Genomic DNA, 72,089 nt, shown 5'->3' with positions numbered 1-72,089 from the left:
CCTGTTTGTTTCCTAGCTGCTGCTGTTGCAGCTGCTCTGCATTTTCAGTGATTAGAACTTCTGTGAAGCTCCCTGAGTTCAGCACCAGTCACATGGTCCCAGGTAACTCAAGGCATAATTCCTGGTTCTGTCTGCTGCTGCAAGCTGCAGACAATCAAGCAATCACCTGGAGGAATATAAGCCAGCTTCCCAGAGTCCTCCTTGCCTTGAACAAATGTTCTTTCTGCTTCCTGTGTGGTTACCCCAGAGACAGAGAATTCCAAGGCTCCTGGCTATCCAGTCTCCAGCGATACCTTCTCCTAGTGTCCTGCTGCTACTTACCTGGTTCCGTTCATCTCCAGAGACTCCTGCTAATTCCATCACTGCTGTTGAGTGAGCAAGTTATCCCCTGCAGAGGATACCGCTGGCACTGGCTAGCAAATCCCCACTAGCTCCTAGGCTAGACCCCTTGGCTCCCAGGCCAAACTACCTTCAAACCCATCAGTGACTTTTTACCATCACAGTCCTGATCTGTCGACAGGCACTGTCTACCTCACAGTTGACACTCAGCTTCTGCCGTCTATCCCTGACTAACAACATCTGTGTCATCCCTGACGTCCATCAGTTGCTGCATCCCAGTATTGTCACATTATCGTCTGTTGTTGACATCCTGTGTCAACTGTTTTCCAAAGTGCCTCCAGAGACTCCGACATTCTCTCCTGGTTATCGACATCATAGACCAACGACTCCCAGGTCGTCATCTCCGGCTTCCAGGCCATCCTGCAGCTCCCAGGCTGCCAACTGTCATCACCGGCTCCCAGGCCATCCCGCAGCTCCCAGGCTGCCAACTACAACCCCGGCTCCCAGGCCGCCTCGCAGCTCCCAGGCCGCCTCGCAGCTCCCAGGCTGCCAACTACAACCTCGGCTCCCAGGCCGCCCCAGTGATCCCCAGTGTCGGCTTCCAGGCCGCTCCAGCGATCTCCAGTGATCCTCAAGTATTCCCCAGCGATCTCCAGTACTCCCTGTGTTCACCCTCGTGTCTTCTCCGGCTCCCAGGCCGCATCCCGTGGTACTCAGTCCCCTATACTGTGAACTGTCTGTTATATGCATCCCTCCGTACCCTCCGTGTTGCTGTCAAGCATTCAGTGCCATCGATCACCATCGATGGTTTAAGTAACCCTCAACATCATTGCTCTAGAGACCCCAGAGTATCTAACCCTGCAAAAGCCACAGAGGAACCTGGGCAGAGGGCCGCGACCTGGTCGGCAGTTGCAGCTAAGTCCATATCCCCTTGCGGGGGTCCCTGGTGAATACCATTGTCGGCTTAGACCCCGCGCCTCTGCTTTAGGTCTCAGCCAATCCTCTGTGTCCCCAGCAGGTCATCTTCCTTGATCCTCCGTGCATGAGTTCCGACTACCTCAAACCTCCTTCGTCCTGCTACCCAGCGCCCTCCACTGGTCCACCACGGTCACAGCCGGGAACACAAGAAACCCCGGTGCTGACAGTTTGTTCAAGGCAGATGGACTCGGCTCACGACCCAAGTGTGGGACCAGCGGCTCTTCCAGATGTCTCCGCCCATATGAAGATCCAAGAAGCCACTCAGCAGTGGATAACGAAGAGTCTCCAGGGAGTATCCACTCGATTGGACACTATACAGCAGTCGTTGACACCTCCTGCGTCGACTGTCCAAAAATTTTTTGCATCACCTGCTGTCACTTCCTGTTTGGACGATCTCCAGCAATTCCTGGGTACTTCTAGTCCATGTTCCAAGTCAACTCCGGTTGTTCCAGTTTCCTGTCCCCGGTCACCCATGAATTGTCCGCAGATTTCCCAGTTCCCTTGTCAAAGGGATTCTGAGCCTCTGAGTGTTCTTCATAGATTGTTGGAACAGCTGCAAAGTCTTCTGTCCACTATTATTCTGCTAATACCAGAGATTCTTCAGAGTACACAAGTTACCGCAAGAAGTTCTGCGCGACCCACTGCAATTAAACAATCTCCTTTTATAAACTCCCTGAGAAATAATCCATTCTCTTCCATGCAGTGTGAAGACAAAGTCAGGAGATTCTCGCATCCCAAATGCTCGGAAGCTAAACGTCACCGTCGCAGACAGCTCCACCTATGCTTCTATTGTGGTAGTGCTAGTCACCTTATTAGAGACTGTAACCTCTGTACATCCAGGAAGGGTGACAAGCCTCAACGCCGCAGTGCTCTTATGCATAATACTTCTAAAACATCTGTATCTGTTTCTCCAGTTCCAGAAATGGCACCCAAGCCATTTACTCCAGGTCAGCCTTCTTCCTGTGCCATTATGTCTACACCCTATGTAGTCCAGGTCCAAGATGGACCATCTGAATGTCCGGATTCAGTCCGTTCCGGTTCCAGCCCGGACTCTGCCTGTCCCAGTGTATATCAGCGTTCTCAATTTTCTGGAGTATCTAAACTTGAACAAGACCAGGCTCTCCAGGATCCATATATTAAGAGTCATCATATCTCCAGAAATAAAGATATTTCTAAACCCCGGTCCCTTGACTTAAAGGTGGGTGTAATTTCACTCTGTCCTTCTGCAGGTCCTTTAAGAAATTCTAGTCCCATGGATGTACCAGCTTACATCACTTCTGTCCCTAAAGAGAAGTATACTGATCATTCAGAGTCTGCAATCTGTATTGGTTCTTCTGCTTTACATTATTTACAGGACTTTTTAAATGATACTTCCAAGAGAAAGGATCATATACGTCCATTAGAATTGGACTCAGATTCCGATTATGACCCAGTTCATGATGAAACTCCCTTCCCAGGAGGTTCTATCCCTCCCGACCATGTTTTTCTCCAGGAAGGTGTTCCAGTAAAATCAGTTTTTGTCAATGATGGATGGTCCACCTGTTCCGAAGATGAAAACCATGTTTTGCCTCAGGAAAAAATTAAGTTGAATTCTACAAGTTGCTATCCAAAAGCCCCTGGCTATCTTACTAGATGCAACTTAAGCTATAGTGGAGTCCTAGCCTCAAGGGCCCGATCCTCCCGTCCCTGCCAAGTTCATCGGGGTGTTCGGAGTCCACCCCTAAAGGGGGAGGTACTGTCATGAACCTGACTTGGTTCACAGTTATTTCCTGAGGTTTCTATGCCTGTTTGTTTCCTAGCTGCTGCTGTTGCAGCTGTTCTGCAGTCTCAGTGATTAGAACTCCTGTGAAGCTCCCTGAGTTCAGCACCAGTCACATGGTCCCAGGTAACTCAAGGCATAATTCCTGGTTCTGTCTGCTGCTGCAAGCTGCAGACAATCAAGCAATCACCTGGAGGAATATAAGCCAGCTTCCCAGAGTCCTCCTTGCCTTGAACAAATGTTCTTTCTGCTTCCTGTGTGGTTACCCCAGAGACAGAGAATTCCAAGGCTCCTGGCTATCCAGTCTCCAGCGATACCTGCTCCTAGTGTCCTGCTGCTACTTACCTGGTTCCGTTCATCTCCAGAGACTCCTGCTAATTCCATCACTGCTGTTGAGTGAGCAAGTTATCCCCTGCAGAGGATACCGCTGGCACTGGCTAGCAAATCCCCACTAGCTCCTAGGCTAGACCCCCTTGGCTCCCAGGCCAAACTACCTTCAGACCTTTCAGTGACTTTATACCATCACAGTCCTGATCTGTCGACAGGCACTGTCTACCTCACAGTTGACACTCAGCTTCTGCCGTCTATCCCTGACTAACAACATCTGTGTCATCCCTGACGTCCATCAGTTGCTGCATCCCAGTATTGTCACATTATCGTCTGTTGTTGACATCCTGTGTCAACTGTTTTCCAAAGTGCCTCCAGAGACTCCGACATTCTCTCCTGGTTATCGACATCATAGACCAACGACTCCCAGGTCGTCATCTCCGGCTTCCAGGCCATCCTGCAGCTCCCAGGCTGCCAACTGTCATCACCGGCTCCCAGGCCATCCCGCAGCTCCCAGGCTGCCAACTACAACCCCGGCTCCCAGGCCGCCTCGCAGCTCCCAGGCCGCCTCGCAGCTCCCAGGCTGCCAACTACAACCTCGGCTCCCAGGCCGCCCCAGTGATCCCCAGTGTCGGCTTCCAGGCCGCTCCAGCGATCTCCAGTGATCCTCAAGTATTCCCCAGCGATCTCCAGTACTCCCTGTGTTCACCCTCGTGTCTTCTCCGGCTCCCAGGCCGCATCCCGTGGTACTCAGTCCCCTATACTGTGAACTGTCTGTTATATGCATCCCTCCGTACCCTCCGTGTTGCTGTCAAGCATTCAGTGCCATCGATCACCATCGATGGTTTAAGTAACCCTCAACATCATTGCTCTAGAGACCCCAGAGTATCTAACCCTGCAAAAGCCACAGAGGAACCTGGGCAGAGGGCCGCGACCTGGTCGGCAGTTGCAGCTAAGTCCATATCCCCTTGCGGGGGTCCCTGGTGAATACCATTGTCGGCTTAGACCCCGCGCCTCTGCTTTAGGTCTCAGCCAATCCTGTGTCTCCAGCAGGTCATCTTCCTTGATCCTCCGTGCATGAGTTCCGACTACCTCAAACCTCCTTCGTCCTGCTACCCAGCGCCCTCCACTGGTCCACCACGGTCACAGCCGGGAACACAAGAAACCCCGGTGCTGACAGATGTCTTTTTTTTAATCCCACTTCAGCTCGTTATCATGGAATAGAGTGTAACTAGGGTGGCCAATCCAGGGATCGGCGGGATCCTGGGATTTTGCCCCTAAAACTCTGGGATTTCAATCCCGGGATTGGAGTTTCCAATCCTGGGATTCCGGGATTAGACTGTGCATGCACAGTTTAATGTTGGGCAGCGTCTGAGCGGGTGGTCAGACGCTGCCTGGCTTCTCTCGTGCCCAGGCAGTGCGGCTCAGCCACACAGCCCTGTCCTGGGCACACTGCCCTCCTGTCCCTTCCACCCTGACTGCATCACCCGGCTTCACTGCACGACCTCCCACAGGTTTGGTAGGGAAGCCAAATCTGGGATTGAAAAAATTCCCCCTGGGATTGGCATCCCTGAGTGTAACTATGACATGAGATTGATATTAGGGTTGCCTACTTTCTGGCTGCCCTCTCCCAGAGTTCTGTGAGACAGGGGGGCGGGCCCACCGACGGAATGGGAAAGGGGTGGAATGGCTGAGGAGATACAGATAAATGTCCTGTTTGGGGGCATGGGCAGTGCAATCGCGTCATTGTGACCACGCCCTCCGCAATGCAATTCTACTCCCTATTGGTTAGTAGTGGTACCACCTCGATAAACTACATTGATAAGCCTTAGCCTATTTTGCAGGACAGATTCCCTAAGGATACTGTATTTAGCCCATCCTGAACATGGTGACACAATGGTTAGCTTGCTGCCTCACAACGCTGAGGTCTTGTATTTTATCCCCACCAAGGCCCCATCTGTGTGGGGTTTTGTAAGGCCCAATCTGTGTGGGGTTTGTATGTTCTCCGTATGTGTGTGTTTGTTTTTACTACAGGTTCTCAGATTCCTCCCACAATCCAAAAAAACACTGGTAAGTTAGCTGGCTTCTGACAAAATAATAACCATAACATTTGTGTGTTCATGTGATAGGGAACATAGATTGTAAGCTCCAATGTGGAAGGGACTGATGTGAATGACTGATATACTCTATGCTAAGGGATATATTTGCACTATATAAATAACTGGGAAAAAAAATTTAATGATCAAAAAAATTGAGCAGAAGTTCTGAAGAGTTTATTTAGTTCAGAATCTGAATATCTGAATATTCGCTATTTCCCTTTTAAGCATGCATCTATACTTTGTCTTATCCGACCCTTATAGAGCATTAACTCTTTTTCAAAATCTCTCTGGAGGAACTCCAAGTATAATTGCAACTGACACACGGGCTAATAGCTCCTAGCATGTCATGTGAAATGAAGTAGACTTTTACAGTTCATGGGCAGACCGAACTCAGACAAGCATTTCAAAGTCTCTCTACATCACTCGCCATGCGACTGTGGTTGCCATGGTAGTCCATAATACTGTGCGCAATTATAATTCCCTATCAGAAGGCTGGAGAGAAACAAACCAATAAAAATAGTAAATAAATCCTTACTTCTTATAACTTGACAGTGTGATTAGAAAACACACATCATATTTTTGTGTCCAGGAATACAGATTTAATCGGGATTATCATTTCTGAATGAATGCTTAATCTAAGCACATTTTTCATTGGCATATATATTAAATGAAAGGCTTTGTTTAAACAAAAACAACTTCAAACTAAAAACATCACGGCCCTAGTATTCTTTTTCCTTTACAACAAACCTTAGGCTGAAATAATGAACCAATAGTTTTGTGTTCCTGTAAAGATGATTGGCAAAGAAAAATAAGAAGCTTGATAACAAGATTCCGTCTGCCGAGTTTTATTTCTTATGTTTGAAACAACAAAAGACCTAAAATTTAATCCGCCGCTGCCAACAATGAAAGCGGGCGACACCCCCCTACCCACGCATATTACTCTAACGCTTTTCAGTCAACAAGGTCTTATTATTGCTGTGGTGCTCAGTCCTGTCCGGGCAGAAGCCTTCAACTTATAATATGTAATAGAAAGCGATGACTTGCACAGTTCCTATTGTGTCCCACAATAAAGGACTAATAAGCTAAATATTTTCTCTGCCAAAGGCACGCATACTTTTATAATAATTAGGTGCTGTAGGATGGGATTAAATATTCACTTATGATTATTTTGTGCCTAGTACACGGTTGCAAATTAGATATAGCTTGACTCACATCCTGATTTGCAAATACTCGCCGTATTAATATCTAGACGTTTTGGTGGGTATCAAAATTGTTGTGCTTACAGTAGCTTTGTTTACAATAATGGCAGATAAATCGTGTGTGGATAGGAAACAAGATGGCCGACCTTCTAGTGGTGTCATGGATGGTGTGAGAGAGAGAATTATGGGTAATCTCAACTACAGCACAATTCATCATAAATCACAGTGGAAAAAGCTACTGTAGTTTTCACAATTAATTGTGCCCCACAGGCCCAAAAATATTGGTTACTTTTTGCACACATGGCTGAACGCAAGTTGGACACAACTTCTACATCCTCTCTCTCTCCATCACTATTCCCGGGAGCTGGGTCACATGTTTGATATCCAGGATGTAGAGCATCTCTACTCTAACCTTCACTCTAGTACCGTCACCTAACCCTTACCCTAAGCATTATTCCTAATACCCTATCCTCAGTACTGACCCTTACCCAACCCTATCCCCAAACCTCTCAATAACCATAACCCCTGCAACTAATACCTTTACCCAAACCAATAAAACCAACCCTAATATCTTATGCCTAATACCCAATCTCCTAAAGCAACCTTAATTCTCTTTCCTTAATACCCTAACATCTAGTCTAAACCAGTAACCAAATGCTAATGCCCTGTCCCCTATTGCCCCAACCCAATCTCCTCAACAAACATGAATACCCTAAACTAAACTGCTAAACTAACCCTAATACCCTAACTCAATCTCCTAACTAACTCAGAACCTAATGCTCTAACCCCTAACCCTGAACTGGATCATAGAGTTCTTATCTGCTAGCAAATTGTAGGTTCCTACATAACATCTGCACCCAGTATGGAGCCTGTGCAAGTTTTGACTGTGCAACCAACGGTGGGCAACTAAAGATGTACTGCAGCAGCATCCAAGTCCTTGCACAGTCAGATACATGGCCATACACCAGGGGAAGGGCTGATACCAGCATTAGTATAAAGCCGCAGACACGGTATTGGTCTCTACATCCTGCGATTTAGTATCAGAAAGTGAGGGTAACCTTCAGCGCAAAACTATATGGTGCATGGAAAAGACATAAGGCAGCCATATCCAGGACAGAAAATAGATAGTTGGATTCTCTAACTACAGGTATGCAAGTGCACTAACAACACCATTCATAGAGAACCCTGTACATGAACTGTGAGGGGAGCACCAATCGCTCTTGCAGAAAAGAAAAACTCAAAAATTCTACAATATTAATCCCAAAACGATAATAATATTTTCTATTAAAGATAAAGCTTTGCAAGCCATTGCAGCTGTGAAGGTAAAGCCTGAGACTTCTGCCCTTTTCACCTTGCGGTAATTGAACGCGGCTAATTGAATATGGCCCAATAAGAGCTTTTCTCCACTCTCATGCTGGCCATGCATCAGCAAGACCTGCTCATAATCATGATTGTGTGCAGATTTCTCTTCAACTCCCCGGCAGAATTGCTGGTTTTTGGACACACAATTTACTCCAGGTGCTGCATACAACCAAGGGGTCAGTGCTTGTTGCCAAGGGGTTAATGCTCATTGCCAAGGGGTTAATGCTCATTGCCAAGGGGTCAATGCTCTTTGCCAAGGGGTCAATGCTCATTGCCAATGGGTCAATGCTCCTTGCAAAAGGGTTAATGCTCATTGCCAGGGATTATTGCTCATTGCCAAGGGGTCCCGAAGCCTTGGAGGAGACAGACATCAGAGGTCATATTTGACTCCCAATCATGAGCGATCAGACCTGCAGCACATCTGATCAGAGGACCAACCATTCGACCCATGGGGACCACGCATTGCACAATTCTGTGCACACAATCTGCATACAATCCGTTTTACAACCCCTCAAGATTGTACGCTTGGATACAATCTCATTGTGGATGCCTTTAGCTCTGCACCTGGGGCCTCACCTGATTCGGATTAGTTATGCAATAAGTAAGCACATGTCACTGTGCACCTGGATACACCCATGCCAATACAAGGGGACCAAACATATCCTTTTGTTTATTTTCTCAGTTTGGACATACCCCACCAACAGATCCCAAGGGGCCCCACAAATATATCCAAACCGTCAAAAACATTCCTATAGGATCATTGCACAACTTCTGCATGGCGTTATGACATCACAAGGACCCGTCCACACTTCCAAAGTCCCTTTGATGCTCTTTAATAGGATAAAAACAATATTTGGACACACAAAATGGTTTCATCCACTTTATGTTGGCAGTCAGTTTACTGTAAATGTGACACAGGTATTAAGCCGATTTACAAAAGACCTTGTACCTGATTCAGATTCGTAGGCAATGCCGATGTTCACACAGCTGAGCGATTATCGGTAGACTGTGTGCACGCCAAGGTACTCTATCGGTGCCGCCTGCAATCAGCAGCAAAAATGTAGTGCTATGGATGATGATGGGAGTAGGGCCCCGAACCAGTATCTTGCCTAGGGCCAGGGGTTAATTGGCCCAGTGGGATACCGGGCCATTTCCCGGTGGGCTGGCCCGAAAAAGGCATGAAGCGGCCGCTCTCCCCCCTGCTGGGCCGCGGGCCGCCATTTCTGCGGTTAGCCTCCGCGGCCACAGCACTTTGCCCTGAACAAATATGGCCGCGGGAGGGCTGCTGCGCATGTGCGGCCGCACGCAGCTCCTCCTGCAGACTTTGGTTGGTGACAGTGGAGCGGCAGCAGGCAGCGGTACCACTAATCAGCCAAGTAAGTCACTATCACCTTCACCGGCACGTGGGACCCCAGGCAGCAGCCAGAACCTGCACTGCTGGTAGTCAGCCGCCGATCCCCTGGGTAGCAGCCACGTCCCGCACCGCTGACACCCCAGCACTGTTGCAGCGGGAACATCGCGCTCTGCCTACACCGACGGCAGCAGCCACCTCACGCACAACACTGGGAACCCAGCTTGAGGGCTGTTCCAGTGCCACCCCTGCCTGTCAGCACTACGACCTGAGACTACATCTGGATGCAGGTTCAAGAGAAGGTCAGGGTAAGAGAAAGGGAGACTAATGCTGCTTTCAGACCGCAAAACTGGCTTTGACCCTGTATTTGGAAACATTTCCAAAAACGGGTCTGCCAGGTAAAACCCCTTTCACACCGCATCTCTTAAACGGTATATTACCGTTTAAGTGCGTTTTTTTTGACAATGGCAGACCCGTTTTTGGAAACTTTCCAAAAACAGGGTCAAAGCCAGTCTTCAGCGCGCGCCGGCCCCGCCCCCCCCTCCCCCGGGGGTTAACACCCCCATATCCCCCCCCCTGTGCAGCCGGTACCTCTGTTGCGTGATCCGGCTCTGCAGTTGGTCGGGGAAGCACTTATGAAAAAAAGCGTCTTTCAGAAAATGGTTGCCCCATAGGAAAACCAGTTTTAAAAAACTGTCTTTCGTATGGGGGCAGCCATTTTCCGAAAGTCACTTTTCTTATAAGAAAAGTGACTTTCGGAAAATGGCTGCCCCCATACGAAAGACAGTTTTTTAAAACAGGTTTTCCTATGGGGCAACCATTTTCTGAAAGACGCTTTTTTTTCATAAGTGCTTCCCCGACCATACTTCACTGCTGGGATCCACAACGAAGGTACCGGCTGCACGGCGGGTGGCGACACACGCGCCGCGTGGGGGGGTGTTGACACATGCGCGCGGGGGGGGGGGGGGGGGCGCAACACGCGCGGGGGGGCGGCAGGGTGTGGCTCCAGTGCTGCGAATATTTAATGAGTGCTCATTAAATATTCGCTGCTCTGAATTTAGGACCCAGCTCATTGGCTGGGTCCTAAATACCGTTTCAGACGGGTCTGAAACGGGTAGGACCCTCCATTTTAACCGTTTTACAAAATCGGCTTTTGTAAAACGGTTAAGGGGTCCTGCACCTTTCAGACCGCACAGATTACCGTTTTAAAACGGTAAAAAAACGGCAATATACCGTTTACAAAGTGCGGTCTGAAAGGGGCATAATGCTGCTTTCAGACCGCAAAACTGGCTTTGACCAGGTATTTTAAAACATTTCTAAAAACGGGTCTGCCAGCTAAAACCCCTTTCACACCGCATGTCTTTAAACGGTATTTCAATGCAGTTTTTGTTCCTTCACAACACTGAACCCGTTTTTAACCTATAGAAAACAGTGGATGAAAAAACCGTGTCTGAACTTGGTAGGACCCTGCTTTATTACCATTTAGAAATATCAGTTCAATAGAACCGGTAAATTCACCTTTCAGACTGCACAAATTATCGTTTTAAAACGGTAAAAAAAATGGCAAAATAACGGGTAAAAAGTGCAGTCTGAAAGGGGCATAATAGGTTCAAGGGTAGGAGGCAAAAGGACAGTGGGGGCGATTCTCTAAGCTAAAAATGCGGTAAAAACCCTGTTATCTGGGTTTTTACCGCATTTTGGGATGCTGTAAGCATCCCCCGCCGGGTTACCCGGCGGGGGCATCGCCAGAAAAATCTGGCAATGCCCCATAGAAGCCAATGGGCTTCTACACATCCCACCGCCGCCACGCAACAACCCCCCACGCCCCGCACGGACCCCCGCCGCCCCGCATCGCCCCCTCACCTGTGTCCGGGCAGCACAGAGCTGTGCTGTCCAGACCTGTGACCTCCTCCCTGCACTGATCCTCTTCCGGGTGCAGGGAGGAGGAGAGCCCTGCGCAGCAGCAGCGCCGGGTGTGGGAGGGAGGGGGGAGCCGCCGGGACCTGCTGGGACCCAGCGACTCTCACCGCAAAGGACAGCTCTTAACGCAAGAGCTGTCCTTTGCTATAATTATCGCATATGTTAAAACATATGCGATAATTATAAATGTGATGGGCGGCGAAGGGTGGCGGAGATTCTTAGAGAATCTCCCCCAGTGTGAGAGTAGAAGGAGTGAGAGATGGAATGAGGGAGTTAAAAGTACAGGGTTAGAAGGTATGAGAGGTGCAGGGGGGAAGTAAGAGCAACAGGTGTGGCTAGTGAAACAATAGGGAAAGGGGGAAGTAAAACAGAGAATGGGAAAGTTACATAATGTGATAAAAAGTATCTAAATTGATTTTACATTATCAAAATCAATAAAGTTTCTGGAGTTCTCGGTGTACCGCATACCCCCACTACATATTGCCCAATCTGACCACTGCCCTTGGCAATCAAACACTTCTGCCTCAGCCTTGGTGAAAACTTTGAGGCAGTGTTCACCAGGACTATGGGAAGTGGAAGAGTCAGGATTTAACCGTAAACCAGTAAACACCCCCCCCCCCCCCCCCAATTATTTCCGCCACTGCTTCCATGTAGCACTCAGTGCAGAAGAGGGTCTGGCTGTAAGCTACTGTCACCGTGTGTGCATGTGCAGTATAATGTAGTGTATAGCATATGGCTCAGTGTTATGATTGCAGCATGTGACCAGCGTGCGGGTGCATGGATCTGCAAGCAGGCTGGTATAGCCATGTACAGAATCCATCCTGCCCATACTTGCCTACTTTTGAAAACTAGTTTCAGGGAGATTATAGTTGATAGTAGAATTTTGCACAACGCCCCATTGAGGGGGCGTGTCATGCTACTCCCAAGGGGCGTGTCTAGTTCCATATATGGAGAGATTGTGAAAAGAGATTGTGAATGTGGCCCCTAGAAGTGTGGGTGTGCACTGCTACATCTGAGAGGAATCTTTTATAATGACTTATATCCAAATGTAGATGAGCCCCAGAGCACTTAGTAAGAGCTACTATACTTGGTAAAGTGCTGGGAAATGGGGCTGATGATTCAATGTAAATGTATCTGTCTCTCATTCCTTTTTTTCCCCAAAATGTAACAGTGTAATGTGGGCTAGGTGACATGAGGGAGATTGCTAGACCAATGAGGGAGAGAGGGAGATTGCTGCTATGTCAGGGATTCTCCTGCAGAATGCAGGAGGAGAAGTAACTATGATGTAACAGTGTAATGTGGGCTAGGTGACATGAGGGAGATTGCTAGACTAATGAGGGAGAGAGGGAGATTGCTGCTATTTCAGGGAGTCTCCTGCAGAATGCAGGAGGAGAGGTAACTATGATGTAACAGTGTAATGTGGGCTAGGTGACATGAGGGAGATTGCTAGACTAATGAGGGAGAAAGGGAGATTGCTGCTTTGTCAGGGAGTCTCCTGCAGAATGCAGGAGGGGAGGTAACTATGATGTAACAGTGTAATGTGGGCTAGGTGACATGAGGGAGATTGCTAGACTAATGAGGGAGAAAGGGAGATTGCTGCTTTGTCAGGGAGTCTCCTGCAGAATGCAGGAGGGGAGGTAACTATGATGTAACAGTGTAATGTGGGCTAGGTGACATGAGGGAGATCGCTAGACTAATGAGGGAGAGAGGGAGATTGCTGCTATGTCAGGGAGTCTCCTGCAGAATGCAGGAGGGGAGGTAACTATGATGTAACAGTGTAATGTGGGCTAGGTGACATGAGGGAGATTGCTAGACTAATTAGGGAGAGAGGGAGATTGCTGCTATGTCAGGGATTCTCCTGCAGAATGCAGGAGGAGAAGTAACTATGATGTAACAGTGTAATGTGGGCTAGGTGACATGAGGGAGATTGCTAGACTAATGAGGGAGAGAGGGAGATTGCTGCTATTTCAGGGAGTCTCCTGCAGAATGCAGGAGGAGAGGTAACTATGATGTAACAGTGTAATGTGGGCTAGGTGACATGAGGGAGATTGCTAGACCAATGAGGGAGAGAGGGAGATTGCTGCTATGTCAGGGATTCTCCTGCAGAATGCAGGAGGAGAAGTAACTATGATGTAACAGTGTAATGTGGGCTAGGTGACATAAGGGAGATTGCTAGACTAATGAGGGAGAGTGGGAGATTGCTGCTATGTCTGGGAGTCTCCTGCAGAATGCAGGAGGGGAGGTAACTATGATGTAACAGTGTAATGTGGGCTAGGTGACATGAGGGAGATTGCTAGACTAATGAGGGAGAGAGGGAGATTGCTGCTATGTCAGGGATTCTCCTGCAGAATGCAGGAGGAGAGGTAACTATGATGTAACAGTGTAATGTGGGCTAGGTGACATGAGGGAGATTGCTAGACTAATGAGGGAGAAAGGGAGATTGCTGCTATGTCAGGATGTCTCCTGCAGAATGCAGGAGGGGAGGTAACTATGATGTAACGGTGTAATGTGGGCTAGGTGACATGAGGGAGATTGCTAGACTAATGAGGGAGAGAGGGAGATTGCTGCTATGTCAGGGATTCTCCTGCAGAATGCAGGAAGAGAGGTAACTATGATGTAACAGTGTAATGTGGGCTAGGTGACATGAGAGAGATTGCTAGACTAATGAGGGAGAGAGGGAGATTGCTGCTATGTCAGGGATTCTCCTGCAGAATGCAGGAGGAGAGGTAACTATGATGTAACAGTGTAATGTGGGCTAGGTGACATGAAGGAGATTGCTAGACTAATGAGGGAGAGAGGGAGATTGCTGCTATGTCAGGGAGTCTCCTGCAGAATGCAGGAGGGGAGGTAACTATGATGTAACAGTGTAATGTGGGCTAGGTGACATGAGGGAGATTGCTAGACTAATGAGGGAGAGAGGGAGATTGCTGCTATGTCAGGGAGTCTCCTGCAGAATGCAGGAGGGGAGGTAACTATGATGTAACAGTGTAATGTGAGCTAGGTGACATGAGGGAGATTGCTAGACTAATGAGGGAGAAAGGGAGATTGCTGCTTTGTCAGGGAGTCTCCTGCAGAATGCAGGAGGGGAGGTAACTATGATGTAACAGTGGCCCTTATTCAGATCTGTGCGGCCGGAGCCGCATACGGTGCTCCGGCCGCACAAACCAATCCCCGCCCACCGTACGGATCGCCACGGCCGTCCGTACACGGACGGCTGGCGATCCGCGTGAAAATGGTGGGGCGTACGCCTCCACCATGGTGGGTGCTGCCCCCTGCATTCGATGGTCGGCGACCATCGAAGGCAGGGCCGCACGCCCCACCAGCTCCCGCAAGCTGAGACCACACGGACAATCGTCCGTGTGAAAGCTTGTATGGGGGCGGAGAACTGACATCCGGCGATGTCAGCTTTCCGCCCCCATCACTGGCGTCATAGCCTCATTACCATGCATACGCCCCGCGTTTGCATGGGAACGCCCATGAAACGCGGGGCGTATGCATAGGGAAATGAGGGTATGAAGCCCCTCACGCCCCTATACGCCCCCTTTGCGGCGTAGAAACGTTATGTGCGGCGATTTCGCCTGCACATGCGCAGATTGACCTCTGCGCATGTGCAGACTGAAAACATCGGCGGTACGGCCGCACGCGGCCCGTACCGCTCGATTCAGAATAAGGGCCAGTGTAATGTGGGCTAGGTGACATGAGGGAGATCGCTAGACTAATGAGGGAGAGAGGGAGATTGCTGCTATGTCAGGGAGTCTCCTGCAGAATGCAGGAGGGGAGGTAACTATGATGTAACAGTGTAATGTGGGCTAGGTGACATGAGGGAGATTGCTAGACTAATTAGGGAGAGAGGGAGATTGCTGCTATGTCAGGGATTCTCCTGCAGAATGCAGGAGGGGAGGTAACTATGATGTAACAGTGTAATGTGGGCTAGGTGACATGAGGGAGATTGCTAGACTAATGAGGGAGAGAGGGAGATTGCTGCTATGTCAGGGAGTCTCCTGCAGAATGCAGGAGGGGAGGTTACTATGATGTAACAGTGTAATGTGGGCTAGGTGACATGAGGGAGATTGCTAGACTAATGAGGGAGAGAGTGAGATTGCTGCTATGTCAGGGAGTCTCCTGCAGAATGCAGGAGGGGAGGTAACTATGATGTAACAGTGTAATGTGGGCTAGGTGACATGAGGGAGATTGCTAGACTAATGAGGGAGAGAGGGAGATTGCTGCTATGTCAGGGAGTCTCCTGCAGAATGCAGGAGGGGAGGTAACTATGATGTAACAGTGTAATGTGGGCTAGGTGACATGAGGGAGATTGCTAGACTAATGAGGGAGAGAGGGAGATTGCTGCTATGTCAGGGAGTCTCCTGCAGAATGCAGGAGGGGAGGTAACTATGATGTAACAGTGCAATGTGGGCTAGGTGACATGAGGGAGATTGCTAGACTAATGAGGGAGAGAGGGAGATTGCTGCTTTGTCAGGGAGTCTCCTGCAGAATGCAGGAGGGGAGGTAACTATGATGTAACAGTGTAATGTGGGCTAGGTGACATGAGGGAGATTGCTAGACTAATGAGGGAGAGAGGGAGATTGCTGCTATGTCAGGGAGTCTCCTGCAGAATGCAGGAGGGGAGGTAACTATGATGTAACAGTGTAATGTGGGCTAGGTGACATGAGGGAGATTGCTAGACTAATGAGGGAGAGAGGGAGATTGCTGCTATGTCAGGGATTCTCCTGCAGAATGCAGGAGGAGAGGTAACTATGATGCAACAGTGTAATGTGGGCTAGGTGACATGAGGGAGATTGCTAGACTAATGAGGGATAAAGGGAGATTGCTGCTTTGTCAGGGAGTCTCCTGCAGAATGCAGGAGGGGAGGTAACTATGATGTACCAGTGTAATGTGGGCTAGGTGACATGAGGGAGATTGCTAGACTAATGAGGGAGAGAGGGAGATTGCTGCTATGTCAGGGAGTCTCCTGCAGAATGCAGGAGGGGAGGCAGCTATGATCCTGCCCCCTATCTCAGAGCTGATGTCTGAATGCTGTAGAGCCACCAGGGGAAGTCCCATATATATGGGATTTACACTCAGCACACATCTGGTGCAGATATGAGCAAGTGCAATGATCAGGTCTGGATACATAAATCTCTATGAAAAGTAGTGTTCAGGAACACATAGAGGAAGGAGCAGGAACCAGCCTATCTACCTGTGCACATATAATGTTACTAGTATGTATTACCCGTAAGTACTAACCCAACTCCCTGCACATATTATTATCGCCTATTTACAGTATATGGCGTCACAAGGGTTATGCAGCACCTGACCAGGGCCGTAACTAGGGGGGGGGGGCTGGGGGGTCAGGCGCAATGGGCACTGGGGGGGCTGGGGTCAGGCGCAGGCACTGGGGGGGGGGGGGGGGGGGGGGCGCTTTGAGGTCCGGGCAGCGGGGATCCGGGGAAAGGCAGCGGGGGTCCGGGGAAAGGCAGCGGAGTCCGGGGACTGGTGTAGGCTACACTGTGCACTGCAGCAGCAGCTTTTACTCCGTCTCCTAGCGCTATGTGCCGGGCGGTGGGCGGGAAGCAGATTTTGAAAAGACTTGCCGGACGCTGATTGGCTGAATTCAGCCAATCAGCATCCAGCAAATCTTTTCAAAGTCATCAGCGCTTCCCACCGCCAGGCAAATAGCGCTAGGAGACAGAGTGAAAGCTGCCGCTACACCAGTCCCCGGACCCCCGCTGCCTGTCCCCGGACCCCTGCTGGCTGCACACAGGTATGTTGGCAGTGGGGGGTCGCCCAGCCTCCGGCGCCAGGGGCAAGGCAGTCAGTTGGTGTGTCAACGCCCCCCCCCCCCCCCCCCCCCGACGCCGGGAAGGGGGGGGACAGGGACCAAATGACTGCCTTGCCCTGGATGCCGGAAACCCTAGTTTTGGCCCTGACCTGACAATACATAGATGAGCGAAAACAACAAAAAAAAATAACGAAGTACAGTACAAGGCAAATTAGGATAAGTACATAGAAAATAAAGACACCTGCAGCAGGGGACAGGACACTGACTCATTTATCAGGGTGGCAGAGATATATTCTAAGAAAAGCACATAAGGAGAGAGGGCCCTGCTCGTGAGAGCCGCAACTGCATGCAACTCTGAATCAGATTCTATTAGTAGGGATCCTCCATCCCTTCACAGACTCCACCCCCTCAGAAGACCCCTTCCCCAGGGCTGCTTCTATAAATTTCTGGTGCTGTTTTTACATCCCAATCCGCCCCTGCCTAGGGCCCAATGAGGTCTAAATCCGCCTCTGCACCGCACCCAAATGTAAATCACTCTGCACATCTTACATCTGCCCCTTTCCCACTGCAGGTCTAAAACGGTAAATTGCCGATTTTTCAGCGCAATTTACCGTTTAAGGCTGCAGTGGGAAAGCGCCAGAGTTGAAATACCGGTTAAAGATAACCGGTATTTCAACCCGTTTAGGCAGTGGGAATTCCTTTTAAACGGTATTTAAACTCCAGGCAGTCCCTGTGCCTGATGAGAACTAGTAGTTCCCACTTTGCGCATGTGTCATGAGCGCAGTGCATAATAATAAGCCGCTCATTACATATGCGCATATGTAATGAGCGGCTCATTATTATGCTCTGCGCTCATGACACATGCGCAAAGTGGGAACTACTAGTTCTCATCAGGCACAGGGACTGCCTGGACCCCGTATGGACCCCCGCTGCCTCCCCACTGCCCTGCATCCCCGACCTGGATCCCCATGCAGGTATGTACAAGGGGAGGGGAGATGGGGGCACAGGGGGTTAGGCACTCTTTACACTTGGGGGGGAAGGGGGGGGGGTTAGGCACTCTTTACACTTGGGGGGGGGGGGTAGGCACTCTTTACACTTGGGGGGGGGGGTTAGGCACTCTTTATATTTTAAACGGTTCACTGCAATGGGAATGGTACTTAAACGGTATTTAAAACGGTAATCTGCTGCAGTGGGAATGCTAATACCGTTTTAAATACCGTTTAAAAATACCAGTACTTAAAACGGGTCTGCAGTGGGAAAGCAGCATAAGGTGCACAGTTACCCGCTCTTACTTAATTCATTCCAAAATCAGAGTCAGGCCCTTGGTCCATGTTTTAAATTATATTATGGGGAAATTCAATTGAGAGCTAAAAATTGTGTTACAAAAAAAAAAATCTGCGAGAACTACATCTCCCAGCAGCCCCCTCCACAGTGGAAAGATGATAGGGAGACCACCAGGAGCTGGGGAGACCACCGGAGGGGTAAGTATCTTTTTTCTTGCGCTCACTTGAATCACCCCCCCCCCCCCCCTCCCCCCTATGTATGGGTGGGAGAATTCACCCTGGTGCTATACGTTCTAAAATCACAGTAATTGGGATACCCAACAATGAGCCTGCTACGGTCATGGTCCGGTTTCTCTGCTGAGCAGCACATTAGGCTCTGTGAGAAGATTATACAGAAGCTAATACACTAAATAACCACTTGACTGAATTGCTGGATCAAGTCGTCTTTGTTCCCGCAAAATGGGCTTTAGGGTCTAATTCAGCTTTGTTAGAAAAGAAAAAAAAATGCACCACTGGGCAAAACCATGCTGCACTGCAGATGGGGCAGATGTAACATGTGCAGAGAGAGTTAGATTTGGGTGAGTTGTTTTGTTTCTGTGCAGGGTAAACATTGTCTGCGGATGAAAAGTTACCAAATCACTGTGGTATTACCCTAGTGTATAAGCACATTGATACAGGGTTGCCTACTCTCCCGGGATGGCCGTGAGGCTCCCAAAAATCGCCTCTCCCTCCCAGTCCCGTGGAAAGGTGTGAAAACCTTCCAGGATGCGCCGGACCCCTCCAGATTCCCCTGCATTAGCCCACCTGCGACATTTAATTACTGCTGCTCGCAGATCTTTGGGGGAGGGGCTAATGATGCAAATGTGTCATTTTAGCCCCGCCCCATCTTGAAGACCCGCAAATAGCGGGATTTGAAGTATTGTGGGCGGGGCTTGGTGATGTATAGATCAAGCCCCGCCCCCGAAGTGCTGCTGATAGTCTTCTCTCCGGGCTTCTCTTGCTGAGGAGTCTTTAGTAGTAGGCAACCCTGCCTTAATATGCTTTCCTTGTTAATGGGGTAAATGTACTAAGATGGGAGGTCTATTTCAGATGGTATGTTGCTATAGGCAACCAATGAGATACTATCTATTATCTTCTAGAAGGCGCTATATAAATAATAAGCAGATTCTGATCTCAATGTTAGTGGTTTTAGATATATAATGGGGAAGAAAAAAAGAAAAGACCTTATAATGAAGTGGCCAGTGATTCATATTCACATGTTAGAGTCCACATTAACCCAGTAACAGACTCAATTGAGCATGGTCTCCGATAATTGATACCGCGTGTTATTTCTGGTGCTTAATGTGCACATTGACGTCTGTATTCTTCTTCTGGTGCATTCATAAATACAGTACACAATTAGTCGGCTGAATGGGGAGCAGCAATAATTCTCTCCTGTAAATGATGGGGCCACCCAGGAGCTCATGTACCCATGCCAATCGCAGAGGGAAACGCAGAAAAACCCTTTGAAGCGAAGTCCCTTTATAAAAAGCCATTCAGCTGTTTCATGTAACCCATTATTCTGACACTGAACCCAGAACCTGCCAGCTGCACCTCAGCGATTCTGGGAGAAGCTATTGTGATACCCTGGGGCGTGTATTACGATTTAAAAGACCAGATGTATCAAGTTTCCAAGATGGTTGTGTCTAGATCCACTTCCGTTTTGTGACCAGGATGTGACGTTATCTGAGGGCAGAAGGTCAGATGCCCTCACAGCGTTTTTATTATTGATCTGTAATGGACGTCAATGTAGGTTATTGTCTTTTATTTCAGCTGGATTTCACCCTCACCACAGATTTACGTCACCCCTCCAGGTATACGTGGGACCCAGTGCAGGATGGGAAAAGTAAAAAAACCAGAAGTGGTTCTAGTCGCAACCCTTCAAACAGTGAATAAGTGGAGAGTCATAAGCAACCAGCCAATCAGCTCCACTGAAGGTCGACAGGGCTTAGGTCGAAACCGGTCTACATGGCTAAGGTCGATAGGGTTGGAAGGTCGACACAAGCATTAAGTCGGCAATGGCAAGGTCAACATGAGTTTTTCATTTTTTTTGTCTTGAATGTTGATGGGTATGGATCATTGGACAGAGAGCAACTAGGTCGACAAGCATTAGGTTGACACCACTAGGTCGACATGCATAAAGGTCGACGTGACTGGAGGTCAACAGGTCATTAGGTTGACACAAGCATTAGGTAGACATGGGGAAGGTCGCTAGCCAAAAGGTTGACATTGTGTTTTTTTTTTTTTCACTTTTTGGACTCGAATGTCGACACAGTCAACAAGGACACTAAAAAGTGCACCGTGTCCCCTCGCATGGCTCACACACTATTTTATTCTACCACCACACCCTAGTGGATGGTAGGGCATGAAATACCGCCTGTCGGCACGTGTCGGCTCAAAAAAAAAACCAGTGAAAAACCCCATGTCGACCTTTTGACTGTTCACCTTCCCCATGTCAACCTAATCATTGTGTCGACCTAATGGCCTGTCGTCCTAACCCATGTCGACCTCTATGCATGTCAACCTTCAGTCATGTCGACATAGTAACCGCATCCCATGTCGACATAGTGTACCGCATCCCCTCGCCAAGCTTTGAGCACACTATGTTATTCTCCACGCTGTATCCACCACGCTGTAGTGGATGGTAGGGTATCACGTACCCTCCTCTCTGCAGACCAGCAAATCACAACGTTTGTGTGGCATAGTGTGGCATAAAGGCAGGGCTTGGTGATGTCAGCATGAGCATACTGCAAGTTAAGTAGAGGTGCCAGGGGACAGTGGTGGTGCCCCCCAAGGGCCATAACAGGTATAACTGGACTTGTGATCCTGTATGATGTTTAAACTGGCCATACACTAGGGCGACTTCTCCAAGATCCCCCTTTGAGCAGCCTGGGCCCTTCCTGGGCAGCTGGATCACATGCGGTATATTGCATGTGGTCCTTCTGCATGAGATATATAACGCATACAATCAAAGCCACGCCGGCCTGGTTCGGAAGCAATCCAAGATGTTGCTTCTGCAGCCATTGTGACTCGCATCGTACTTGCTGTCAATCAAATCGCATCGTACTTGCTGTCGAGACAGCACTGACTAAAGTGGTGAATGATCTGGTAACTGCTAAGGCTAAAGGCCATTACTCACTACTTATTCTTCTAGATCTATCTGCTGCATTTGACACTGTGGATCACACTCTTCTTGTGGAAACACTACACTCCCTAGGTCTTAATGATACAGCCCTTTCCTGGTTCACATCTTACCTATCTGATCGCTCTTTCAGCGTTCGCTTCTCTGACTCTACTTCCTCTTCACTACCTCTGTCAGTCGGAGTTCCGCAAGGCTCAGTCTTAGGTCCACTGCTGTTCTCCATCTATACTTCCTCTCTTGGCAAACTAATAAGCTCTTTCGGATTTCAGTATCACTTATATGCGGATGATACTCAAATCTATCTATCAACCCCAGACTTGTCACCAGTGGTTTTGGGCCGAGTTTCAGAATGTCTCTCTGCCATCTCATCTTGGATGTCTTCCCGCCAACTCAAACTCAATATTTCAAAAACAGAATTACTTATATTCTCGCCAACTAAGAACAGTTACCATCCTGATATCTCCATCACTGTTGACAACTCGACCATCTACCCTACCCCACAAGCTCGTTGCTTAGGGGTCATCCTCGACTCTGACCTGTCCTTTCTTCCCCACATTCAATCTGTCTCCAAATCATGTTACATGCATCTAAAGAACATATCCAAAATACGACCGTATCTCACACAAGACACTACTAAATCTCTTATACATGCACTCATTATATCCCGCATTGATTATTGCAATAGTCTCCTGACTGGTCTTCCCAAGAACAGACTCTCACCACTACAATCCATTTTAAATGCTGCTGCTAGGCTGATCTTCCTTGCAAGACGCTCATCATCTGCTGATCCGCTCTGCCAGTCCCTCCATTGGTTACCTGTATCTTACCGTATTCAATACAAAACACTTCTACTAACTTATAAAGCTATTAACCATACTGCACCAGCATATATCTCTCTACTTATCACAAAATATCTCCCATCTCGACCACTCCGCTCTGCACAAGATCTGTGTCTCTCTTCTGCACTGATCACCAGCTCCCATTCACTATTACAGGACTTTCATCGGGCTGCTCCCATCCTATGGAATGCCCTTCCACGCACAATAAGACTCTCCAATAGCCTCCAAACATTCAAGCGTTCCCTGAAAACTCACCTCTTCAGGCAAGCCTATAATGTTTAAGTTCTACATGCATAACCCTCTGAGGCACTTATGTATTATATAGCTACCCTTCTGGACTTGTAACTTGGTGGGACTGCTATGGTATTACTGGTGCCTGTCCTTGTGTTTCCCCCTATATCCCTATAGATTGTAAGCTTGCAGCAGGGCCCTCCTACCTCCAAGTCTGTATGTTGTTACCCAGTTTGTTTTATCACTGTCTACTATTGTAAAGCGCAACGGAATCTGCTGCGCTATATAAGAACCTGTAAATAAATAATAAATAAATAAATTGGATGCTTTTCATGCGATTGATCACCGTAATCGCACATTCACATTATCACATTCACTTTTGGCACACTTTTTAGGTGGGAAGGGGGGCAGCCGTGCCAGCAAGTTCCCAGGGCTCTATGACCTGCCTATCCTGCAGCTCTGGTTCCATCAGTTAGCGGGAGTGGTGCACGTTCCTTGTCCTGTGGTGCGCATGGTGTGCGGTGGGACCGTGCGGCGCGGCTCATTCTCCTGGGTCAGTTTGGCTTCCTGCCTATGTATCCCCACTGAAGCTCCCTCAGGGAGAGCGAAGGTCGCGAGCAAGCCTTCACTCTAAGGGGCAGATACATTAAGCCTGGTGAAGTCATAAAGTGGTTTGTGATAACGCAGCAGCCAATCAGCTCCCAACTGTTGTTACAGACTGGGTTTGAAAAATGGCAATTATGAGCTGATTGGCTGGTACGTTATCCCCTTCCACCTGATCACTTCTCCAGGCTTATTATATCTGCCCCTGAGTGCCGCCTGGGTGATCATCTTCCAGCTAATGGCACAGACAGAGCTGAAGATAGCGCAGCAGCAGGCTTAGCATGGGAATGCACCAGCCCAGACAGACTGGGAGGGGGGGGGGGGCATGAGACCGGCCAGGTGGAACCAATCCTGCTTTCCCGTGGGGGTATTGGTCATAGCATCAATGGGTTAGATTGACACTGATGTAGTTGCATCGCCGGTGTGTACATCAACAGTAACATAAGGGTGACGCGCATTTCATCGACAGTAACATAAGGACGACACGCATTTCATCTACAGTAACATAAGGGTGACGTGCATTTCATCGACAGTAACATAAGGGTGACGCGCATTTCATCAACAGTAACATAAGGATGACGCGCATTTCATCGACAGTAACATAAGGGCGGCGCGCATTTCATCGACAGTAACATAAGGGCGACGCGCATTTCATCGACAGTAACATAAGGGCGACGCGCATTTCATCGACAGTAACATAAGGGTGACGCGCATTTCATCGACAGTAACATAAGGGCGACGCGCATTTCATCGACAGTAACATAAGGGCGACGCGCATTTCATCGACAGTAACATAAGGGGCGACGCGCATTTCATCAACAGTAACATAAGGGCGACGCGCATTTCATCGACAGTAACATAAGGACGACACGCATTTCATCAACAGTAACATAAGGGCGACGCGCATTTCATCAACAGTAACATAAGGGTGACGCGCATTTCATCGACAGTAACATAAGGGTGACACGCATTTCATCGACAGTAACATAAGGGTGACACGCATTTCATCAACAGTAACATAAGGACGACGCGCATTTCATCAACAGTAACATAAGGGGCGACGCGCATTTCATCGACAGTAACATAAGGGTGACACGCATTTCATCGACAGTAACATAAGGGCGACGCGCATTTCATCGACAGTAAAATAAGGGCGACGCGCATTTCATCGACAGTAACATAAGGGTGTCGCGCATTTCATCGACATTAAAATAAGGGCGACGCGCATTTCATCAACAGTAACATAAGGGTGTCGCGCATTTCATCAACAGTAACATAAGGGTGACGTGCATTTCATCGACAGTAACATAAGGGTGTCGCGCATTTCATCGACAGTAACATAAGGACGACACGCATTTCATCGACAGTAACATAAGGGTGACGCGCATTTCATCGACAGTAACATAAGGGTGACGCGCATTTCATCGACAGTAACATAAGGGTGACGTGCATTTCATCGACCGTAACATAAGGGTGACACGCATTTCATCGACAGTAACATAAGGGTGACGCGCATTTCATCGACAGTAACATAAGGGTGACGCGCATTTCATCGACAGTAACATAAGGGTGACGCGCATTTCATCAACAGTAACATAAGGGTGACGTGCATTTCATCGACAGTAACATAAGGGCGACGCGCATTTCATCAACAGTAACATAAGGGTGACACGCATTTCATCGACAGTAACATAAGGACGACGCGCATTTCATCGACAGTAACATAAGGACGACACGCATTTCATCAACAGTAACATAAGGGCGACGCGCATTTCATCGACAGTAACATAAGGGTGACGCGCATTTCATCGACAGTAACATAAGGGTGTCGCGCATTTCATCGACAGTAAAATAAGGGCGACGCGCATTTCATCGACAGTAACATAAGGGTGTCGCGCATTTCATCGACATTAAAATAAGGGTGACACGCATTTCATCGACAGTAACATAAGGGTGTCGCGCATTTCATCGACAGTAACATAAGGACGACGCGCATTTCATCGACAGTAACATAAGGACGACACGCATTTCATCAACAGTAACATAAGGGTGACGTGCATTTCATCGACAGTAACATAAGGGCGACGCGCATTTCATCAACAGTAACATAAGGGTGACGTGCATTTCATCGACAGTAACATAAGGGTGTCGCGCATTTCATCGACAGTAAAATAAGGGCGACGCGCATTTCATCGACAGTAACATAAGGGTGTCGCGCATTTCATCGACATTAAAATAAGGGCGACGCGCATTTCATCAACAGTAACATAAGGGTGTCGCGCATTTCATCAACAGTAACATAAGGGTGACGTGCATTTCATCGACAGTAACATAAGGGTGTCGCGCATTTCATCGACAGTAACATAAGGACGACACGCATTTCATCTACAGTAACATAAGGGTGACGCGCATTTCATCGACAGTAACATAAGGGTGACGCGCATTTCATCGACAGTAACATAAGGGTGACGCGCATTTCATCGATCGTAACATAAGGGTGACACGCATTTCATCGACAGTAACATAAGGGTGACGCGCATTTCATCGACAGTAACATAAGGGCGACGCGCATTTCATCGACAGTAACATAAGGACGACGCGCATTTCATCGACAGTAACATAAGGACGACGCGCATTTCATCAACAGTAACATAAGGGTGTCGCGCATTTCATCGACAGTAACATAAGGGCGACGCGCATTTCATCAACAGTAACATAAGGGTGACGTGCATTTCATCGACAGTAACATAAGGGCGACGCGCATTTCATCGACAGTAACATAAGGGTGTCGCGCATTTCATCAACAGTAACATAAGGGTGACGCGCATTTCATCAACAGTAACATAAGGGCGACGCGCATTTCATCAACAGTAACATAAGGATGACGCGCATTTCATCGACAGTAACATAAGGGTGTCGCGCATTTCATCAACAGTAACATAAGGGTGACACGCATTTCATCGACAGTAACATAAGGACGACGCGCATTTCATCGACAGTAACATAAGGACGACGCGCATTTCATCGACAGTAACATAAGGACGACGCGCATTTCATCAACAGTAACATAAGGGTGTCGCGCATTTCATCGACAGTAACATAAGGGCGACGCGCATTTCATCAACAGTAACATAAGGGTGACGTGCATTTCATCGACAGTAACATAAGGGTGTCGCGCATTTCATCAACAGTAACATAAGGGTGACGCGCATTTCATCGACAGTAACATAAGGGTGACGCGCATTTCATCGACAGTAACATAAGGGTGACGCGCATTTCATCGACAGTAACATAAGGGCGTCGCGCATTTCATCGACAGTAAAATAAGGGCGACGCGCATTTCATCGACAGTAACATAAGGGTGTCGCGCATTTCATCGACATTAAAATAAGGGCGACGCGCATTTCATCGACAGTAACATAAGGGCGACGCGCATTTCATCGACAGTAACATAAGGGCGACGCGCATTTCATAGACAGTAACATAAGGACGACACGCATTTCATCGACAGTAACATAAGGGCGACGCGCATTTCATCGACAGTAACATAAGGGCGACGCGCATTTCATAGACAGTAACATAAGGACGACACGCATTTCATCGACAGTAACATAAGGGCGACGCGCATTTCATCGACAGTAACATAAGGGTGACACGCATTTCATCGACAGTAACATAAGGACGACACGCATTTCATCGACAGTAACATAAGGACGACACGCATTTCATCGACAGTAACATAAGGACGACACGCATTTCATCGACAGTAACATAAGGGCGACGCGCATTTCATCGACAGTAACATAAGGGCGACGCGCATTTCATCGACAGTAACATAAGGGCGATGCGCATTTCATCGACAGTAACATAAGGGCGACGCGCATTTCATAGACAGTAACATAAGGACGACACGCATTTCATCGACAGTAACATAAGGGCGACGCGCATTTCATCGACAGTAACATAAAGGCGACGCGCATTTCATCGACAATAACATAAGGACGACGCGCATTTCATCAACAGTAACATAAGGACGACGCGCATTTCATCGACAGTAACATAAGGGAGACACGCATTTCATCGACAGTAACATAAGGGTGACACGCATTTCATCGACAGTAACATAAGGGTGACACGCATTTCATCGACAGTAACATAAGGGTGACGCGCATTTCATCGACAGTAACATAAGGGTGACGCGCATTTCATCGACCGTAACATAAGGGTGACGCGCATTTCATCGACAGTAACATAAGGGTGACGCGCATTTCATCGACAGTAACATAAGGACGACACGCATTTCATCGACAGTAACATAAGGACGACACGCATTTCATCGACAGTAACATAAGGGTGACGCGCATTTCATCGACAGTAACATAAGGGCGACGCGCATTTCATCGACAGTAACATAAGGGCGGCGCGCATTTCATCGACAGTAACATAAGGGCGACGCGCATTTCATCTACAGTAACATAAGGGTGACGCGCATTTCATCAACAGTAACATAAGGATGACGCGCATTTCATCGACAGTAACATAAGGGTGACGCGCATTTCATCGACAGTAACATAAGGGTGACGCGCATTTCATCGACAGTAACATAAGGGTGACGCGCATTTCATCGACAGTAACATAAGGGTGACGCGCATTTCATCGACAGTAACATAAGGGTGACGCGCATTTCATCAACAGTAACATAAGGGCAACGCGCATTTCATCGACAGTAACATAAGGGTGACGCGCATTTCATCGACAGTAACATAAGGGTGACGCGCATTTCATCGACAGTAACATAAGGGTGACGCGCATTTCATCGACAGTAACATAAGGGTGACACGAATTTCATCGACAGTAACATAAGGGTGACGCGTATTTCATCGACAGTAACATAATAGTAGACAGCATTTACACAGACATTAATAAAGATTGACAATAGCATTAGGTCTATGTCTTTATGATCGACAGCTCATAGGTCGACAGGCAATAGGGTCGACCGCTAATTAATCGACAGCTCATAGGTCGACAGGCAATAGGGTCGTCCGCTAATTGATCGACAGCTCATAGGTCGACGTCTTTAAGGTTGACCATATCATATCATAAATCAACATTTCACTATAATTTCCAGGGACTCTCCTGAGCTGGGTGCGGTACAACTGCTATAAAAACAGGTTTAGAAAACACTGTTTATTTTATTTTATGTTGATACTGTGATATGCAGTTGAATAATTCATACTTATGGGCCTATCGATCATTACATATTTGCAGACTATCAACCCCCCCACAGCGCCCATAACTGATTGCTCAGGAGTGTGAAGCTGGCCTTATTGTATCTGCTGTAGACTACAATAACCCTTCCTAATAACAATGACTCCTCCGGAACCCTCCCCAGCAATGGCTCCTCTGGTACACACCCCAACTACGGCTCCTCCAAAACCATCCCCAACAATGGCTCATCTGGAATTATACCCAGCAATGGCTCCTCCAGAACCAACCCCAACCACGACTCCCCCAGAGCCCTCCCCAACAGCTCTCCCCAACAGTCTGGAACCCCCAACAATGGCTCCTCCAGAATCATTCCCAACAATCACTTCTCCACAATTCTCCCCCCAAAATGACTCCTTCAGAACCCTCCCCAAAAATGGCTCCTCCTCCCTAACAAAAGCTAGTCTGGAACCATCCCCAACAATGGCTCCTCCAGAACCCTCCCCAATAATCACTTCTCCAGAACTCTCCCCAAAATTGACTCCTTCTGAACCCTCCCTAAAAATGGCTCCTCTGGAACCAACCCCAGTATCTTCTCCTCTGGAATGCACCCCAACCGCAGCTCCTCTAGAACCATCCCCCAATGGCTCCACCGGAACCCAGCCCTACCATAGGCGAATCTAGAATTATGGTAATGGGTGGTCCTAGATCCAGATATAATAGAAGGTGGACCTTTGCGCGGCGTAGCCGCGCTGCAAAAAGGGGGGCGTGGCCTCATGGGAAGGAGGCGTGGTATCACAAAAAGGGGGGTGGTATTACACGTTAGACCATACACAGTAATGCCCATTACACATTTTAGCAAACTCCGTAATACCCATTAAACATATGGCCACACACCATAATGCCCATTACACATTGTGCCACACATCATGATGCCCATTACATACTATATAACAAACCGTAATGCCCATTACATATTTGCCACATAAGTGCTGCTTACCTACGTGCTCATTGCTAGGGGGTGCTTGCTTGATGGCACCATAGCACCCATTACACATGATGCCGCACACCATAGTACCCATTACACATAATGCCGCACACCATAGTACCCATTACACATGATGCCGCGCACACCATAGTACCCATTACACATGATGCTGCACACATAATGCCGCTTACACATGATGCTGCACACCGTAATGCCCCTTACACATTAAGCCACACATTATGCGTAATGCCCCCACATACCGCCACTTGTAGCGCCCCTTAAGCAATGCCCCCAAATGTGCCACTTACTGTAAATTTTTATATGAGCCTTCGCTGCTGCTGCAGGGAGAGATGGAGAGCGGTGCAGCTGCTTCTATGGGGAGAGGAGCAGAGTGCAGCGCAGAGCACGCTCCCACTCCCCTCCTGGTGTCCCCTCTATCCGAGTGGACATTTGAAATATTGTGCGTGCTGTTGTTGTGCATGACGTCGGGGGAGCACGCCGGGCGCCGGCACCACATGATTAAGGGGGGGGGCGGGCTGAGGTGAAAGCGGGGAGAAGAATTGGAGCGGAAGCTGCAGGGGTGACAGTCATTGACAGCTGGGCAGAGAGCAGGGGGCTGCCCGGCTGTATTCAGAGCACTGCAGGTCACGGCTGTTTGAAATAATACCCCTTTCACAGAAAATGCAGGGATTTACCCAGGAATATGGTCCCAGGATCATGCAGGGACATTCCCAGGCTGACCCCTTATACACCAGCCTAGTCCCTGCATTTTCTGGTGTGAGGAGGAGAGACAACCACTCCCTCTCCCTACCCTCCTTTAACCAACCAGCTATATCTTCGGAACCAACTGACCCATTTACATGAGACCAGTATCATATTGAAGAACTTTTGAGTTGGCTTCGAATGCTTTTGGTCCCGTGAAACTGGGCTGTTTGGTTCCAGAGAAATCTGCCCTCAAAGAACATAAACAGTCATGAAATTACATTTAAGAAATGAAAAAAACGGTTTAACCTCAATATCCCTGGAACCAATTAACCTATATGGATCCAGCCTGGTATCAGATTGAAGGCCCAGCGATTTGGGTTCGACTGAGATCAACCTCCAGCTTCAGTGATGCCGAAGGGGGAAATGGCAGCCGTTGAACTGGGTGGGGGTCGGAATTAGCGGGTCCCATGTTATCCTATAGGGTCTTTTTAACAACATTTATTTTTGTTAGCCATTAAAAGGTATCATATTTGCTAGATTGCTATTTTGTTTTTCTCACTGAGGAACAATAAAACCTATCCTATAGGGAAAACGTTCCAGCTTTGCCTGGCCGTATCTCCGGTTCCCAGGGGGCTAGAGACATGGGGCTGGGCTCGTTGGAAAGCCCTGGTCCTCAGCTATAATATGGGCTAATGGGTGGTCCTGTGCACCCCTGGACCACCCCCTAGATTCGCCTATGAGCCCTACCACATCTCCTCCAGAGCCATTTACAACAACGGCTCCTCCAGAACCCTACCTAACAATGACTACTCTGGATCCCTCCCCACCAATGGCTCCTCTGGAACCTTCCCCAACCATAGCTCTTCCAGAACTTACCCCAATAATGGTCCCACCAGAAACACTCAGCAAAAAATATCTCCTCTGGAACCCTCCTACAGTACCCTCCCCAACCATGGCTTCCCTGGAACCATCCTCAACAATGGATCCACCAAAATCCTCCCCAGAAATGGCTCCTCTGGAACCCTCCCCAATATAGGACCACTAATGCATTTACTTGTAACTCATTGCATGAATAGGCTCCTTTCCCTGGATATGTTTTTTTGTTTTGAGCTATGATAATAAATCACAATTACTGGGTTAAACACCCTGATATGCCCTTAGGGATATCAAGCGACAGTCAAAACTTGGCAGGTATGCTTAATATAAAACGCTAATACAGACATACACAAGTAAAGGCCTTTATTTACATTATTATCTGCTAGACACTTTTTATCTCTTAAAAGTATACATTTATCCTTTACAAAGCGTAAATTCATCTTCTGTATTTTGAGCTAATGTGTCAGCTCTCACCGTGTTGTTAGGATTAAAGATATTTGAAAAAAAGGTCTAAAAATACCTAAATCCAAAACTATTCTTTTTACGCATGATAATAATTTGGTCCATCGTGTCACTTCAGTACTTGTGCTTATTACAGGTCTATGTTGTCCCGCACACTACACCCCTCTTATCAGAAGAGTTCCGGCATCTCTCCTTGGCAGTCTCTCTGCCTCTCCCCAGGGGGCTGTGATTCACAGACCTGGTTCTGCCACTTAAAGATGTCGTTGGAATAAAGACACATTGCGGAGACATAATAGACCATTATAATCACATTTTGTCATGCTGTAGCTCAAATAACTTATTTTCTTTCAGAAAAACATGTGTTTGCTTTCTCAGCGGTGGGAATTTCTGGAAAATAAAAACTCAATCAGAAGTATGACACCCCCAGAATACCAAATATGTCTGTCAGAAGAGGCCCATTATTCAATGTGGGGAACATCTGAAACTCCTTCATAAACAATAAAATGTTTCACTGATGTCTACCTTTGCGCCATTCAGGTTTGGTGGGGATACGGTCATTTGGTCTACAACAACTAGGTCGGCAAGCATTGGGTCGACACCACTAGGTCGACATGCATAGGTCTAAGTCATCATGGGTCTAGGTCGACATGGGTCTAGGTCGACAGGTCATTAGGTCGACACAAGCATTTGTTGGACATGGGCAAGGTGGACAGTCAAAAGGTCGACATGGGGTTTTTCACTGTTTTTTTTTTAGCCGACATGTGCCGACAGTCGGTATTTCATGCCCTACCATCCACTAGGCTGTGGTGGGAGAATAAAATAGTGTGCCGAGCCCGAAGCATAGCGAGAGAACTTGGTGCACTCTAACCTTTGTCCATGTCGACTGTGTCAACATTCGGTTAAAAAAAAAAGTGAAAAAACCCATGTCGACTTTTTGACTGTCAACCTTGTCCATGTCGACCTAATGCTGGTGTCGACCAGCATGGTTTTGCCCATTTTCAGAACAAATTTGCCCTACTGAATTAGGCCAAGTGCACTAATACAGTGATAGCTTATGCCAGGGGTTTCAAAACTTTTTTTGAATCACGGAGCCCTAGAGTATTAATATTTCGGTCATGGCACCCCCAGACCAAAAGTTTCTAATTGATTTGATTTAAAAAAAAATATTAAATTAAATAAATAGTGTTTATGGCATCTTAGGATCAGTTATAAAACGAAGGTTTCCGGCGCCCGTGGCAAAACCGTACCCCCCCCCCCCCCCCCCCTAAAAAAACGACCACAGGCCAGCCGCAATGAGTAACGTGACATTACTTTTCTCTGCAGCAGAGGCAGCATATTATAGTAAATACTGTGCTGGCACGCACCTTGTCAATGCCACTGTGCGCACAGGCAGCCAGCGTGGGGTCTCTGTCCATTCGGTCCGGGTCTGTGGTGTGACTGTCACTGTCTCCATGCTTTGGTGTTGCTGGCTTACGCTATAAATTTGCTGACGAGTATGGTCCTTACCTACTGCATAGGTGCACACACGTACCAGAGCTGTAACTAGCCCCACAGCACACACGTACCAGAGCTGTAACTAGCACCACAGCACACACGTACCACAGCTGTAACTAGCCCCACAGCACACACGTACCAGAGTTGTAACTAGCCCCACAGCGCAGCAGCTGAACATCCCTCAGCTACCACTGGGGAACACAATTTTGCCCCAGACAGTGCAGGCCGGGCACTAGCAAATCAGGGAAGTGGTTGCTGCAGTGGATCCTGATTGGATGTCAGACTGCCAGCTCCGATTGTCAGACAGCGCTACCTTTGAAATGCTATTGGCACTGCTCTATGTCATATCTCTATGGCTGCTCGCCTAATAGTAACGGGATACGGTCATTGGGTCACCACCAAGTAGACTGACAAGCATTAGGTCGACACCACTAGGCCAACATACAGATAGGTCGATATGAGTTTAGGTAGACAAGACTTTAGGTCGACAGGGTCATTAGCTCGACAGGGTCATTAGGTCGACAGGGTCATTAGGTCAAAATGTGTCATTAGGTCGACATGGGTTTTTTCACTGCTTTTTGAGCCAACATGTGCCGACAGGCGGGATTTCATGCCCTACCATCCACTAGGGTGTGGTGGGAGAATAAAATATTGTGCCCGAAGCATGGCGAGTGCAGCGAGCCATGCGAGTGGACGTGGTGGTAGGTTTCGGTGTCCATGTCGACACGACATGTGCCGACAGGTGGTATTTCATGCCCTACCATCCACTAGGGCAGTGGTAGGCAACAGGCGGCTCATGACTGGCCCGCCGATCAAACCTACAGCGCAATGACAAGCGGGCCGACTGGCTGAGTCACTTGTCATTGCGGTACAGCAGTGCCAACCTGTGCTGCCGCGGCTGACACTGAGGTGGAGAACCAGGGTATTTCCTCTCTCCTCCTATTCTGTGATGTGAGTGACACGCTGGGCCTGGGAGGCGGATGGGGTGGGGCGGAGCCAAAGACCCAATCCAGTGAGACGCTGGGCTGTTTGCAAGGCAGTGCTGTTCTTCCTTGATTGGCGGTCGCGTGTAGGCTCCGCCCCCCCACCGTGCAGCATACAGGGAAGGGGAACCCCCGTGCATCTGCCACTGAGGAAGCCAAGAGCCGGCGGGCAGAGGAGGGAGGTTGAGCTAGGCTGCGGCAGCAGCGCAGGAAAATATGGCAGAGAGGGGGGACCTGGAGCCGTGGCAGTGTGCAGCACGCATGGCCCTGCACTCGGAGGCCGGCAAAACTTCAAAGGCACAGATGCCACACAGGTCATTAATATATTTCTGCTGTTCGCAGCCTGTGGTGTCCTGTTATTCAGTGTGGCATAATGTGAATTTTGGCTCAATCTGTGCTGCATAATATATAAGGGGTAAGTATAAGGGGCCTACTATTGTGTTGCATGATGTGTAAAAGGGGTATATGGTGTGCTACAATACATTCAAAGACACACCTCCTTTTGAGTGACCACACCCCCTATTTCTGGAGTGTGGCTCTTGAATAGTTGCAGCTGGAAGTGTTAAGTGGCCACCCGGCTGAAATAGTTGCCCACCCCTGGTTTGCCGGTGATACTCGGCATACGTGTCTGGACTCCCCTCCCTGTGTCTATGGACAGTGTGGAAGCGGGGACCTGTGTGGGCCTGGTCTGTAAGCTGAGATACAGTATATGAGTTTCCTCAGTGATACGTGGTAAACACGGTCCCTTCCAAGGCTGCAACTAAGAAGTATTTTTTCCCGGCAGCCCCATTGTATAAGGCAGCGACTGAAACATTACTGAGCGTTTGAACTCACAGAGGGCCCTTCAGAGACAAGCCTTGACTTGTGGCTGTTCTGGGGCATTTTGTATTGGATCCTGCCACCGTCCCCCCCTTTAGATACTTAAAGTTGATCAATGTAGCAGTGAATATAGGGCCCCTGGAGGCCTTTGTGAGCACGGGCAGCCTGTCTGTATGTCATTGCAGTCTGCGGCTGTGAAACATGCAGGACGTATTGTTGTAGGCCTGAATTGCTGGCCGATTAATTAGCTCTGAATCACGTTACTAAGTGATTGTTCGGGAGATGGACGGGATGATTAATGAAACCCGGCTATTTAAAACAAGTGGCTTTCCTCTCACATGGGGCCGGCCTATTATCCCGCGCCCTCCCCTGTCTGTTCTCTCAGTGTTCTGACCGCTTTGAGGCTTCTTTGCTTTTGGAGTAGTTTTCGTCAGATGTGACCTTTCGGGAAAAAGGACCAGCTGGAGTTCTGTGGTACTTAGGCCCTTATTCTGATCGGTGCGGATATTCCCGCATTCTTACGGTGCGGTCCGCACGCCACGGTGTTTTGCCGCGTGCGGCCATCGTCCGTAGAAACGCCCACGTGTCCTCCGCATTCGGACGGACTCACTCTTTAAGAACAGGGCGTGTTTACGGACGACATACAAAGCATGCGTGTGCGGGAGAAACACTCCGATTCGGCACGGTATTACAGAGTATTACAGAGTATGCTCGGGAATACCGCATCCGAACGGGAGCCAAGCGGTGCTACCGCACGTAAGCGGAGTATTTACGCCAAACAACCCACTATGAAGTATCTTCTGCTATACATCACATGACCCACTTATTCAATTACCTATCCTCATAAAAAACTTCTTATTTTGAATTGGAATCAATTAGATGCCAATATATCCTTACAAGCATGCCTAACACATGCATTGCACACATTAACCCTTACAGCAATTGAAGTGCAATGGTTTCAATTAAAGCACTGACAAGCGTCCTATTAGTGAGTAATGAGTAAAGGAGTAGATTCTATTGGGTTCAGGTGTTAATGGTTGTAGTCATTAGGCGTACGTTCGCCTAGCGCATGAACGAGTGGTGTCCGCAAAGCAATAGTACACTTGTGGACACCGCACATTTCTGCCCTTTTTGATCGCGTGCATTCGGAGTGGTTTCCGAATGTACGCCCCCCAACATAAGTGTACTCCCCCGTGTCCGCCCATGTTTCCGCCCCGTTTTGCCCACTTTGAAACTACGCCCATGTGTCATTCCGCATGACGCCCATAATACGCCCCTATTTCCCGAATGATAGCGGTGAACAGTTCTGGACGGGATCTGGCCGAACTGGTACCGAGTCAAGGCGTGGCACATGCGCGTTGCGTTCTCCACGCATGCGCAGACGCCGTAAACACGCGATCCGAAAGTATGCGGTAAAGTCCGCGTCAATCAGAATAAGGGCCAAGGTCTCTTGGCTTTTTACTAGTATTGAGAAGGTTGGAAAGTGCGTCAGATGTTTGTGAGGGGCGGCGCTGTTGGGCGCTTCCTTAGGCCCAGTGGATGCAGATGACATCTCATAAGAATTGCGGACTGGAATCTGGCGTGCTTGGTGTTGGTTTGGGGGAGGGGAAAGTAGGTTGAAGCATTGCCCTATGGTGCCAAGAAGCCTTACACCGGCCCTGGATATTATTGGGACAGACAGATCAAATCTTGCAGAAATAAAGGGCCAGATGTGCTAAGCTTGAAAAGTGATAAAATGGAGAGTGATAAACCACCAGCCAATCAGGTCCTAACTTCCATGTCACAGCCTGAGTTTGAAAAATGACAGGTAGGAGCTAATTGGTTGAAGGTTTATCACTCCCATTTTATCACTTTTCAAGGCATCTCGCCCAAAGAGAGATAAAGTAACAACCTCTAACTGTCATTGTTTTCAAACACAACATGGCAGTTGGGAGCTAATTGACTGCTACTTTATCTTTCTCCATTTTCTCTCTGAACCTTTATAAATCTGCCCCAATGTAAGCTATCACAGTACCGTTTACGCTGGGGCAAGGTCTTGTATAGCTGGGTACACACTATACGATTCTATTGAATTATATAATTGTGCATATCGTTCAGTGTGTACCCAGTATATTGTTAACGATGCACGCTCCAGTGGATCATTATCGATATGCCTGATTGCCTGATATCGTTAACAGACCTTTAGGACCCAACAAGAGAATTTTAATAAATGGGCCCCATTGTCTTCAACCCCACTGAAGTGACTGGCACCACGGGGAACTGTCACACACATAGTTTATGTTCTATAAAAATATAATAACTAGAGATTACATTTAATAGGGCGATAAGAGAGATAATTACAATCTATGCGCACAAAATTTAATTATGTATAATTACAACATTCCGTAATTATTATTTTTTTCCTTTTATTAATCTCCCAGTAACATCGCCTCTATTATACTTAATTATATATTTTTGGTTTTAAATAAAAAGGTACCTTAGGAGCCCATATAAACTTGAATAGAGAGTTGGGGTCTCTGCACAGGTGAATGCTCAGTGGAGAGCGAATTACAGCTGGATATCGGATCTTGTTCTGGTCCATTCGCAGCCGGCGGTCGCTCGCATGGGGACTGATGTTTGGAATATGTGCAGCCGCATTTCTGCGCATTTGAATATGTCGGGTGCGGATGCACGTACCCAACATTGCGGGTGGTGGGCCGGGGGGGGGGGGGGGGGGAGGTGTGCCCAGCGTTTCATGGGTGTTCCCATGGAAATCGCCGGGTGACACGTGCACCGGGGGCAGGCAGCTGACATCACCGGATGACAGCTTACGCCCACTTCCTCCCGAATGTGCACGCATATATAACAGGGTTGCCCCGGAGAACCCCGGAGTGGAGACTGTCTACATCACTTCTGGGGGCGGGGCCTGATGGAGACATCATCAGTCCCTGCCCCAGTAATGCAAATACCGCAATACGCGGGTCTCCGATGAGGGGGAGGGGCTAAATATGTGTGATTTGCATATTTAGCCCCACCCCCTTCCGGCGAAATGCCGCGAATCTCGGCAATTTAACTCTACGGCCACGACAAGGTACATGAGGGGGGAAGGGGACAGCCGGAATCCGGGAGGGTTGTCCCCCTTTCCGGGGGACCCGATTTTCGGGATCCTCCCGGCCATTCCGGGAGGGTTGGCAACCCTGATATATAAGTGACCTGAGAGTCACTTTATATACTGTATGCGTGCATGCACATCTTTCGATGGGCGGCGACCATATCAGTGGTGAGAGCAGTGTCATTCCTCCTGATTGATCCCCCTCTACTGAAATAGTAAAATAACCCCTATTTCAATGTGTTCCGCGCTATACCATCCCTGCCAGTCTGCAGTCTCCTCATCTGACTGTTGCTCACAGCTTCCACAGGGGTAGATGTATGAAGCAGTGATAAGGGAGAAGAGAGCCAGAGGAGAAGTGGCCCATAGCAACCAATCAGCTGCTCTGTATAATTTTATATTATTCAAATGATAGATGTTACATCAGTGCTGATTGGTTGCCATGGACCACTTCTCCTCTGGCTCAATTCTCCAGCACTTATTAATACATCTACCCCACAGTCACAGGCTGGCCTTCCTGGGGTTCCTGCAGCCCGTTTCCCCTGTAGTGTAGTGTGACGAGGAGCCACCAGTCAGGAAGGTAAGGGCTGCGCGGCTGCGGCCATACAGGCTGCGCAGAACTTGTGCCCTGGGTCCATCCAAACCTGAAAAGCCTTTTGTTCTCCTGGGTGCTAAGACTGTTCCCAGATCACAATGCAAATCCAATTTATAATAACCTAGTTAAGAGCCTGTCAAAATGACAGATAAACTCCCTATCTGATCATACCTCTCATCTTGGTCTTCACAGCTCCCTCTATATCCATTTGCAGCAAGTTTGAAACATATCATTTTGGTTTCACTTTCTGTTAAGGAGTAATTTGGATCATCCAGTGGCCTCTAGTGGTCACTGGTGGTACTTCACCTCAGAGGTGAGAATTTAGCCTTTATATAGCCTTTATGTTGAACGATGCTACTAGCGCTAGGGCTGTTGAGCCTGACTAGACGTTGGACTTGAAAGGGTTAATATGCGGTCAGTGACATTCACCAGCAATAAGAAGATATTCCATCATTTTAGCACACAGGATTCCCACAGGATTCTTCCCAGCCTACAGCAAAAGCCGGATCTACAGTAACATTTCTGGCTATAACAGCGGTATTGTGTTTGTCTGACAATGGAAATGTCACTATATAAAACAATGTGGCTATATTTGCATTTAACCCATTGGCTGCTGAAGTCAGGCCGTCTCTGCACAGGGCTGCGTCGCGGCAATCTGTCAGACTGGTTCCTTATTTACTTTTCAGCTCTCAGGATGTATAATTACAAACATCCTGTTTTGGCGGAGACAATCCCCGTTCTACGTCACGCCCTGGCAAAGCCTAAATTCTCACCGGATTATTAGATAAAGGTAATGGAATGTCATGGAGAACTGACCCGCAGACAGTGACGTCTGTGGCAGATAAGGACGCAGCTACAACACAGCGAGCTGTATAGAGGAAAACTACTGTATATGTCAGGATAAAGATCCTCCTCAGCCCGTGTCCACCTATGTGATAACGACTTATGGCAAATATACTGTATAACTGATTAGTATCGTCAGTGATCGTAGGGACTGGCTCTCGCTGTCTGTCTGTTTCTCTCTACAGCAGGGATGGGAAACCTTCGACCCGCCAGCTGTTGTTGAACTACACATCCCAGCATGCCCTGCAACTGGTTTAGCATTGCCAAATAGTAAAACTGTTGCAGGGAATGCTGGGATGTGTAGTTCAACAACAGCAGGAGGGCATGGCTAAGGTCGACACAAGCATGAGGTCGACAATGGGAAGCTCAACAGTCAAAATGTTGACATGAGTTTTTCACGTTTTTTGAGCTGACGTGCCGAAAGGCGGTATTTCACACCCTACCATCTACAAGGGTGTGTGGGGAGAATATAATAGTGTGCCTAAAGCATGGGGGGGCGCAGCGACCCATGCGAGGGTACTCGGTACACTGATACAGTGTCCATGTCGACTTTGGAAATTTTGGACAAAAAACGTGAAAAACTCATGTCAACCTTTTGACTGTCGACCTTCCCATTGTCGACCTAATGCTGGTCGACCTTCCGACACTGTTGACCTTCCGACGCTGTTGACCTGTTCAATGTGTCGGCCTTTAGTGGTCGACATAATGTATGTCAACCTTCATAAGTCGATCCTATGACCCATACCCCTCGCTACTGGCTCCCTTGGAAGTGCATTTGATAAAGCTTCTATTAATGAAAATTGATTGATGTTGCCCATAGTAACCAGTCAGATTCAGTCTATCATGTACCTACTGAATCCTAGAAAGTGAAAGACAGAATCTGATTGGTTGCTAGGGGTGGGGGTTATTTACAAAGATAGGAGTTCTCCTGAAGATGGGATGTTTCCCATTGCTATGGGCAACCAATCAGATTCTATCTTTCATCTTCTAGAAGGCGCTAAAGAAGTGGAATCTGATTGGTTGCTCTGGGCAACATCCTATCTTCAATAGATCTCCCCTCTTTTTAAATAAACCCCTTGCAGTCTGTTTTTGCTGCATGTCTTTCTCTCTGCAAGTGCCCCCGCTTGGTGCAAGCGGGCACGGCAAACTGCTTGTTCCCGTTCACACCTAGCAATGTAGGCAAGGGGGCAGTGAAAACGTGTGGGTGTTCCCATGGAGACTTCCAGGGATGCAGGTGCGGTGGCGGGCAGCTGCCCGCCCGCTTCCCGCAATGGGCGCTCATATATGTAAGACACCACGGAGACTCGGCATGCAAAGGGGGGCGACCATTGGCGTGGGCGGCGTTTACACAACGCGCAAAGCTGCAAAATTCACGGCTTTGCGTGTGGACCACAATAAGGCCAAGAGTGTGCGTTTACGAGCAGGGCCCTCCTACCTCTATGGCGGTCTGTAATTACCCTGTTAATAAAAGATACTTTTATTAATAATAATAATAGCAAAGGTCTGGTGAAAGTTAAATGTTGTGGGTGATAGTGGGCGTCACAGTCCTTGCCTATATGGACGCAGGGATATACACCAGGGAGGTGCTTTGAAGCAGCATTACCATAAACTCATCAAAAGTCCCAATGTATCTGCAAGTTCCTCCAAGGAGAGATCCCGCCCCCCTCATCAGACCCCATCCCCTCAACAGATCTCGCCCCCAATAGGGCTGCTTCAATTCATTTCGCAGGATGGTTTTCCATCCCAATCCACCCCTGTTCTTATCCTATGAACCATGGGCCTTATTCAGACTTGATTGCAAAGCACATCTTTTTTTAAAAAAGGGCAAAACCATACTGCACTGCAGGTGGGGCAGATGTAACATGTGCAGAGCATTAGATTTGGGGGAGTTATTTTGTTTCCGTGCAGGGTAAATACTGGCTGCTTTATTTTTATTTCTTACAGTGACCTTCCCTTGTGTATTCTTCATGTTAACGGTTGTAAATCGCTGGCCCCCGATTAAAACACCATCAGTAAGGCAAACACTCCGGACAATGGCGTTCTTGCGACAGGGGCCCCCATACATAGCAGCTCTCCCCGACTACAGAGGACATCATTGTGCAAGAGGATTGTGTAACGCAAGGTAAATATTTAATTATTGGGGAAAAAGAAAAAAAAAAATCACCTCACAATATGAGCAAATAATGACAATTCCTAACGCGTCGGGCTGCATTACATACCACATAGAACGGCCATTAGCCAGGTCCGGTGGGTACAGAGGCTTCAGATTTACTACTACCAATTGGATTAGTTTGATGTTGGCAACCTACCCACCGATCAGAGAGAGAATATCAGCTGCTTTAGCCAAACACTGCAGTACGTCATACAGCCTGAGGCTGCGCTCCCCTTGTTTACACAAGGGGCTGCTGGACTCACACGTACAGGAACAGTGGGCGAGGATATACAGGGTGCTCTGTAACTGTGCCTGGACTGGGAAATGGGGACAGCCTACGTCCTGCAAGCACAGTGGCATCAATTACATATGTACTTGCAGTCAGATATAGAATTCCATAGGAAATATGTTGTGGGATGCAATAGCGTAAGAGTTCCTCGGAGGTGCGGTATTCCAGGCAAACAGACTTTTTTTTTTTTTAAAGCGGTAATTATTTACAAGGCAAACCCAAAGGATTGCCGCTTTAATGAACGCTGCAGTTCGGCCAGCATCTCGCACCTCTGGCGTACTCAGACTATATTCGGAACCATTGGGCGGATTCAGAGGTGGACGCAGCTGCTGTGTGACCACATGGTAATGACGGCTTCTCTGATCCCGCCGCTGCCTCTGAAGACGCAGCATTGGATCCTATGCGAGAACATCAGCCATCAGCATGTCCAGTATAATCATGCAGCAGAGCCCAGGAAATCTGCACCAGGAGGCACAGGCCTTAGCCTCAGCCCTTTGCCCCGTTTTATAAAACACTCACATCACTGCCCCTGTCCCGATCCATCATGGCGGCAACCGGTCAATCATATGCTCAGTCTCTCACATGGGGAGGCCATGCTTGCATGGAGAAACTGGAGCTGCCATTGGACTGTGCAAGATTCACTGGTTCTACCAATGATGCGCCAAAGCTTTATTAGGGAGTACAGGCACTGACGGTCTGTGTCTCTGCCCATGTACACTCAGTAGCGCCATTTGTATACAGTCGCAGATAGGTGAAACTGAAGTTTCAATTACATGTGTGGCTCCAAGTACAGGACAAAAGCACAGAAGCACTGTATATGGGAGGGCCCCCCAACATGTGCCGCAGCTGGGGAGGGGAGGCCTGTGAGCGGAGAGCTATGACGTGGGGGACCTGACAGATCGGGTGGATCATTAGAGCCCAGGTAAGTCATATTCTGATTTCACAGCTTGAGTTAGGGAACTCAACCTATATAATATTTTCCCTCTGGCACAATGTGGGCATTTCTTGGGGCAAAAAAATGTTTTTTCGTAATAGCCCAGAAAAAATCAGGCGTTACACATCAAAGATCTGCTTTATGTTTATAGAGGACATAGATTTACTATTGATGTCATATGTGACCGTGTCCGTGAAGCATAGCTGTCAGGGAACGTCATGATATAAACAATTTGCTTTATAATGGTGCCCATACGTTAGTGCGATTTGGGCCCTTTTTCACCAGATTCTGACACATCGACACGAGAAATCGGGTGAAAGTGTCAAATCGCATGTGATTTACCTCAGATTCTGATACACGGTCCTGCGCGCATCGGATCGGAGCCAGAATCTACCATGGCTGCCATAATGATGTATCGTATCGGGCAGCCATGACTTTAATCGCATACGATACATCATATGAAAAAGAATGCATATGATGTAAACTATGTGATCCTGCCGTCCAGAAAGTTCAAGGGAAATCGCATGCGGCTTAATGTTCTAATAAGTCGCACAAGTATATGTATCATGGAAAGAAATCTTGTGCCCCCTACAGTACAATAAGAAAACTGACCCCAGCCACTATCACAAGTCTTGGCTATCTTATTGTCCCTGAAAACCCGTTATGAGCCCTGGTTTAGCAGGGATTTTGTTTCCCCTGTCTCAGGCAGGCAAGACAATATCTTCAATGACACAAACGTGAGGGCAGAGTCGTCACTGAACTGGTGTGTTTTCTCAAACTTATGGATTTTTTTTTCAGGCTACCTAGTAGGATTCCCCCCCAAAAAAACTTTGTCAAAACATCTGGAAACATAGTGAAAAACCCGTTTTCAGCATAGCCAACATTTATAGACAGCCAGTAGAATATATGACGCATGCGCTGCCACAGAATGACAGGTAGGGGTCAGTAGAGATCAGTTTTACATATAAAGGGACAGTTTCAGACACGTACGTTACGGACAGTGTGTGTGCCCATAAAAACACAGGGTGTTCCCCTGCGAACGCAGACGTGGCAATGCCTGCTCGGGGCGGGCGGTTGGCATCAAATGACATCAGCACCCACCCTGAATGATTTCTCTTCCGCATGCAAGCGGATGTGTATGCCAACACTTGCATGCTAGGGAACGGATGCAATCGGCATGGAGGCGGGCAGCATTTACATGTTCCCTAGGCTGTGAACATAACCAGGTCTGAATCAGGCCCAAAGAACCATACTATGAAATAACCTGAGCACCACTGACAGCAATGATCACCGATCCACCCGACTGGTTGCGGATTATTAAACAGACGGACCTTTTTAGGTCAACATTTTGGGGGTAGACCTAATGACTGTCTATCTAGACCAGGCATGGCCAAACTGCGGCCCTCCAGCTGTTGTAAAACTACACATCCCAGCATGCCTTGCCATAGTTTTACCATTCCCTAATAGCATAACTGTGGCAAGGCATGATGGGACTTGTAGTTTCACAACAGCTGGAGGGCCATAGTTTAGACAACCCTGAACTAGACACTGTAGATCTGTAAACTGGAACCACACGACACTGTAGGCAAAAGATAATTTATTAATATATTATATGGGAAGGAGAAGACAAATGAACAGGTCAATGTATTAGGGGGTCAAACACTTGCAGATGATGAAGCCGGTTCATCTTGGTCCCCATTTTATATCTTTTACACCCTGAAACTGTCTTTTTAAAGAGCTGCTGTCCGCCCAATCTGCGTTCAGGTAGGACGCATCCTCGTCCTCTTCCAGTTTCTGTAACAGTAACAATACGATCGGAGGTTAGAATCTATCCACCATAGGAAGAAGTTATACAGATGGCGCCGGTGTTCCTGCACTGGGTACAGAATCTCAGTGACCAAAGAAGGGATACATTTTTATGACAGTTTTATGTTCCCCGTCCTTCTCATTCGAGGAAAGAAGAAGAGGCGTTTCCTATAACAACCAATCATATCCTAGCTATCATTTATCTAGTACTTTGTATAAAATAGTATCCACAAGCTGATTGGCTGGTGAGGACAACTCCCCTACTTCTGACCTTTAAAAAGACGCATACATCGCCCACTTAAATGGACAGTAACAGCACTGGTTTTCTTATTAATAATAGCGAAGGGTTGTTATTATATGTTGTGTAGATTGCTGGGGGAGGAGCCTCTGGTCAGGCTCCTAGGTGCGGTATATAACATCCGCCTGGCTTATGCCTTTCATGCATAGTGACTGCCTATATAGGACATTCCTCTGCCGGTGCGCATCACAAGGCTTCCATACACTGGGCCGAATTTGGCGAATCGGGTCAGTTTGATGTCCCCTCGGGTCCGATGCGCGGTCCCCAGCCTCGGACCTCCCTCCCGGCAGTGGGTCAGGAGCAAAGTTGCATTCTATCCATCACAACAAATTGTGATGTGTGATGTGTCCCTTTCCGGGCGGCTCGCTGGGTATCGTCTGGCTGAGACATCGCAGCAATGTATGACCACCTTCATAACACGTATGGAAGAGTACGTCTGCAGATGGGAAACTATCGCCATAAATCACCGGCTTCAGGATATAATGACTGTATATGGTCTCAGTGGTTTTTAGTCCTCGTGTTAGTAGCATGCGCGCCTCTCCGTGATGTCAGTCCTCGTGTTAGTAGCATGCGCGCCTCTCTGTGATGTCAGTCCTCGTGTTAGTAGCATGCGCGCCTCTCCGTGATGTCAGTCCTCGTGTTAGTAGCATGCGCGCCTCTCCGTGATACAAGTCCTCGTGTTAGTAGCATGCGTGCCTCTCCGTGATGTCAGTCCTCGTGTTAGTAGCATGCGTGCCTCTCCGTGATGTCAGTCCTCGTGTTAGTAGCATGCGCGCCTCTCCGTGATATGAGTCATCGTGTTAGTAGCATGCGCGCCTCTCCGTGATATGAGTCATCGTGTTAGTAGCATGCGCGTCTCTCCGTGATGTCAGTCCTCGTGTTAGTAGCATGCGCGCCTCTCCGTGATGTCAGTCCTCGTGTTAGTAGCATGCGCGCCTCTCCGTGATGTCAGTCCTCGTGTTAGTAGCATGCGCGCCTCTCCGTGATGTCAGTCCTCTTGTTAGTAGCATGCGCGCCTCTCCGTGATACGAGTCCTCATGTTAGTAGCATGCGTGCCTCTCCGTGATACGAGTCCTCATGTTAGTAGCATGCGCGCCTCTCCGTGATACGAGTCCTCGTGTTAGTAGCATGCGCGCCTCTCCGTGATGTCAGTCCTCGTGTTAGTAGCATGCGCGCCTCTCCGTGATGTCAGTCCTCGTGTTAGTAGCATGCGCGCCTCTCCGTGATGTCAGTCCTCGTGTTAGTAGCATGCGCGCCTCTCCGTGATGTCAGTCCTCGTGTTAGTAGCATGCGCGCCTCTCCGTGATGTCAGTCCTCGTGTTAGTAGCATGCGCGCCTCTCCGTGATACGAGTCCTCGTGTTAGTAGCATGCGTGCCTCTCCGTGATGTCAGTCCTCGTGTTAGTAGCATGCGCGCCTCTCCGTGATGTCAGTCCTCGTGTTAGTAGCATGCACGCCTCTCCGTGATGTCAGTCCTCGTGTTAGTAGCATGCGCGCCTCTCCGTGATGTCAGTCCTCGTGTTAGTAGCATGCGCGCCTCTCCGTGATACGAGTCCTCATGTTAGTAGCATGCGCGCCTCTCCATGATGTGAGTCCTCATGTTAGTAGCATGCGTGCCTCTCCGTGATCCGAGTCCTCATGTTAGTAGCATGCGCGCCTCTCCGTGATACGAGTCCTAGTGTTAGTAGCATGCGCGCCTCTCTGTGATGTCAGTCCTCGTGTTAGTAGCATGCGCGCCTCTCCGTGATGTCAGTCCTCGTGTTAGTAGCATGCGCGCCTCTCCGTGATACGAGTCCTCATGTTAGTAGCATGCGTGCCTCTCTGTGATACGAGTCCTCATGTTAGTAGCATGCATGCCTCTCCGTGATGTCAGTCCTCGTGTTAGTAGCATGCGCGCCTCTCCATGATGTGAGTCCTCATGTTAGTAGCATGCGTGCCTCTCCGTGATACGAGTCCTCATGTTAGTAGCATGCGTGCCTCTCCGTGATACGAGTCCTCATGTTAGTAGCATGCGCGCCTCTCTGTGATGTCAGTCCTCGTGTTAGTAGCATGCGCGCCTCTCTGTGATGTCAGTCCTCGTGTTAGTAGCATGCGCGCCTCTCCGTGATGTCAGTCCTCGTGTTAGTAGCATGCGCGCCTCTCCGTGATGTCAGTCCTCGTGTTAGAAGCATGCTCGCCTCTCCGTGATACAAGTCCTCATGTTAGTAGCATGCGTGCCTCTCTGTGATACGAGTCCTCATGTTAGTAGCATGCGTGCCTCTCTGTGATACGAGTCCTCATGTTAGTAGCATGCATGCCTCTCCGTGATGTCAGTCCTCGTGTTAGTAGCATGCGCGCCTCTCCGTGATGTCAGTCCTCGTGTTAGTAGCATGCGCGCCTCTCCATGATGTGAGTCCTCATGTTAGTAGCATGCGTGCCTCTCCGTGATACGAGTCCTCATGTTAGTAGCATGCGCGCCTCTCCGTGATACGAGTCCTCGTGTTAGTAGCATGCGCGCCTCTCCGTGATGTCAGTCCTCGTGTTAGTAGCATGCGCACCTCTCCGTGATGTCAGTCCTCATGTTAGTAGCATGCTCGCCTCTCCGTGATACAAGTCCTCATGTTAGTAGCATGCGTGCCTCTCCGTGATGTCAGACGTCTTGTTAGTAGCATGCGCGCCTCTCCATGATGTCAGTCCTCTTGTTAGTAGCATGCGCGCCTCTCTGTGATACGAGTCCTCATGTTAGTAGCATGCGTGCCTCTCTGTGATACGAGTCCTCATGTTAGTAGCATGCATGCCTCTCCGTGATGTCAGTCCTCGTGTTAGTAGCATGCGCGCCTCTCCGTGAGGTCAGTCCTCGTGTTAGTAGCATGCGCGCCTCTCTGTGATGTCAGTCCTCGTGTTAGTAGCATGCGCGCCTCTCCGTGAGGTCAGTCCTCGTGTTAGTAGCATGCGCGCCTCTCTGTGATGTCAGTCCTCGTGTTAGTAGCATGCGCGCCTTTCCGTGATGTCAGTCCTCGTGTTAGTAGCATGCGCGCCTCTCCGTGATGTCAGTCCTCGTGTTAGTAGCATGCGCGCCTCTCCGTGATGTCAGTCCTCGTGTTAGTAGCATGCGCGCCTCTCCGTGATGTCAGTCCTCGTGTTAGTAGCATGCGCGCCTCTCCGTGATGTCAGTCCTCGTGTTAGTAGCATGCGCGCCTCTCCGTGATGTCAGTCCTCGTGTTAGTAGCATGCGCGCCTCTCCGTGATGTCAGTCCTCGTGTTAGTAGCATGCGCGCCTCTCCGTGATGCGAGTCCCTGTGTTAGTAGCATGCGCGCCTCTCCGTGATGTCAGTACTCTTGTTAGTAGCATGCGCGCCTCTCTGTGATACGAGTCCTCATGTTAGTAGCATGCATGCCTCTCCGTGATGTCAGTCCTCGTGTTAGTAGTATGCGCGCCTCTCCGTGATGTCAGTCCTCGTGTTAGTAGCATGCGCGCCTCTCTGTGATACGAGTCCTCATGTTAGTAGCATGCATGCCTCTCCGTGATGTCAGTCCTCGTGTTAGTAGTATGCGCGCCTCTCCGTGATGTCAGTCCTCGTGTTAGTAGCATGCGCGCCTCTCCGTGATGTCAGTCCTCGTGTTAGTAGCATGCGCGCCTCTCCGTGATGTCAGTCCTCGTGTTAGTAGCATGCGCGCCTCTCCGTGATGTCAGTCCTTGATTTTCAGGCGAATTATCCTGGTCACTCCCTACAACAAGGGGTGGGGCCCAAGGTTTGAGGGGGGGGGGGGGGGGGTAGTGCAGTTGCAGCGAAAGTAAGGCAAGTGTGCGCTCTGGGTGTGCTGACACACAACGCGGCCAAGATGGCCACTTAAAGATGCGTATGCAGCTGTAAAGATGGACAAGACTGGGAAGTGCTTAAACCTTAGTGCAAGTTGTGAGCGGATGAGAGACCCATTTAGATGCCCCGAACCTATGGGGGAAATTTACTAAGATGTGTATTCTACTTCATATGTGATGTTGCTATGGGCGACCAATCAGATCCTGTCTACCATTTTCTGGAGGGTGCAAAATAAATAAGAAGTAGATTCTGATTGGTTGCCCATAGCAACATCACATGTGAAGTAGAATACACATCTTAGTAAATTTTCCCCAATGTGTCTTCTTCCTGTTAGGACAGTTTTCCTCTCCTGTATGAGTGATTTATTGAGTGCTCCCCACGTATATTACTGCTTCAGCACCGAATGAATGGTTACATGTGCCCCGCGTTACTTTACAGAAATACATAGTAGCCTATGGCAGGGAATAGGTCACCTTAAGTTCTTCCTGCCGCCTGTGGTAATACATCATCATTTTCTTCTGCTCCTCCTCCGATATCACCGGCTCCCGGGCTGGTGCACCTTGTCCCCTCTACATCGGTGAGACACAGAGAGACGTTACAGTCACCCTATAATCTGTGTTCTAGAAGAGAGGCTACGGGCTCTGCTGGAGACCACAGGGTGCCCATCTGGGCATAGTTCATCTAGCTTCCATGTGATACAAGTCGCGTTATACAGAACGTATAAAGCTCCCTGTGATCTGTAACCCCGCCCATCTTTTTGTGACTTTTTCCATTAAACAGCAGCTTATTTCTAAAAGTGGTGATTAGGACACACAAGCACCCTCTGCTGATTAAACTTATATGCAGCATTTTAATCAGCAGAAGTTGCTTGTGCGTCGTATGTGCTTAGTTTTGCTAGATGATATTTAACAGAAAAAGTCTAAAATAAGGAGCCTGGCACGGCTGTACTAGAAGGGCTGTGTAATGGGAAAGTTGGCCACATGTACGTAGAAACATCTGTACATCACCGGCTCCTGTGCTGGGGCTCCATATGCCCTCTGGGTGGGTGCATTGGAATATAAGTTATGGGCTGTGATGGAGACCACAGAATGACCAGCTGGGATAGTAAGGAGCAGACTAGATGGGGAAAAGAAAAGGAGGTTCCCATCTCCTGTCAAATTCTATGTAAATCATAGGACTCGACAGGGCCTGATTAAGGGTTCAAGCCGCCCTAGGCCAATACATAAGTGGCCGTTACCCCCATACATTAATTATATATATTTTTTATCTAAGTGTTTGTTGCCAGTGGTTACATGCGCGTTGCCAGTGGTAACATGCTCGTTGCCAGGGGGATTTACATGCTCAGAGTGCATCAGTGCTCCCGGAATCCGAACTTCCAGGTAGCGGTGGACGGGCTCTTTCCCTGGACAGATGCTAGAGGTCTAGTACGACCTGTACAGTGTGTCTCCAGGCATTTTTGAGAGGCCGTTATTGCAGATTCCATACCGATTTATTGGAATCTGCAGAGACCCGGCTCACCCCTGCCCTCCCCCCCCCCCCCCCTCAGAGGGGGCAGTTGCCAAATTAGACTCTCAGAGCCTTCTCCCTGATACCATAAATGACAATCGGATGCCAGTCCTTGGCCTCTCTGGTAATGTACAGGACAGTGTAGAACAAATACAGTTCTATGCATGGATCTAGATGGTGGATGTATACAGTCAGTGTCACCTTTTGGATCTTCACAATGATTTTCGTTTTCTCGTTTTTGCCGATGTAGTCTCCGAGTTTCTTCTTTCTCAGGAGTTCCTTACCAGCCCACCACAGCTGGGCACTGGGTTCCTCAATGACCATCTGCCCGGCCTAAAATACACAGCGCAGATCAACAACTTCACTATTCAACTTCATGCACCATTCAATCTAAACACAATGGGGCTAATTCAGATCTGATCGCTGAGAATCTTCAGAGCAAAGCAATCAGGCAGTCGCCTCCCCACCCGAGTGAAATTCCACCTCTGTGCATGGCTGCGAATGTGACCCCCCTTCCCCCATGTGCGGTGCCACGTTAGCGGAGACTTATTCGGAGCTGCGATGGCTGTGGTGAGATCAGGGCTGCTGGTGACATCAGCGTCCCTCCATCCCAACGGCCAGGAGCCGCCTGCATTTTTTGGGGCACTCTGTGATGATGCAACAAGTGTCATATAAATGGTATTTGCTTCTTGGTCCTGTTACTGCTCACGGGCCAAACCTCCTGGAACAGAAGAGATCAGGGCACGGACAGATAAGAGCAACCTGGTGAGTGGAGAGTACACAGACCTAGATACACAGCGTGGGACATTATTGCCCATGAGTATGGAGGAAACAAGAAAACTAAATGTAGAGTGTGTTCTGCCCTCTGGTGGAGAAAGCTGCTAATAACACCTAGGTTGAGGGACAGATTAAACCACCCCAGATTCTAATTTACTAGAAGAGATGTTTAAACAGTGTAAACATAGTCCAGACAGGAACGTTTGAACTTCAGAATCGAAGAGAAGTCAGACGAATATCAGAGTCTGGAAACCAATCCAAGTACAACACAGGGAAATACAGTACTGGCCAGATGAGCTGCAAGAGATATTACATCTAATACATCCAGCACAAGCGACAATGTCTGATCAGAATCTGCATAGTTCCCCTCACTGATATCCTGTCTCACTGAGACATCAGCCACACAGGCTGTACCTCCCATACAGGCAGCTTGGGAATCTCGGAATTCCTCTGGCACAAGACACACTCAGCATATTACAGCACTGGGGAGCCGGATCCCAGCCAGCCGGGATGGTACAGAATTAACTGCAATAAGGTATCACTGCTAAGCTATCATGATGAATGGTATTTGTGGATTTGCTGCCATTATTCTGGGTTATATTCAGTGGTGGTTTTTACCTGTGGGTTGCATTACTGCAGCCCCCCAGTAAAATCTGCCACCTTGTTCAGCCTTAGTGAAGCCAGATGTACAGTAGTCCATGAGACTACACTGGCTTTACTGTGACTTCCTATTAGAAGTCCTACCTGCCAGTCACCCGCAGTAAGGCAATCCCATTGGGAGGTGTCACCTCTCTCCAGGACTGCCAGTCTGGATTGTTAGAGGCAAAAACCTGACTTCCTGTAGGAAGCCACTCCCTGCCTCACTGTGCACCCCTATCTGGCTTCTATGGGCTGCAGCTGATGCAGTCAGTGCATTGTACAGGTGCTGGGTCCCTGGACTGTAGCGGGGAGTGGGATCTGGTGGAGGGGAGTGAGGTGCGGCCAGCAGGAGCCCCCCTATCCTACAGAAAGGTGGGAGCCACCACTGGTTACAGTATGACGGTACAGTCCCTCTGATTATTTTTGTAATTATGGGGCAGATGTATTAAGCCTGGTGAAGTGATAAAGCGAAAGCTGATAATGCACTAGCCAATCAGCTCCTAACTTTCATGCTTTAGACTGGATTGGCAAAATTACAGTTAGGAGCTGAGTGGCTGCTGTGTTATCACCTTCCACTTCTCCAGGCCTAATACATTTGCCCCCCAGGTTCCAAGAATGACATCATTTCAAACCAAAATAGTAGAACACAAATATACACACATATATGCAATGGCTGCTGTCCTTTATAGCGCGGCGCGAGGTACAGGACAACAGCTACAAATCAGCGACAGAACTCCCGGATGGGAGCGTCCTGTACACAGGTGCATACCTGAGTTCCAGAGAGGTCTTCATTGTTTTCAAACTCCATCCGGATGGGGTCATGAGGAGGCAGCCCCATGGGGTACACAATCATTACAGCACCTCTCAGCTGGTCCAAGGCGTCTTTCACCATATCCGCCGTTACGCAAACATTGGCCTCAACTTGTTTCTAGACAAAGATCCAGAAGATATTGAGAAACAACTGCTGTTAGGTCACCTGAGTACTACCGACGGTGGATGCTGCAATATGTAGTGCGTCACCACAGCTCAGGCAGGTCTGCTGCGTACAAATCATCATAAGAAATATCCCTGTGTCTGTCATGGCCGGGACACAGTAAGGAGATCGATTGTGCATTGCATACGCACCTTGCCATATCGCACACTGTATCCGGCACAACACATGGCCTGCATTACACAGAACAACAACAAGCAAAGTGAAGTAAAGCGATAATACCTTGGATAACAGAGCTTTTGCTTCTTCCATTGTCTTCTGCAGAACCTTCTTCATATTCTCGTTTGGTGCTGAAAAATAAATATATAAAATATAGATGACTTTGCCAATCACCCTATAGGCAGAAATCTACCCTAATTGACGTGATCCAGAGAGATCATAGAGAGCGCGGGATAACCCAGACAGGAGTGTCAGTCAGCGTTACTAGCAGTACTGTGGGTAACACATCCCCCTGGCTGTCAGGATCTGCACTGCGGCAGACACGGAGCAAGATACCAGTATGTAATACAGTACAGACTTGTGTAACCCCACGAGATTATTACCACGTCCGTTTCGTCTTCCGATCTCATCCTTTTTGAATACACTTCCCCCGCTGGGCTCGCACTTGGTTTCCCACTCATCCTTCAGTTTCAGCTCCTGAATCTGTTCATCCGTCAGGCCCTGCATATTGGGGGGCATCGTGATGCCGTGTTCTGCCAGTTCCTCCATCTCTGCAACAGCAGGTAACAGACAGGTCACTGACACTGAAAGAGTCACAAGTTTCCCCTTGCTGCATCCACAATGTGACAAAGATTCATCTTTATTAGCAAAGCAAAAAAGTGCACAAATAGGCAATGCCATGTTGCGCAGCGGGTGGGGCAGATGTAACATGGGCGGAGAGATGTAGTGGGTTGTGTTTAAACTGTAATCTAAATTGCAACGTTAAAATAAAGCGGTCTGACATCTGCGGGCTGCATGCAAAAGCAGCCAGTATATACGCTGCAGAGGAACAATATAAATGTTCGTAGAAATAAAAATTACGGGTGTGGATCAGTTGGTCACCAGCAAGTTGGTCGACAGTCATTACTTCGACATGGGTTAGGTCGACATGTCGACCTAGCCAATGTCAACCTTTCTGCATGTCGACCTAGACTCATGACGACCTAACTGCATGTCGACAATCATGCTGGTGACCCAATGACCGTATCCCCAAAATGACTAGCATGATAAGGAGGTAAATAATACTACAAGACAGAGATCCCCCCGTGTAAGTAGCCGGTGGGTGGAATGTTTGCAGCCTGATATTTCATTTAATAGGAACAAAGAATACAGCATTTTCCAGTCAGGCACTATCCTGCCGTCCTACTTGCGAGCTGCAGAGGGAAGGCAGGAGGCCCCTCCCACTGCACAGTCACATGACTTCTATTCTGTAGATCAGGAGTTCTCAAACTATTTTGCTCTGTCAGACAATAAATATCATTACAGGACCCCAGTGCGTCACCTCAGAATATCAGCAGACAGCACATACAAAGGCGCAAAACAAGTGAACGTACCGTAAATGCAAGCGCTTAATTTCATACACAATTGCAGAGATAAGCTCCTTTCAGAGTCCCTGCCCTGCAGGTGTTTATTTAATATATTCATGCGAATGTTAAAGTTTATACCTGCTGTGAAGGCAGGGAGGCACAGGATGGCAGGAAGAGGCAGTGAGAGGCTAGGAAGGCAGTGTATGACAGGGAAACACAGTGGGAGAAGTTGAAGCAGTGGCTGGCAGGGGGATGCAGAGGGTAGCAGGGTGAGGCAGATCATGAAACAATTACCAAAGGTACGGGATTCAGGCGCTATAATGTGCAGCTGCTAGGGGAAGGGGATAGTCAAGCCCTTCAAGATATAGGGCCAGATTCTATAAGCTTCAAAAGTGATAAAATGGAGAGTGATAATCAGCCAGCCAATCAGCTCCTACCTCCCATGTCACAGACTGTGTTTGAAAAATGTCAGACGGGAGCTGATTGGCTGGCTGTTTATCACTCTCCATTTTATCACTTTTGAAGCTTAGAGAATCTGGCCCCTAGAGTACAACACAAAAGTGAAAACACAAATAGCAGCACTTTCAAATAATTAGTGGGATTGTCTGAAATACTTTTTAAAACTATATTAAAAACATTTATTAACGTACAAAAATGCAAATGTAATATACATAAAATGTATCAATACTTTAAGCACAAATATTTATATCAGTATGGCTTTAGGAGATGTATCAGGAGTTCATCCATGTAAATGTGGCCGGTCCCTCAATAGACAAATCAGATGATTCCTTTTTTGCACAAAGTTCCACCTGTAGAACAATGGAGTAGATGTAATCTCACCACTGGAGGAATCCTGGGGTTCTTAGAATCCGCTTGTCGTCACAAAAGCACGGTTCCTTGTATGGGCACGAATGGCAGAAGACCACAGGAGGAAGATCTGTGGAGTGGATTTTATGACCCATTTGCCCTCTCTATAATATGGTGAAATGGCAGGTTCTGGAGTCTAATAGGTGGAGTGTGTCATGGACCAAGAACGCGGGCTGGCAGGTTGCTGTCCTAGGCACCGACGCATTCCGCTGTCCTTTTTCACAGCTTTTTCAAGGTGAGAACTGTTGCTGTAGAGCAGTGGTTCCCGAAATGGTGTTCCTAGATATCCTGGGGTGCCGGGATGCTGTTGCAGGGGTGCCTTGGATTAGGGGCCCAGGACCAAATCAGATTATTTATGGTCAAATTGATAGGCAAACCAGTGGCTGGCAATCATAAATCATGTGGACATAAGAAGCAAAAAAAAAAACCTGTACAATGCCACATAAATGAGCCTAAAAATGGCAGTTGGGCACAATTTACTTAATTTAAGATGATCTACATATTTTTTATTTATTTTTTTTATCCTACGGGCACTTGGAAAAAATGCTGATACTCTAGGGCAGTGGTTCCCAACCTGGGTTACGTGTAACCCTGGGGGTACGCTGCAGACCTGTTGGGGGGGGGGGGGGATACTTGAAAAGAATATTGGTCCTGGCACAAGAAGAGGAAGAATTCTCCCGATGGCAGGAGCAGTCTCCCATTGCGATGGAGATGAACATAGTCACGTCACTTCCGCTTCCGTCTGCAGCGTCATCAGTGTCTCCTTGTGCTTTTGCCCAACCAGCAATCCACTGGGAGCTACCCATGGTGCACTCAGACATCAGGGTACAGGAGAGAAAAAAGGTTGGGAACCGCTGTTCTAGGGCACCGTGGTTTGGCAATCACTGCTGTAGAGAGACTGCTGGGATGAGTGGACACACCCCTAATTTAAGGCAGGACCCAGGTGCCTTCTTCTTGATGGCACAATGTTTTGAGGCATGCACTCAAGCATATGGGCTTTTTGTTATCATTTTGGGGCAATTCTCAGCCCCTCTTTTCACTAAGAACAAGTACTGACAAAAACTAGCTGGGATTCAATAGTCTGAGTTCTTATGATGGGTAACTTTATATAAAATATTGAAGTTGATGAATCAATAACACACACATAACGCTCCACACGCCTCCTCCCCAGACGCACACGGAACGCCTCCTCCCCAGACGCACACGGAACGCCTCCTCCCCAGACGCACACGGAACGCCACCTCCCCAGACGCACACGGAATGCCACCTCCCCAGACGCACACGGAACGCCACCTCCCCAGACGCACACGGAACGCCTCCTCCCCAGACGCACACGGAACGCCTCCTCCCCAGACGCACACGGAACGCCTCCTCCCCAGACCCACCTGCACATATACGATTCACTTTAAGCCTCCCATTATAAATGGCTGCCACTTGCTTCACCAGGTCCTCCACAGGAACGCTGACGGTTGTATCATACAGGAACTGGCTCTCATCGCTGTGTTTCACGTGTAAACGCACCATTTCTGTGCTGGGGAAAAAAGCATTTCAGTTTATACAATGTCTGTGTAACAAGGATACAAATTAAAACCAGGGCCCGATTCAGAATTGATCGCTGCTATGCAAATTTGCAGTTTGTTCGAATATCAAATGCTTGCACATGCATGAGCCCAAATAGCATATGGATTGTAGTCGCAATCCCCCACCAGTTTGACTCACAGGAAGCCGGCATTTGGGGTGGTAACCGGATGTTTTCTGGGAGTGTCAGAAAAACGCAGGCGTGGCCAGGCGTAATAAAGGAAGTGAGTGTGATGTCATCGCCGGCATCGATCAGCCGGTCTCTGTCGCAGATAACTGGTAGGGTCAGACTTACTTAGAATTGCACAGAAAATCATTTGATGGTTTGTGAACTGCGTATGGATTTGCCGGTGGATAATGATTACCGATCCAATCACAATTCATATGCAGATTTGTACAGGCCAGGTATTGTCTGGGGGGCAGATATCTACTTGCAGTCAGACCATTAAAATGTGCATCAGCCCTATAACAGGTGCGATATGCGGTCACTGGTTAGATAATGCCCAGGTCGACCACTTATGGTCGGCAGTGACTAGGTCGACACCTTGAAATGGTCAACATGAGTTTTTCATGGTTTTTTTTTTTTTTTTTAAAGTGTGTTTTCATACTATCCAAGTGGGCATAGGGTGGACATATAATAGTGTGCCCAAAGCACATGAGCCATGAAAGGGAATGCGGTACATTTATATGATGACCATGTCGACACAGACACAAACCCCCCCCGAAAAACTCATGTCGACTTTATTCGTGTCGACCATGTATATGTCAATCAAAAACTTGTGTCAAACTTTTGTCAATGTCAACCTTGGGTATGTCGACCATTTCAAGGTGTCGACCTAGTTACTGTTGACCATTAGTCCTAGACATTGTCTACCATTTATACCGTAACCCACAGTTGCAGACTCTGAATCCGAATAAGTCTCCTATGTGGCCAATACTGCGTCTATGTGCTCAACAGCCATCAGTCACATGTCCGCAGCGCAGGAGTCCCATAACCCGCCCATAAGGAGGACTTATGCCACTGACTGGTCATACGTCTACGGTACATCAGCGTGTTAGCCGCTACATAGGGGGGAAGCGGTATCCGAGCATTTAACCACATAACGACAGGCTATATATCTACTCATCTGTGTGCAGGCTATCGGGACACTGATTCTGACCTGTGTACTGATGCACATTCGCATCCAAACCATTATGGCCGAAACCACTCGCATTTCACTCAGCATAGATTTTTTTTAGTCCACGCGGTTTGCAGCCGCTGCATAGCCCAGCAATTACTGGGAGGCTGCACTGAATACAGGCACATCCAGCCTGCTGCCGACGTCATACTCCATCCCCCAAGCAGGCTTAAGCACGCCTGCATTTTGCCTGACACTCCCAGCGTTTTGTACGGCGCACCCACCGTTTTTTTTGTTGCCAATGCCCAGCCAGGATCCGCCCACTCCCTGTCAATCACCATGCGTTCAGCTGGCAAATATAAATATTTGCAGAAGCCGTTCACTGCCAGGCCTCGCGCAAGAGCATTGCGGTCAACGCACATGCACACTTTTTCGATAATTGTCCCGCATGTGAATTTGGACCTGCGCAAACAGGGCTGAATACAAAAAAACAGAAATGCATGCCAGCTCAGAACAAGTAGAAAGCATGGTAATATTTATGCTGATTACATGCACTAGTTTCTAATATTACTGAGAAACAACAAGTAATACATTGTAATAGCAACCAATATAATAATGAAATAAAACAAGATAACTAAATATAGATTTATATTGACATCTACTGTACAGTAAATATGCCATCAGATTGTAGATGCTGCTTAAGAACTAGCTCCGGTAATGCAGTACATGAATGCTGACACACAGTGACTGCCATCCGGTATACAATCCTCATCTCCAGGGCAGAGGGAGGGGAGATGGCTGTGGGTACTAGACAGTTTGTTACCATGGTTACTACAACAGAACACATCCAGAAATGTGGAGTCAGAGGACAAAGTGCCGCAGACATCTGTAAATGGGCAGCGTGTGCTTCACAAGTATATACCGTGTCATCTGGAAGCGTCACTAGCAACAAGCGACTATGGGGCAGATGTACGAAGCAGTGTTAAGTGCTTAAGTAGCACTTAACGCCACTAATTGGACTTTTTAACGTTTTGGGGAAATGTATGAAAGGGGCTTTTAACGTCCCCCTGAGGCAGCCCTGAACTTAACGTTCAGGCGCTGTCCTCCTGCTTAAAGTTATGAGCTTTTACGTCGCAGGCAATGTATTATTGCCTTCCCTGACGTTAAGCCCGCTGTTTCTCTTCGCCAGCCTCAGGCTGGCGTTAGGTGGTTTTTAACCCCCCCTCCTCCTCGCTATAGCTTCCGGAGCTATCCTGCCACCGCCGCATCTCCTCCCATGCCGACACCAGTAGACACCATGTTGCTGCTGCCGGCTTCCCTGCACCTCTCCCCCCATTCCATTTATTTAGTTTTGCCGTTTTTTTTTTTTTTGCTCCTCTCCCCCCCTTCGATCCGCCAGCATGCCGACAATTGAGAGCTAAGAGAGCTCAGCCAATCATCGGCCGGCCGGTATTTTGAATGTGATTTCTCACAGGTGACAGCTCTCCCGCCGCGTCTCCGGCTCTCCGCTACCAAGTAGAGACAGCAGCATCTGCCCGCCCGGTGTTTTAAATATTATTTCTGGCAACCCTCCCGCCGCATCCCCGCTCTCTTGGGGACCCTGCGGCACATATATTAAAACAGCGGGGTCCCTACGTGCGCGATCGGAGAGCTGGGGGGGGGGGGACTGGAGCGGGACAACAGCCGCCGGTGCCAGCATGCTGACAGGAGACAATTGTCGGCATGCTGGCGGATCGAAGGGGGGGAGAGGTGCAGGGAAGCCGGCAGCAGCAACATGCTGTCTACTGGTGTCGGGATGGGAGGAGATGCAGCAGCGGCGGTGGCCGGATAGCTCCGGAAGCTATAGCAGAGAGAGGGGTCCGTGCGGTGATGTAAATTAACTCGGCGGGGTCCCTGCACTGCATTGGAAATAACTAGTGATATCCCCCGGGCGGCGGCGCGGGAAGCGCAGCTGGGTTTGAAACCACTTGCTGCACGATGATTGGCTTGAGATTCAGCCAATCATCTTGCGGCAAGTGGTTTCAAAACCAGCTGCGCTTCCCGCGCCGCCGCCCGGGGGATATCACTAGTTATTTCCAATGCAGTGCAGGGACCCCGCCGAGTTAATTCACATCACCGCACGGACCCCTCTGACCGCGGCTTCCACGTATTGCCGCACGGATTCCCTGCCAGCTACAATAGCTGGTGGGGTGATTTTTAACTTTTATTTATTTATTTTACTGAAAGATTATTATGCAGCCTACCGAGGGGGACGGGGGCAGCTGCTGCGGGCAGGGGGATGGTGGCGGCTGCTGTTGCCAGGGGAAACGGCTATCATGCAGCGGCTGGGGGTCACAAGAAGCAGCAGCCGAGGGGCACGGGAAGCTGCTATTGCAGGCATACAGAAGTGGAGAAGAAGCAAGACGCGGTCAGAGGTATAGGTGTTGCGGGCAGGAAAGCAGCTGCTGTGGTTGGTTGGTAGGACGAGGGAACAGATGCCGCGGGCAAGGATACAGTAAACAACAGAAAAAATAAAGTAAATTACATTTTAGCAACCAATTAAAAACAGAGAAAACTACATGTGAATTAAAGGGCCAAAGGAATCATGGGTTATTTAAAAAAGACATGCGCATTGCAGAAGGAAAGGAACGTAAAAAGAGAAATGCAGAAGAAAGGACAGGTGAGTTAACGATTAGCGTTAATCACTAACTAGCTGTTGATACATAAGGGGGAAAAGGCTGCCCACTTCTCCACGTTATGGCAGGAGAAGTGGGAAACGAAAAATATCAAACGTTAAAGGAATGTTAATACATCTGCCCCTATAAATGCTACAATCTCACCTGAACAATTGCCTCTGATCAGCCGCCACAGTGACCTACCTACCCAAAGCAAGGGTATGCCCCCAGCTTACCCATATATACCTAGCCTTATATCGCCCTGTGTGTGGGTCTATATGCGGTGTGCAGAGGCGTATTACAGAAAGAGCCACCAGGCTGCAACATCACATGCAGCGTCACTGGCAGGAGTCATACAGAACAGGTTAGAGACTCAGGTATTCAACATGTGACTCCCAGCTGCTGTGGAACTACAAATCCCAGCATGACACGCCACAAGGTAAGCAAATCCTTTCAGAGATTGCTGGGTTTTGTAGTTCAACAGCAGGTGAAGTGTTGCATGTTGACAATACCTGGGAGAAACATGAGACCATCCAGATCTTTATGGATCTACAAGGATCTTTATGGATCTACAAGTTCCAGCATGCCCTGCCAGCCACTGTGCTGGAAACACCAGCTATGACTGGCATGGCAGCCTGTGGGCCAGTGTGAGCCCGGAGACAGACACTAGCATGGTTGGATATACTTCCTCTTAGTATAAAAGGAGATGAACATTCATGTGCTGCACTCACCTCTCCCTCTGCTGCTGCTACTTCTGGACGGTTCTGCTGCTGCACACAGCACATCCGTCCGGGTACCAGTCTCCTAGGAGACGGCAACAAACATCCGGTAACAGCAGCACACGCATGATTACGGTGCTCCGTCCAGCCACGCCCACTGCGTCTGATTGGTCAGACATTACTCCTGTTGGTTATAAATGGGGCGCCCTGCCTGTGGTGTGGGTGGGGAATCGGAGGCTGTGCTGTCTAATAATGTATGGAGGGGGGCTCTGTCTGGTAAGCAGCTACTGGAAGAGTAACCATGGTGAGATGAGAGAAGGGTCTGTGTCATGCAGCAACATTTATATTAGGAACAGGGCAATAGAGAGACTGGCCGGAACCATATTATTTAGCTGGGGGCGTGGCCTATAACGGGAAGCATGGCCAATATATATATATATATATATATATATATATATATATATATATATATATATATATATCCAGACAAAGGGCACTCAAGGACTGGTTTATTTCTCAGTCATAAGGTGTGTCAACGTTTCGGGGTCTCCCCCGTCGTCAGGACAGACGACGGGGGAGAGCCCGAAACGTTGACACACCTTATGACTGAGAAATAAACCAGGTCTTTGTTTTCACCTGACTTGAAGTCCCTGAGTGCCCTTTGTCTGGATTTGTATCATTGGAACTGCAAGGTTCCTTATTGCAGGCACCAGGGCAAGCTACCTTGGCTTATAGCCAAGTCCGGGAGTGCCAGTTCATTCGGAATAAATATATATATATATATATATGATATAAAAGTAATAAGTACCCCCCTGGACAGTGTGGACACACTACAGTCCAACATAGAGCAGTGTATGCTGAGTAGAGGAGAAGAGCTGCCCCCACTGAAGCCCCTGTAGATGCTAAATATTGTAGTGGGCTAAAGGACCGTCCACGCCCAGGGGGAGGAGCAAGGCTTGGGGGGGGGGGGGGGGGGCATTCTCCTTCACTATCCACGACACCACTGCTTGCCTTTAGTAACCAGGTGGCAAGTGGAGCGGAGCGAAACACCGTGCCCGAAGCGTGGCAAGGGAAGCGAGCCCGCGAGGGTCCGTTTGGGACCCTTCTTCTGACCTTGCTCCTCCTCTCTCCAGCCCCTCTCCTCCCCTGTGACGTCAGGAGGTCCCTTAGCCCACTTCAATTTAGACATAACCCTGGGCCCCTCTCAGACGGAATGGGATCATTCGTCAGACTGCATTTAGGTCTACAGTCATTAGGTCGACCCCACTAGGTCGACTGGCAGGAAGGTCGACCTGACTTAAGGTCGACATGGGCCAAGGTCGACATGACTTAAGGTCGAATTTGCATAAAGGTCAACATGAGGAAGGTCGACAGGTCGACATGAGGAAGGTCGACTGGTCATAAGGTCGACATGGGTTTTTCACTGTTTTTTTATCCGAATGTCGACACAGTTGACATGGACACAGTTGGCAATGAGAATCGGACCCTCGCATCGCTCGCTTCGCTCGCAATGCTTCGGGCACGGTGCCTCGCTGCGCTCGGCACACTATTTTATTCTCCCACCACGCCCTAGTGGATGGTAGGGCATGAAATACCGCCTGTCGGCACATGTCGGCTCAAAAAACAGTGAAAAACCCATGTCGACCTTATGACCAGTCGACCTTCCTCATGTCGACCTTTATGCAAATTCGACCTTAAGTCATGTCGACCTTGGCCCATGTCGACCTTAAGTCAGGTCGACCTTCCTGCCAGTCGACCTAGTGGGGTCGACCTAATGACTGTAGACCTAAGTTCATTCTAATAGATGACCGCATCCCTCTCAGACATGGGCCTGGGTAATTAGTACTCTCTCTCCCCCCCCCCCCCCCCCAAGGTGGCCCTGATTAGCGAGCAACACATTGCAGAAAGGGTACATCCAGGAACAGGATAATTTCATTGTTGCTAATGAATAAATAAGTGCATGTTGTCATGCTGTGTTACCTTATCGATAAGTGTAATCAGTGTTTCTTTTTTTATGACTAAGGGTTCTGGTACTCGGCCAAAGTTACGCCTTGATACAAAATGTATAGTTGCTCCCACTCTGTGGATACGTGTGCAGAGCTGATGCATATTCAGCTCTAAAGGTGCCCATACACATTACAATTATTGTATACAATATCGCAACTCATCACATCTCTGTTTTGCGATGAGATGAGACCTAGTACAAAAAGTATGTGCTGCATAAAAGACCTTTAGAAAACTTGAGAGAGGCATTTACCCCACTACCCCTATACAAGGGACCCGCCCCCCACTGTTGCCTTGCCACAGCCTATAAAAGGGACCCCACATCCAAAGTAGACAAGAGTCCTGCCCCTTGTATAGGGGTTTCCCAAACCATCGCAACAGACGACCCAAACCACTAACCACACAGTCGCTGCATCATATAAATTAAATCCCGCCTCACTGTTGCCACAGCACTTCCACCAACCCCTTACCCACAGCAGACCTCTGCAAGGCCCTGCCCACAAAGATGATTATAAATCGGTGAAAACACTCTGCCTATCACCCGATCCTAGCTATACACAAGAAGAAAAACATTTACAGCTAAAACTAAAAACTAGTCTTGTAATGGACTGGCCTGATTTACTGGAGCCCACAGTAGCCAAGCCCATCACTTTCCACATCCTTGCCAGTGATAATACAGAAAATCAACTAATCAATAAATCTATGCTTTTATTATATTCTGTTTTCCTGACTGCCGCTATTATTGCTGCAGATGACTTTAGCTTGTTGCACACTGTACTATTCACTGCGTATGAGGCCTTCCCTTTGCGCTAAACAGTTATAATACTGTATGTTAGAAGCAGCAGCCATTTTGTTAGGCATGACTTGCATAATAATATTATTAAAATGGCTGATCATTTAGAACAGAGCTGTAAAAGTGATTTCTTATAGAATATTGTTTTTGGTTTTAGAAGCTTAAGAATGTGATGTTGACAGTATAATGTAGCAAGGACAGGAATCTAGTCTCCACAACCTGAATAAGATTGGAACAAGGCCACACATGCGTAGACCCACAAGGCCACTGAAGTTGGGTGTTGGGTTAATTATGACATCATGATTGAAAGCAGAGCTTTCCAATAAGACTCAATGCTTATGAGTAATTAATTAATTAATGTGATAAAGGTTTAAATATCAGAGTGATAGAAGGAGGGAGAAGGCAGTTGAGAAAGAACAAGGAAGCACAGGGGGCTGGAGGTAATTATGAAGGAGGTTTAATCATGGCTGATCACTGTCCTTGAAAGGTGTCCATTTTGATTTGATTTAGAATTACTGTTTAAGTATTAGCTAGTCAGTTTTATGTTTCTTGTGTTAGTCTGCATTTGCAAATATCTGTAATGAAGCTATTTTTCAAGTAAAGCATTGCCATACCTTTTATAACAAGGTTGTGTGGGTGTGCAATCATTTCAGCGTTGCCGTTATATTTAAAGGTAATAAAGTAAATAAATTTGGTTTGGGTTATTTATCATATCTAATCTTATCAGATAAATATCTGGTTTATCAGTTGGAGGCCCCAGCGAGATTCAATGATGGTTGGTGTCCATATTTTATCAGTTATTGAGAAGATCAAAGTTTGAAAAAAAAATTTAGCTATTGGGAAAAAAAAAAAAATGTGTAGAATTTTTTTTAAAGTCGGTGCATTTGTGTACCCTAATCTTCTCAAACATCTGTTAAGGTATGGTAATCCACAATTACTTGAAGCAACTTCGCTATTTAATTATAAAACAAATAGATCGTAATTTAAGGCATGGAAAGACAACGCTGCATTTTGCAGACTGTCAGCTTGCTAAACCCCCCCGCATCGCCCATTTCTTCTCTGTGTCAGAGAATAGATAAGGAGAGCAGCGAGAAACTTGGCAAGAAGTTGTAAACAACATTGCTTGGGTCAGGAAGAGTATTTCTTTAGTTTATTTGCAAAGCATGCAGACTATAGCAAGCATATTGGTATAAAGGTTATGCTGGCAATAAATTTTCTACTTTTTAAAAAAAAATATTCTTTAAATGACAGTATTTTTTTTTTTTTGTTTGTTTTTATTTTTTGACCGCGGTTGGATTGTTTGATGTATATTGTCTGCTGAGGATATTGCTGAAGTAACTAATCTGTAGCGGTTGTTTTGATAATTAGAGTTTCTTTGTTTAAAAATCTATAAATTTTAAAGAAGTTGCATATATTTGTTGTAGGTTTTCCCGTGCTTATAATTTGGTGATTAGAGATAGGTAGAGGAGATTGTTCATTTACGTCTCTTTCTGGTTGACTGGCCAGCAACATGTGGAAGAAATGGAATGCATGATTTATCCATAATCTGTATTGTTTGGAAACCCAAGGATTGTCTACTGTATATGGTTTATATAAGAAAATGTTAATAAATAATTAAGTATACGTTGCATTGTTAGAGCTAACAAGCAGTCTGATTACAATAACAGTTTGAGCTAATTTCTTTATATCCATAGACAGAGGTCCGTTAAAATACAGAGTTTAAAGGAGTAGACGCTAATATTGTAAGCCAAGTAACAGTTCATTTTTACCACCAGAATAAATAAAGTTAATTGGAACATTGTTTATAACAAAGAAAGTAAGATAGAGTTTATCTCATTGTAAAGTTTCTTTGGTCTCCTGTCTTGCGGAGATGAAGTCCGTAATGTAGGACTGATGTTTTTCTGCTATGGGTTTTTGATTTAAATTTTTTTTTGGTTTATTAAACAAAGCAGCTGTGAGCTGGAAACTCTAAAGTGATGGATTCAGTTGATGTAATGCGAGATAAGGAGTTGTCCATGTTAGGTGAAGAAACAGGAAATGATCATGTGAATTCAATGTTTTTTTCATTTAATGAGTATTACATTTTGAATAAGAAAAGTGATATATATATCGATGAGATATAAGTCCAATATAACATCTATTCTTAAAGGTTCATATTGATATATTAGACCATGTTTTCTGTTGGCAATTCCTGTTGCCTATATGCTTGATCTGGATACATATATTGAATCAGATATACCTTGAGTAATGCGCAGATAAATCCTGGGTTTATTTTTATTCTTATGAATGGAAGGTAATCCGTGATAACTGACTCAAGGCTGTGGGGTTTTCTTTAAGTCAATTTTTGTTTTGTTTTTGATTTGTGTTAATTTAATTTTGTTTGTTTTGAAAGGGGGAGGGTACTAAATTGATAGAGTATCTTAAGGGGTTAATACTGTGGCCACAGTTAGCTAGATAACAAGGGGAGATAGTGATCTAAACGTGTAATGATCACTTAGACAATGTGCAGATATGGTAACAAAGAATGACATATTGCATATAATTTTTTTCTGATTTGATGAGTTGATTTTTTTCCTGTGAAGAGTGCTGACCGGTAGCGAGATTCACAGGGGGTATCTGCCACCTACGTACAAGGTAGAATATATGGGGGAAAATAACAAGAGAAGACAGGGTGGGGGTGGGACACGTGACTACTGGTAACAAAGAATGACAGTAGAGACCCACAATACTGGTAACAAGGAATGACAGGATGTGGAAGGCGTAGGTGTGGTAACAGTGAATGACACATAACGCAAGGTTAGGTTTTTTGGGGACATTTTTCATTTATTTTATTTACATTTTTGTCTTTGAAAGAGGTAACACCTTTTTAAGCATTTGTATGGGATCACAGAAAGTACTCTGAGTATGTGACTAGTGTGAGCAAGTGAGAAGGAATAGAAAATACTATGCTGGCCATAGTTAGTTGGAATTGGCGATGATGATGCACCTGTGAGGTAATGATTATTTGATGAGAGTGAACGCGCAATGGTCTGGTGACAGGTGGTGAAAGCTTCAAGAATTGAGATAGTATATCCCACTAACCCACATATGTTTGGAAAGATTGTACTGTCCCACTGAGGGGTTAATTCTGTTCAGTGAGAAGTGAGGAGAGGTGATATGTCTTTTAGAGCCTTAGGGAGAAAAAGAAAAAATGGGGAAAAAAAAGAATAATTTTGAAATTTTTTGTTTATTTTTGAAAAAGCAGAAGGGAAGAAGTTTTTTCAGTGATGAGGTGAGAGTAACATCAGAAATAACTCTGTAGGAAATTAAAGGCAGGAAATGGTTAATGAGATTGATAAGAGAGTAAAGTTTTATTCCTAAATGATGTGAAATATCCAAGGAGTGTTACAGAACTGTTTTCCATAACAAGGACACTAAAACAATTATGTGTTGAACCATCTTAGAATTGAGGATATTGTTTACCCTTTTGAAAAAGCACAATGAATAGATTAAAGTTATTGCAATGTTCTGTATGGGACAGTGATCAGCCATACCCAAGGATGACCTCAAGCCCCCTCCCCATTGCTTCCCTCAAGTGATAATGTTGTTTTGTCAACATCTGTTTAAAAACTGCCATTTTTTTTTCCAAATGACAAATGCTAATATGATGTCTGAGCTTAATAATGCTATTGCTTTTGCTTGTTTTATTTTAATTAAATCCCAGCCAATAGAGGTGTGACCATTCCAGAGAAAAGATTAATTTACAAATTGATGCATTTCATTTTGCACAGAAAAAGCAAGTGGTTTTTTTTAAATTATTATTATTATTATTATTACTGAGCCACTAGAAATTATTTAGAAAAAATATTGAGTCTGCAGGTACCTCTGCAGAATCCTTATCAAAGCCCTTATTGGAAAATATAGATTTTATAGTGATTATTATAAGATGCATATTGAGTTGCATTTTTATGCTTACGGATTTATCTGATTGCATGTTGCCACTTTACTAGATCCATTGGTCATGCATATGAGCCCACAAATAAGGAATGGAGGTCACAATTAGGTGCAGCACTACTAGGTACTGCTATTAGTAATCGCATTTGCTGTACAACTAATCATGATATTCTCTCAAATATTTGTAATGATTTAATGATTATTTTTTTCTCAGAGTGGTTTGGAAGAAATTGTGTATTATTAACAGGAATCCATGAGAGATTGCTGTCAGAAGGCACTAACCGATATGAGGACCCTCACGGGGTTAGAGGATTTTGATGAGTTTTTTCATTACTAATCATGTCACAAGTTTCTGAACATCTATGGATCACAGGAAATAGTTTTTTCCGATTTTACAACAAAGTATATTATCTAATACCCATAGTAGTTGCAACACTCCGTTATTGCAGGTTATCTGCCCAATGTGATTATTCTTATTATTTTTTTAGTGTAAATCAATTCACTTTACAGTTATGGAAGTATTACCGTTATCTAATCATTGGTTTATGATCTGCATATCTCTTACTATCAAATAGCAGATAGTCAGTACTTACTACATTTATTTACAGCACAGTCCAATATACGTGGACTCAATTAAGCCAAGGTTTTATGGACAGCCCCACTATGTCCCACAATGAGTTGCATGATTGCTACCACAATGCTGATTCAATATGTTTATGATCTAATGATGTGTTTAAATTCTTTACAGGATTCTCTTACTGACACCTTTTCTATTACTACTACTAAATCTAACTGACACAGAGCTGACAAAGTACAATATACTGACATAATTGCTTCATTTGAGGCTCTGATACACGCACTGACAGAAGCCACAGCACTGGATATATCAGATTTATCATATACCTGTCTTTACTGTAATAAACAACAAGCAGAGGCCTTGGGAGTTTGAAAACATATACATGGGGGTTTCACATAGACCCATCAGGTGCTACAGTTGCACACTTGACCAAGTGGCATCTGCTTTACCAACATGTTTAAGGACTGTGGCGGCTGCTGCAGCCTTTGTATAGAAATTACAGAACACCGCACACTATGTGTCTCTAATGCTACATCTTTTCTAATGAACTCTTCACGGACAAGACACATTTCCAGTGCATGGTTCTCTCGTTGGGAACTTTTGCTCCCAGCGCCACATGACCTGACCATTGTCAGGTGTGGTACGCTAAATCCTGCTACTCTGCTACCTGGTGGGACCCGGGAGTCCCAGAGGATGGATGAGAGGCAGGATTTAGAACATGATTGTGAGGAATATTTAAAGCAAAATTTCTCCAATTAGACCTGATATCTCTGACACGCCACTACCATCTACAAAGATTGTAGTCGTCACCAACAAGGAGACTCAGGATGGCCATATACGGGATATGCGGTAGTATTGGATTTAGAGATCCTCATTTTCCATCGTGATTTTGCTATGATATAATACGTTAATATCACAGCAAGTAAAGGAGCTCATTGAGGCTGTGCAACTCCCTGCAAAGGCAGTAGTTGTTAAGTGTCAAGCTCACATGTTATAAAGTGATCTTGTTGCACTTGGTAACAAAAATAAGATGGCCACTGTTGTGAATCACACCACTATACAATTTAATGTTTTTACAATTGACCAGCAGAATCTCATAAAACATCAAGAGTTGTGTATTTAAAAGGAATGTGCCAATGGATGATGAATGGATACAGTCAAAAGGCTAATGGCCTATGTAAAGATGGTGGGGGCAGACCAGTAGCTCCCCAAACCCCTCCTCCTGGCATATGCGGATGCTGCCCATGGGATGACCCATGCAAGGAGAGAGAGGGCATGTATGTTGATTTCATCTTATGCAGAGGCCCAAACGCATCTGCAGAAGAATGAACTCAGGAAAATTATTCCTATAGAACCATCAAACATTTCTCCTACCACTGGTCCATTCCTAAGGTTAAAAATATTTTTTTTGGAATTTACATGCATTTAAAATTGTCATTATATTTAAATGGTATCTGATATGTTATCTTGATTAAGGAACATTCCAGCTGTCCCATGTACAGCATCCTTTACAGCAAAGAAATTTATTGAGAAATTTGTGTGCAGATATGTTATCCCATAAGGTATATGATAGTATTAAAAAAAAAAAAAAATCATAGAGGTACATATTTTGACAGGAAAGGTATTCTAAGGAATAAGTCAACATATGGATATGAAGGTTGGTTGCACTCACCATTCACTAAAAGGTTTTAGTCAAAATTGAACATGTTAACAAATGCACATTGAGAACACATTATTTAGGGTGGGTGTGGAAATTACCATGAGTTGACTTGAAGTTTTGTCTTCGGTTTTGTATGACATTCACACTACTCCTCAGCAGCCACTGAACCTGTCCCCTTATAAGATCATTATTTTAATTGATATATACATTTTTTTGGGAGACCATCAATTCCTATTCAACATCCAGCAGCAGACTTGTCACTCTAATTCTCACATCATCTAAATACTTTGCCAGAAAAGCAAACAAGCTTATGAAGGGATGTTGTTATAAGGTCCAGCCTGGAGACTATGCAATGGTGAGAAAATTCTTACAATTAAAGGTCTCGTAGATCAAAGGCAAGACCCGTCCCTGTGAAACAAACCAATTGAATTAATGCGTCTCACTGCAAGAAGGTTTCCGACCTGGTGGTGATATCAGTTGAAAGAAATAGAAACTGATGCAGATAAATATTGTGACTGTGATTCTAACTTAATAAACTTATTTGATGATGGGCCTGTCCAGGGCCCCCACACAGACCAAGACAAGGTCCACGGAATCGGGGGGCATCCTTAGTGGTGTCCCTGCGGGTTGTGGGCAAGAAGAGGTCCACGGAATCGGGGGATACCCTTAGTGGTGTCCCTGCGGGTTGTGGACAAGGTGTAAAACAATGATCCCCATGAGTGACCAAGTTTCCCATACACTAACTAACTGAAGAAGTCATTTTTTGTTTTTTTAAGTTTTCATATTTTTATAGTGAATGAGGGTTACCAGGGATTGGTTGCTGGCAAGGACAGTGTGTATAGTTATCAAAGAGGTATTACTAGAGTCATGGTGGTGTATTCTACTTCTGCTTTTAATTTTAATCCCACAAGTATAGTAATAATCATAACAGACACACATATACATCATACTACTGATGCTCCCAGGTTTCGGTATGCATCAGAGGATGGTAATAAAATACTGATGGCCAATATGTTAAACTAATTAGAAGGTTTAAAATAAATTTATGAGTAATAACATAAAAGTAACTAAGAACGCCCACACCAGAACCATTGATAGAATACATCTAGTAAGGTATCAGTAAAGAAGAGGCATTCTAAATAAGGATGGTAACAATGGTGCAAACATAATATCTATATGCAAACTGACATTTCTTCTATAAGACGCTCATCATGAGCTGATAAAAAGAACAATAAGGTTACTGACTCTCCCTAGGTTTAAAATTGGTAAAGAGTGTAATAACAGGAGATATTTTGGAGTACAACAAAACATGTAGTTATGTGACAGAGTTGGGTGTGCTAGTATAACATCTAGAAAAACAAAAAGGGGTACTCATTGAATTGTTTCTTATGATGTTTTCTCAAACATACCGTCTCATAAGCCATGGACATTACCACAAGGATTATAAGTAGAGACAGGATTATATGCATTTGCATATTTGCATATGCATTTGCATATTTTGCCCATTCTCACTGGTTATTGCATATTTTACCTAAAATCTAGTGATGGTGCATGTTTTAGGCCCCGCCCTCTTCCCACCCGTGAGTCACAGCACTGCTTTGCCCTGCAGCTGCTGGCCAGGTAGTGGTAGAGTATGCAGGCTGGGGCAATATGTGCACAGTGTGGGGAACCTTGGATGTACGATATGTCTGACACTGCTCTAGGCTGCCAATCCATGTTTATAAAAGTCAGTCGGGGGGAATGCCATTACGAAGCTACTGAACCTTTGCCTGTCCCTGGCCTGGGACTTTACACCAAGAGACAGACTTCTGCAGCAGAGGAGGTGGACGGAAGGTTTGTGACATCACGCGGCGCGGAGGAAATACTGTGTCACAGTGAGTATGCGGCGCATTGAGGAAGCCTTCCACTGCACCGCCCTCACACGCTAGTATGCTGACATTTGATCCATCAGCGCTGGAGATGAGGGTCTTCTTGATGCAAGAAGAGCTTTGGACGCTGCAGTCTGCTGTAGCGGCCAGGAAGAAAAAAAGTCCTGTGTACAGAACTAGACATCTGCAGATGCTGTGGGCCTATTTTTGAGGTTTATTTGCAACTAATTGTATGCTGATTTTTAAATAAATGTAAAATTACTTTTTTTTTTAATTATTTAATGTAGCATATTTTAACACTTTTCATGCATATT

The 72,089-nt window shown here is 47.1% G+C and overlaps 1 protein-coding gene across 2 annotated transcripts; it reads right to left on the bottom strand.

Moving 5' to 3' along the window:
• Positions 1–44,263: 44,263 nt before the first annotated feature.
• CFAP298 (cilia and flagella associated protein 298) lies at positions 44,264–61,084 on the bottom strand. 2 transcript variants are annotated; one of them, XM_083171826.1, is made up of 8 exons: positions 60,953–61,084; positions 56,257–56,397; positions 53,042–53,209; positions 52,722–52,789; positions 52,278–52,436; positions 50,294–50,425; positions 49,060–49,155; positions 44,264–44,477 (listed from the first exon to the last, which is right to left on the bottom strand). In XM_083171826.1, the coding sequence occupies exons 2-8, from the start codon at positions 56,393–56,395 to the stop codon at positions 44,367–44,369; spliced, it is 873 nt and encodes a 290-aa protein (XP_083027952.1). In that variant the 5' UTR covers positions 56,396–56,397; positions 60,953–61,084; the 3' UTR covers positions 44,264–44,366. The 2 variants fall into 2 exon arrangements, with proteins under 2 accessions (XP_083027952.1, XP_083027951.1); XM_083171825.1 differs by having other exon boundaries at positions 56,257–56,402; positions 60,953–61,083.
• Positions 61,085–72,089: the final 11,005 nt, after the last annotated feature.

The sequence above is a fragment of the Crinia signifera genome, chromosome 2, assembly GCF_055691185.1.
Source record: "Crinia signifera chromosome 2, ASM5569118v1, whole genome shotgun sequence".
In the NCBI taxonomy this organism is placed as follows: Eukaryota; Metazoa; Chordata; class Amphibia; order Anura; family Myobatrachidae; genus Crinia; species Crinia signifera.
The sequence above is the reverse complement of the archived record's forward strand: the minus strand, read 5'-3'. Positions and strand labels throughout refer to the sequence as shown.

What these genes read in the sequence shown, in the direction of transcription:
- CFAP298 (XM_083171826.1), bottom strand. Translation starts at nt 56,395, where the DNA reads ATGGTGCGTTTACACGTGAAACACAGCGATGAGAGCCAGTTCCTGTAT. An exon ending in AAGACCTCTCTGGAACTCAG is followed by an intron (nt 50,426 to 52,277) that starts GTATGCACCTGT and finishes TGTGTATTTTAG; the next exon opens with GCCGGGCAGATGGTCATTGA. An exon ending in TCATTGTGAAGATCCAAAAG is followed by an intron (nt 49,156 to 50,293) that starts GTGACACTGACT and finishes TCACCGATGTAG; the next exon opens with AGGGGACAAGGTGCACCAGC.